This window comes from Malus domestica, chromosome 06, assembly GCF_042453785.1.
Source record: "Malus domestica chromosome 06, GDT2T_hap1".
Lineage (NCBI taxonomy): Eukaryota > Viridiplantae > Streptophyta > Magnoliopsida > Rosales > Rosaceae > Malus > Malus domestica.
This window is the reverse complement of record NC_091666.1, coordinates 22,758,674-22,830,762: the sequence shown is the minus strand read 5'-3', so window position 1 is coordinate 22,830,762 and position 72,089 is coordinate 22,758,674. Positions and strand designations below refer to the sequence as shown.

The window sequence follows — 72,089 nt, the reverse complement described above, 5'->3', positions numbered from 1 at the left end:
TAAGTGAGACCATGTGCACAACATGTGAGGGTAGTTAAGTTATTTCACTCTTAAAAATGATTAAAAAACTGAAAATAATAAAAAAAGCAAAATTTTCCCTCTATTTTTTCCCGCTAATTCCTATCCTCGATTTTATTTTTCCCTCTCATTCCTATGCATGAGAAATGACATATGGTGTTATTGTCTACCATTTTTATTTTCTCTAACAAATTAATAATTTGACAAATGCTAATGGTGCTATTGTCTCCAAAGCAGTGCATTAATATAAGAAACCCTAGTCTTTTTTATGGACATGTTTCTTATATTAATGCACTGCTTTGGAGACAATAACACTATGAGCATTTGTCAAATTATTAATTTGTTAGAGAAAATAAAAATGGTAGTACATGCTTCAAAAAAAAGATTAACTTAGCTACTTATGAAGACAATAACACCATATGTTATTTCTCATGCATAGGAATGAGAGGGAAAATTAAAATTGAGGATAGGAATTAGCGGAAAAAAATAGAGGGAAAATTATTATTATTATTTATTTTCAGTTTTTAATCATTTTTAAATTGAAATGACTTAACTATCCTCACATGTTATGTACATGGTCTCATTTAACGGAAATATGGATGTAATATATGAAAAACTAACGGTAGGGGGCAAATTGGCTAAAAAAATTAGTTTGAGTCCTTAATTTTGCAATAGAAAAGTTCAGGGGAGAAATCGAAAGTAAGGTGAAAGTTCAGGGGTAAACCGACCCTTTGTACAATTAACAAAAGATCAATACAATACAAGCTTTCGTACTCTCTAAGTTTCCTTTTCCCCTCATCTTCCCTTTGCTCAATCTCTCTTCTTAGTAATATAGGATCATATGTTAATATGGTATCATGGAGCCAGTCTTGCTGGCGCTGTGATTCTTGACATGAATTTCTGCTGCTTCGATTCGTATCAGGTGTGATTATATTTGTGTATTCAGTTCAATTTCTTTAAGAATTTTGGAATTTGGGTTTTTTTTTTTTTTTTTTGGGGGGGGGGGGATCTGTATGCTTTTCTACTTTGCTAGATTCTTGTGATTGTGTAGAATGAAGGCCGATGCCATGAAGATTTTCTATGATTATTGAATTGTTTGTTCTTTGTTCAACGTGTTCTTTGAGAAGGCCGATGCCAATTCGAACACTTACTTGATGAATTAAGGTCAATTACCATTATATTTGTCAAGATCTAAGATTTGTAGTTATATCTCATGATATTTGGAGTGATTCTTGAAGAATTTTGCATCTGGGTTATTTTGTGATTCGATTTTCTCATTTGGGTCTTTTCTTGCAATGTTGAGTTGAGTAACCATGTTTGATTCTGTGAAATTGGATAGTCTCTTGGGAATGTTGACTATAAAACTGAATGATGATAATTTCATCAAATGGAATTTTTAGTTTTGTTTGATGCTTCATGGTCATGATCTTTTCGACCATGTTACTAAAGATTTTATCTGTCCACCCAAATATGTTCTTACTCCTGACATGGGGGTTACTAAAGAGATTAGTAATGCCTGTAAGGTGTGGGTTAAAACTGATATGGCCCTACTTAGTCTTTTATTAACTAGACTAAGTGATGATGCAATTGAACATGTCGTTGGTTGTAAAACAGCTCATGATGCTTGGATTGCTTTGCAAGATAGATATATGTCAGTTTCCAGTGCCAATGTTAATCATTTGAAAGCTGAGTTACATACAATACAAAGGGGTGGAGATACTATTGATAAGTAATTGTTGGGACTAAAAGTTCTTAAGGATAAACTCGCAGCTGTTGGTGAAGCAATTTCAGATCATAATGTAATGACTGCAACATTAATTGGTATTCCAGCTGACTTTGAAATGATTAAAACAATTATTCTTGCTAGAGAGACACCTATTAGCTTGAAAGAATTTTATATACAATTGTTAGGTGCAGAAAAGACTATTAAAAATAGAATGCATTCTCTTGTGCAAAGTATGGCTGCTATGTACACTAATGTAGGCAATCCAATCATTTCTTCCTCAGGTTATATGCCTAGTCCTTTTTTTTTCTTTTTTTTTTCTCCATCCAGTTCAATGCCTGGGTCCTCTTACTTCTTCGGTTGGTGCTATGTCATTTCCTCAAAATTTTGGTTATGGGTTTGTTGCTCCTGGATCTGCACCTAATGGTTTTTCTCAGTCCAATGGTGTGTCTCAGCCAAATGCTTTTTCTTGGTTACTCATCTCATGGGAACAATTTTGGTCCATCAAATACTACCAATTTCAATGGTCAAGGTAATAGATCTTTTGGGAATAATAATGGCTATAAGGGCAAAGGTAATGGTGGTTATAAACCTCGGTTTAATGGTAACAGAAATGGTCAATTTTGGGCTGTAATACTTTTCATAGATAAGAAATCATTCATGAATGTCAGATTTGCTCTAGGAAAGGTCATAATGCTGTTACTTATCTATTCAGATGGTGGTCAAGTTGTTCAAGAATGTCAAATTTGTGGAAAGAGGGGACACATTGCTATTGATTGCAGATATATGGGTGATTATGCCTATCAAAGAGCTCACCCTTCTTCTTTCACTGTTCACTATGCCTTTCAGTACCTTTCTTCTCAATTTCAGCATCCTAATTGCTTTGCCAATGTCATGTTACCTGGTGGTTTTGGTCTTCAAGGAGTGTCTCCATTTCCTGCAGAATTGTATTCTGGTTTTCAACCTGCACTTTCTGTGTTCAATTAAGCTATTTCCTCAATTGGTTCTCAAGACATTTCTGCTGATCAAGGGAATCTTGTGCCTTCTTCTATGCAAGCATTAACTACTCAAACCTTCTATGATGATGAGTCTTGGATTATTGACATTGGGGCTTCTCACCATATGAGCACGGACGTCACTCTATTAAAATCAACAGTTCTATACACTGGTGATAAGAATATTATAGTTGGAAATTGTGAAGAATTGAATGTTCAACATGTTGCCACTGGAACTATCAAGACTTATTCTTACACTCTTCATCTTAAAAATATATTACATGTTCCTATATTAACTGTAAATCTTCTTTCTGTGAAAAAACTATGCAAGGTTAATAACAGTCGGTTTATTTGTGATGACATACAATTTTGTTGTGCAGGACAAGGCAACATGGGTGGTTCTGTACAACGGAAAGAGTAACAACAATGAAATGTTTAGGATTCTTATGCATGTGTTTCCTTCTCTGCTTACTTCACGTGTACCTTCTTCTACTGCATTATTAGGCAAAGTTGCTAAGCCTTCTCTCTGGCATCATAGATTTGCGCACCCTTCAAATGAAATTTTGGAAGCAATGTTGAAAGTCTCTAGTATGTCAAGTTCTAGTGATGTAATTACTCACACTTGTTCTCATTGTATTACTGGAAAAATGAGTAGGCTAGCCTTTTCTGAAAAGTTAGATAGAGTTGATATACCATTTCATAAGGTTAATACTGATGTTTAGGGTCCTTCTCCAGTTGTAGCAGTTGATAGATTTAGATACTATGTGTCGTTTGTAGATGAGGCCACAAGATTTGTATGGATTTACCCTTTAATAAATAAATAAGAAGTTTTTGGTGTATTTGTGAGATTTTGTGCTTATGTTGAGAATCAATTTAATACCAAGATAAAAGTCATCAATCTAATGGTGGTAGAGAATTTTTAAGTCACAAGTTTAAAGATTATCTTGCTACAAAAGGTATTCTACCCTTTATCTCCTGTCCTTGCACGCCCCAACATAATGGTTTAGTGGAAAAGGAAGCATAGACATGTTGTAGAGACAGCTCTTCCTTTGTTAAATGCTGCTACACTTCCTCTCAAGTTTTGGTATTATGCAGTGGCACATTTTGTTTTCTTAATAGAATGCCAAGTAAGAACTTAAAGATGAAATCTCCATTTGAAACTTAATCGTACATCTTTGAGAGTATTTGGTTTTGCCATTTATCCATATCTTAGAACTTATAATACTCATAAACTTCCAAGGTCTATTCAGTGTGTTTTCTTGGGATATTGTCTTGGTTATAAAGGTGCTCTTTGTTATAACATGGTCAGTGCAAAGGTTGTCATTTCCAGAAGTGTTACACATGATGAAACATGTTTTCCTTTTGCCTTTGGTGTATCAAATTTACAACACTCCACTTCATTCCAACCTTCTGCCATGCCACTTAGGCATATTATAGTGAATTTACAATTATTTCAAGAACATCAGGGTGCTACTAGTTTTGGGACTTTGCCTCAGTCTTCCTCTTCAAGTTTGCAGAATTCTTCATAGGATAATGGGACTTCAAGATAGTTTAGTTCAGTTCCAATTGCACAGGATCCTTATACAGTTTTAGTTTCTTCCAGTTATCCTTAGTGGCAACAAGCTATGCAAGAAGAGTACGATGCATTGCAAACTCAATGGACCTGGACTCTTGTACCTTTACCTCCTAATAAGAATATTACTGGATCAAAATTTTATAAAATGGAATCCTAATGGAACTGTTGCTCGTTATAAAGCTCATTTTGTGGCTCAAAGATTTAGGCAAGAGAATTGACTAGATTCTATAGAGACATTTAGTCCTGTAGTTCGCCATACCAATGTAAGAATCATTTTAGCAATGGCAGCAATATACATGTGGCCCCTTAGACAATTTGACGTCCAAAATGCATTTTTGCATGGTGAATTAGCTTGTGAAGTCCTTGTATGGACTTAAACAAGCCTCATATGCTTGGAATGATAAATTTACAAATTACTTGGCTACTGTTGACCCTAAAAACTACTAAACCAACGTGGCACGTAGGTCAAGTAATTAGTAAGCTAACTACGTCCTTCGGTTGTATGAGAGGCGTGCCAACTCGTCGGCCGAGCTAGGCTGAGGAGTAAAATTTGTTGATGTTACGTTGGATGCGCTGCTGACTTCTGAATCTCGCGACTGCGGCCGAGGAAGGAACATTCTCAGCCTTCTGGTTCTAGAGCTTGAAGACAAGGCGGCTAGTTTTGCGAAGTTCAATATCAAATTCGGCTCTCATGGTGCCGAATGTAGTAACCTGGTAACACCTCACTTCGCCAAGAAGGCTAATGAGATGACCTTTGCCAATAAGGATTTGAAAATCCTTCTCGACCGAGACTTGGATAGATAGCCAGTTGGCCTCGTCGCATTGCTGTTTATCCAAACTGAAGGTGTTTCGCGGTCGGCTGACTCTACGGCAACAGTGCTGTTTATCTAAATTGAAGGTGTTCGCCGGTTGCCTTCATAGTACTATTTATCCAAACTGAAGATGTGTCGACGAAAAAAGAAAATAAAAAAAATCTCAAGATGTTTGGGAGGTTTCGCGTAGAGCGAGGTTTCGCGTAGAGCGAGGGTTAGCGCATGGCAGTTTGTGTGTTGAGTTGGAAGTGGCCTTTCACATTGCACATCGCCTCTGTATTTATAGAACTGAAGTACTTGCTCTCCACGGTCAGATAATGTTGCAGAAACCGACCGAAACTCAAACTCGTAAAATGATTGATCCATGACATAGGCGCTAAAGCCTATCTTCATATGGCTGACTTTTCAAAATAATAAAAGCCCATTCTGACTTATCTTATCATGACTAAAAACCTAGGCTAGCTAGGCTTTCTTATGTCATCATAACACCACCATAAAAAACCTAGCTTTTCTAGGTCTTGTCGCATCATCATCACCCAAAGTCACCATTTCCTTACCATTGTCGCATGCAACCTGACCCTATGAATATTAAATTCATTTTTAATTATCACCATATTTAAATGGATAATAATCTGATCAGAATCCAATCCCCTCAGTAGTTTCCAAGTGACCTCATTTATCTAATGCCGTGCATATCTGTTAATCAAAACTGATCCAAACCACACTTCCACATCAACTTGAATTGTGCCGCCTATTTAGCTTGGAGATATATTATTTTCATAAGAAAATGTCAAGATAAATCATTATTAAAAGATAATGTTATCTTTTAATATTAATAAAATTATCTTCACTTTTCTATATAGAGGTATGCTTACTCAACGGCCTCGATTGCTATGGCTGATAGTGTAATTTTGGGTCCAAACAGCTACTCTTGGGTTTAAGACCTTTTTTTAGATTCTAGTTTGTTTGTTAAGAATTTTGAGATAGGGGTTGTTATCTTATTTTTGTATGTTGATGATATAACCACCACTGGATCGGATTCTTCTTATATTCAATATGTCATTGTTGATTTGGCTAAAGTTTTTTTTTATCTAAATAACATGGGGCAATTGACTTATTTCTTGGGATTACAAATCCATGGTCAATCTAATGGTACAATTTTCATAAGGCTGGAATGGATGGGTGTAAGCCTTGTTTTACTTCTTGTCAACCACATCAATCTACTCTTATCAGATCTAACACTGTATTGAAGTCTTGTTGGTGTTTTACAGTATCTTACCTTTACCAGGCCTGATATAGCCTTTGCTGTCAATAATGTTTGTTAATTCATGAATGCTCCAACTGATATTCATTTCAATCTAGTTAAAAGGATACTTCGATTTCTTCAAGACTCTATGCAACGTGGTTTACATTTTCACTCAAGTACTAGTATTAAGATCAAAGGCTTCAGTGACTCAAATTGGGCTGTTGATGTTAACATCAATAAGTTATGTTGGAGCAATATTAGAAAATATGAAAATAACGCAAGAATTACAATAATAATAATCATAAAGAAATTCACAATATCAATTATGTATGAGATTAATATAAACAACAAAAGAGAAAGATAGAAAAACGGACAAACTTGGAGACTGAGGCTTACATAAATGCAATGTCCTAAAGATAGAATTTCGCCCCTACTCTTATGCTTATAGTTCGGTAGGCGTCCGTCTCCCAAGATTCAACAATCTATAATCTAAAGTTAAAGCACTTCAATCTTCGGACTCTGACGAACTTCATATATTCCGTACTTTCAAGACACGACTCGGATTTTTACTAAGACGTTGGAGAAAACTCTTCTCTTTTCTTTGATTTATTAAACACATGGGATGTTTGAGTTTATATAGAACTTAAGCCACCCCTTTTGAAACATTGTGACTGTTGCCTAAAGTTCCAATGAATATACGCAACTCATGAATTTAAATTCCAACTATAACACTCGACTCTTATTTTTCATTCATACAGAAATTAAATATTATAATTAAATATTATAATATATAATTTCCAACAATCCCCCACATGAATGAAAAATTAGGAAGAATTTGAGAGTACAAGCGGACAAGAGATGCATCGGGAGAGGTGTCTTTTGGACTTGAACCTATCTTAGTGAATACTTATTAGATTTACTTGGTGATGCAGTGGATATGGAATCTTGAACTATTCACCGCGGTAGTAAACCGAGACAATAAGCAACACACATCATTAATCCTAATATATTCTGGTTCATACGGTTGTATTCATTTTGGTCTTAAACAAATCTCGGATTCATGAGAGCTTTAGTGAATTTAGCCATCTCATACTCATAGAAGCAATCCACTTATACTCTTACATAGGTGACAACTGATTAAGAATACTCTGCAATATTCCTCTTATTTATAAGATATCATTGTCATTAAGTATAAACATACATCCTAAATCTTCTGCAGACAACACACTTCTTCCATCATAGGAATGAGGTATATAGTGTGTTAACTTCTTTGAATTATGCCTAACCAGTTTGCCTATTGAACTTAGACCATGGGATCTTCAATCAACTAAGTTAGGTTTCCACCAAGCTGATTCATTAGTTGTATTGTCTTTAGCCTCATTCCCCTTAATAATCAACTTACTCTCTAGTCAAACCTTTAATATTTGATACCATTTAGGTTGACTATCTTTAATGGTGTGCACAATCCATCTTATGAGTAGTTGTTTCTCAATTTCAAGTCCTCTTCCATCATAAGAATGAGGTATATAGTGTGTTAACTTCTTTGAATCATGCCCAACCAGTTTGCCTATTGAACTTAGACCATGGGATCTTGAATCAACTAAGTAAGGTTTCGCTAAGCTGATTCATTAGTTGTGTTGGCTTTAGCCTCATTTCCTTCAATGATCAACTTACTCTATAGTCAAACCTTTAATATTTGGTACCATTTAGGTTGAATATCTTTAATGGTGTGCACAATCCATCTTATGAAATTATATTTCATACGAGAGTAGCTGTTTCTCAATTTCAAGTCCTCAAAAGTATACATATGTTGGGACTTTTGTAAGTAATTTGCTAACACTAGGAAGTAGACTTCCCCTACATTTAAGGTATTTAAAGAAAGATATCTAAAGCTTTCTGTACCTCAAAATTGTATATTATCACGTTTAGGTAGCAAATTCTTTTATTCTTTCTTGTTAAGTAAATACCATTATATCTTAATGATATTTAAGCAACCCCATAATTCTCTCATAATTGTGATTGCTTTAAGGTTGTTAAGGCACTTCCTTGGATGTTAGCCTCCTCTATTTATTAATTCAGTTGTCATTTTATTAAGATGAAAGTAACTCATCCATAATGAGTTCAAGCTCTATGATTTGAATATGGTATTGTGTATTGTTATCACAAACGCGTTCTTACCATGAACAACCATGATATAACGAACTCATTGGTTGTCCTTGCTTACCAAATGAGCAACATTGCATCTTCTGCAAATGTACAAAAGACTTGTAAAAGACCCCTACACTCTCTGTGTCTTATTATTTTCAAACGAATTGACAGTTGGCTTCATCCATGGCTAACATGGTCATTGTGCGCAAGATTCTTTATAATGCTTGTTGTGGATGCAAATTTCCGCCTTCTTCTTCTTGGACAAAATTACACCTACAAAACAATCAACACCTTTGGTCAAGGCTAAGACCCTCACACGCCCACGATGAATGGGGGGGCTTTGGCCCAAGAACCTCCGATGCCAAAGTTAGAATTTAGAGAGAAAAAGTGTTTAGAGGATTTTTGGGAGTTTTGCAAGAGTATCAACCTAGCTTTTTAGAAGAAATAGGGTCATATATATAGGAAATGAGGTGTTATTTGGTGATTCAATTAACAATTAATATATTAATTGGCTAATTATCATAATAAAAGAAATGTTTTGAGAGGTTTTTGGAGGTTATGGAATGAGGATGGGTGAGACAAATTTGAACTTGTTACCTATTTTGGGTACTCCTGATTTAGTTGATGGATGATTCTCCACTGCTCGCATGTAGGAGACCTGGTATGCCTCGAGGGTAAATTTATCATCTTCACCCAAAAATCCACGTGTCGCTTTGTGATTATTTTTGGCTCCACAAATGCCCCCACACTTGCTGGGCTGTTCGTAGGAAAGTGCAGCAGGTGTAGAGATCTTCTTGCTCTAGGAAACTTAGGAATGCTTCCTGTTTTGATGTAGATTCCTTCTTCAATATGAAATTAGATCCTTCTAGGAAAAGGAAATAAATTTCTCTCAAAGCCTATTTAAGTCTACCTTAAGTGGGTTATTAAATCAACTTTGGAGAGTGATTTATTCTACCCTACAAGAAAAAGAGAGCTAAGAGGATATTTGTTCCCCCTCATCTAGCAATCTTCTACATCTTGCCCATGCAAAGGACCGTCTTTCGTAGCTTTCTTCGTCTTCTCCATGCCGCACCAATGTAATAAAAACTTAATTTCTTCTTGTCTTCTTCTTAGGTGGTGCTGCCACGGGGCAGTCGTCGGGATGGTACGGCATGTCGGCTGGCAGGGGCCATGAGTCGGCTTGGCATGGGCCAAGGAGGTGATATGGCAGGGGCCATTGCTTGAGCGGCTTGGCTTGATTGTAGCCAAGGATTGGTTCGGCATAGAGCGAGGAAGTGGCGTGGGATAGGCAATTGTTTGGGCTGCCACGTTTGGGCTACCTGCTGAAAATGAGGAAACTGCTTGAGTTTGATTTTTCAACATTTGTTGTTTAGTTGATCTTCAAGCATTCGATCTTTTGAACTATGTGGCTTTCTTGCACTGGAGAGCTTACCCAGATGGGTGTCAGGGATTTAGTTTACCCTCTTGCATTGAAGAGCAATTAGTTTACCCTCTCGCACTGGAGAGCAATTAGTTTATCCTCTCGCACTGGAGAGCAAACCCATATGGGTGTTGGGGAATTGGTGTACCCTCTCGCACTGGAGAGCAATTAGTTTATCCTTTCGCACTTGAGAGCAAACCCATATGGGTGTCGGGGAATTGGTTTACCCTATCGCACTGGAGAGCAATTAGTTTATCCTCTTGCATTAGAGAGCAGACCCTTTTGGGTGTCGGGGAATTGGTTTACCCTCTCCCACTGGAGAGCAATTAGTTTATCCTCTCGCACTGGAGAGTAGACTCTTTTGGGTGTCGGAGAATTGGATTACCCTATCGCACTGGAGAGGAATTGGTTTACCCTCTCGCACTAGAGAGTAGACTTTTTTAGGCTTAGTTGGCACGAGAAATTGTGCAATCGCTTAGTCAAGAACCTTTCTACTTCTTCCTAAATTTTCCTTTGTTCGGGTGGCAAAGCTTTTGACTGTCCCCAATCGTGATGTGCTGGTCTAAGCTGTTATTCCATATGTTTGGCTCGTCTATGCCGCGGCTGTGGTGGGTGTGGTAAATTCCTAGCAGGCAAGCGTGTAACTCACAGGCTGCTAGTTGAACTTGAGCCGGATTAAGTGACTACTTCTTTCCGTCTGTTATGCTGCCTGCTCCGATGTAATGTGGAGGACACTCCTTGCGGGCCTAGCCATGGATGAATACTTCGCTTGAAAGGCTACTCATGTTGATTATCGGAGTGCGTACTCAACCGTGAGTGTATGCTCGTCCGTAGGCCTAGTCGATAGTGCATGCTCCTTCGCGCGCTAAGACAAGAGTATACGCTATCTCGGGGGCCAAATCGAGAGTGTACTCTGTTCAAACACTCGGTTCCTGGATGGTCGAGTGGCTGCTTGCCGAGATGCTGCTGGAGAGGTTCTTCATCTGCCCTTGTCCTACTTTGGGACACCTCGTTTGGGGGCACGTTGCATCTTGGTGCGCCGCAAGAGCTGGTTCACCAAGGTCGTTTGCTGTGCTAGGGCGCTTGTCAACTCTATGACTTGTCGAGACAAGTGTTGTTCACCATTTGGATTGGAAGAGCTTGGAAGGAATGTGCCTTCTTAAGCTGTGGAAATGTGGTAGACTCCGGGCGCGAGATTTGAGTTAAGAAATGTCAAATTCGCGGAGAAATGGGGTGAGAATGCCCCCGGTTCGATTGTAAGCCAAAAAATTTGAAACCAAGATGGTTGAACTAATCTTGGACCGATTTGGGCTATGAGAATGGGTTGCTCGGCTGGAGCAAGCTGGGCCATGAGAGTGGACTGCTCATCGAGAGCAGGCTAAGCCACGAGAATGGGCTGCTCGATGGGAGCAAGCTGGGCCACGGGAGTGGGTTACTCGTCAGGAGCAGGCTGGGCCATGAAAGTAGGCTGCTCAACTAGAGCAGGCTGGGCCACGAGAGCAGGCTGGGTCATAGGAGTGGACTACTCGTCGGGAGCAGGCTAGGCCACAAGAGTGGGCAGCTCGGTAGGAGCAGGCTGGGCCACGAGAGTGGGCTGCTCGTCGGGAGCAGGTTGGGAGCAGGCTAGGCCACGAGAGTGGGCTACTCGGTGGGAGCAGATTGGGCCACGAGAGCAGGCTAGGCCACGAGAATAGGCTGGGTCGCGGGAGCAGGTTGCTTAATGCGTGGTGCATGCGAATGCGAAGCTTGGGCTCGGGCCCGTGCAAGCTTGGATGGGCCACGGTGGAACCTTGTAGTGGTGGTGCCACTCTACTTACGAACGCATTTTGCCTCATGGATCTCCGCGATCCCATTTCTTGAGTATTGAAATTTTCACTTATGGAATTTTCTAAATTTCTAGCCATCGTATTTCTCTTTCACGTTTTATCAAAGAATCTTTGCAAATAAAAATTTCTAATAATAAGAACGTACGAAAAATACAAATGGACTAGTAAATAGAGAAAATAGAGAAAAAAAACCTTTTTGTGCGAGAGTCTTCTAGGAGTGTGAATCTCAACTCTCAATGAAAGCACCAATTTGTGGATGCAAATTTCCGCTTTCTTCTTCTTGAACAAAATTGCACCTACAAAACAATCAACACATTTGGTCAAGGCCAAGAACCTCATGCGCCCACGATGAATGGGGGGGGCTTTGGCTGAAGAACCTCCGATGCCAAAGTTAGAATTTAGAGAGAAAAAGTGTTTAGAGGATTTTTGGGAGTTTTGCAAGAGTATCAACCTAACTTTTTAGAAGAAATAGGGTCATATATATAGGGAATGGGGTGTTATTTGGTGATTCAATTAGCAATTAATATATTAATTAGGTATAAATATATTAATTGGCTAATTATCATAATAAAAGAAATGTTTTGGGAGGTTTTTGGAGGTTATGGAATGAGAATGGATGAGACAAATTTGAACTTATTACCTATTTTGGATACTCCTGATTTGGTTGATGGATGATTCTCCACTGCTTGCGTATAGGAAACTCAATATGCCTCGAGGGTAAATTTATCATCTTCACCCAAAAATTCACGTGTCGCTTTGTGATTATTTTTGGCTCCACACTTATCATAGTAGTAATTAACTACCTTCTTTACTAATACCAATTAACAGCCTGAAACTGTTTTTTTTAGTAGTAACACAAATCTCTGATAGACAATATTATCATCTTCTTGTAATAATGATGACAACATTAATTATATCCATTTTGTGCAAATAGAACACTAAATCAAAACACCGCTTCAAACAATATTGCAGTTGCTTTAATTTGTTCATGTCTCTTCATTTTAATAACTACTATTGGTAATCGTTTGGCATGGAATTCTTGTCCAAAACACCTAAAACAATTCCCAGGTTATTGATCTTGGAAAGCAACTTGCAAATCCATCAAGAACCCTGAGCGGTTTCTAAGTTCCTTCATCAACGCAAATATGTCTCGCATATTTATAGGAACTTCTCATTTATAGATAATACAGATAGTGAACTAATTTAGAAAACCACAACTTCTTATCCACATTTTAATAGCGATGTCTCTTTTTCCAGAAGAAGGAATTGGAAACACCAATAATTAGTTATTTAAATTGAACTGCATATATGTATTACTGATCGACATGTATTTCACAGAAACATGCATGTATCCTAGAATCAGACTTTTTCTAGATTAATGCATAAATTATTGTTATAATCCTAGATTATAATGCATGATCCTCGTGGCCTGTGTATATGCATGCCAAGTTAATTAACAATTCATGGACAATTCTACACGTACCTCTTATGGAGTGAAGTGTCAAATTTTCAAGGACACCAAAAAGGCTGTTGAGACACCTCCTTTGTTTGAATCAAATTATTCAATCCAAAAGGCATGAATCAAAATACAAAAATACCCATTCTCTTTTTACTTTTATCTTCATCAATATATATGAAGTCTCACAATTAGATATCTTCCGTCAATCATTTGTACTTAAGAAGGTGGCAATTTTTCATTTACGCTACCATGGAATACAACGAAAGGTCATATTTTCATAACGATCATCACGTACAATGATTTGAAGATCTCCAACTTGTTTGACGATTTTTTTTTTCCTTTTACTTCATTGTTTTACGTATACTGCATATACGTCTTACAGCCCATATTCTTTCGAAACATATTTTCTAACAATTGCATATAAAATTTTGTCTTTAAATTGTTGGAATAATATTAGAAAATATGAAAATAACGCAAGAATTACAATAATAATAATCATAGAGAAATTCACAACATCAATTATGTATGAGATTGATATAAACAACAAAACAGAAAGTTAGAAAGACCGACAAACTTGGAAATTGAGGCTTGCATAAATGCAATGTCCTAAAGACAGAATTTCGCCCATACTCTTGTGCTTATAGTTCGGTAGGTGTCCGTCTCCTAAGATTCAAATCTGAAGTTAAAGCACTTCAATCTTCTGACTCTGGTGAATTTCATATATTTTGTACTCTCAAGACACGACTCGGATTTTTACTAAGACATTGGAGAAAACTCTTCTCTTTTCTTCGATTTATTAGACATGTAGGATGTTTGAGTTTATATAGAACTCAAGCCACCCCTTTTGAAACATTGTGACTGTTGCCTAAAGTTCCAACGAATAGACGCAACTCATGAATTTAAATTCCAACTATAACACTTGACTCTTATTTTTCATTCATACAGAAATTAAATATTATAATATATAATTTCCAATAGGTCAATCACTGGTTATGTCATTTATCTTAGGGCTAATCCTATTTCATGGCAATCTAAAAAACAAATTTCGGTTTCACGGAGTTCCACAAAGGCATAATACAAAGCCTTAGCCCATGCTGCTTCTGATATTGCTTGGATTCGACTGATCTTGAGAGATTTATGTGTTGTGTTGTGATAATCAATCTACCATAGCTCTAAGTCTTAATTCAGTTCAGCATTATTGGATCAAACACTTAGAAACAAATTTTTATTTCATAAGGGAGCAAGTTCAAATGGGAGATTTGCAGGTTCAATATGTTTTTACGAAAGATCAAGTGGTAGATGTTTTAACTAAGGGATTGCATAATCCAAAGTTTCTTAAGCATTGCAGCAATCTTCAACTGGGAAATCCCAGTACAGATTGAGGGAGGATGTTGAATAAGGAATGCCATGTCAACATTGTATTAGCTTGTAAGATAAGCTAGGTGGTTTTAGCTTTGTATAAAAGGGATTTTCCCTCTCATTTGTACGGTAACAAAAGATCAATACACTACAAGCTTTTGTACTCTCTAAGTTTCCCTTTTCCCTCATCTTCTCTCTGCTCAATTCTCTTTTCTCAGTAATATAGGATCATATGTTAATACTAAGACCTTTCGTAGCCTTGTCTTGCCCATCTCTTTCTACTGTTGATGATGAAGATCTAAAGAAGCCGACACCTCCTCCTCGGCTTATGGTCCTCACCAGGTCTCAGTTAATCACCTTACCATTGTTGTATGTGTTGTGCTAGGATAGCATCAAACCCGTTTGAACCAACTCAAGCTAACCCACAGAAAATTTATCAAATGAAAATGCAAGAACAAAATATTAAAGACACCAAGATTTTAACGAGGTTCCTCAACAGTCAGTGTAACTGGAGTACGTCCTCGGAGCAGTAGGAGCTCATCCAATAATCCACTATCAACCAAATGGGAGTTTACAAAGTGTTGGCAATCTCACAACCCAAATAACCCAATACACCCAATAGCTCTCACACACCAAAGAAACAAATAGAGTAAGAAATATAATGAATAATTTCTTCTCTATACATATAGCTCAAAGTTATTACAACAACACTATTTTGGTGGATGATTACTAACCAATGAAGCAGCAGTTTCTTTTCTCTGAGGAGCTACGGCACCCTTTCTCTGTTGCTCTGCTGCTCTCTGCTCTCTTCTCTCTGCACTCAGAATGGGTTTTTCACTCTCTCTTCAAAACCGAACTTTATCCACACAAGAACCAACAACTATTCTTTTCACCAAAGAATAATGCTCCATCCGAAGCTAGCCTTTTTAGAATTCCACAAAACAATAAGAAACATAATTATAATGTCTCCCCACTTTTTATTTTTTTATTAGCCAAAAGATATCTAATAATTTGGCCCTTTTTTTTCTTTTGCTTTGTTTAATAGCTAAAAGGTGATGCTGAGTTGGCCACTTGGCCACAATTCAACAGTATGATCATCATATAGGCAAGAATGAACTTGCCTTCGACCTTCCAACCTTCATTAGAACTGGCCACTACAATCTCACGTTTTCTTCCTACGGCTTGCTTTGCTTCAAAAAGCTAAGATCATTAGGAGGCCAAGTCGTCCTAGTCAATCCTCTAAGAGGAGAAGTTTAAAACTCCCACCAAGTGAATTTGATGAACCTCCAAACTGCAAATATGAGTGGTATTGTATGGGCTACAATGCTAGTTCTTGCTCCCACAAGATCTCTTTCATGATTCTTCAGATGATGATAGTCTTGAAATTGAATTAAAAAACTAGATGCTTTCTCGTAACTTGAAAAAGGAAAGGTTTGAATGGACTCCTCAACCCTAATTTCCAGAGTTAAGCCGTCGTAATCTTTACTTGGTTAATGTGAGAGGTTGTATGGTCATTGTTGAAGTTGGTTCAGTTTTTGCTGAAGATACATAGTTGACATACGAGTGATGAAAAATTATGATAAGTTAGTGCGAGAAAAAGAAAACTGCATAGACATGAAGATGGCAGACTCCTTTTTGTTTCCTTGGTGTTCATCCTGGTTCTGTAGGTGATTGGGATCGTGGCATTTTGCTCTAATATTGTCGTTCTGGATTTTGCTCGTGGCAAAGTTAGATTCGTAGAACTTGGATCTGCTGCTGCTGCTTCTGCTTCAAAGGGTGATCATATTCATAGTTATATTATGGCCGTCAACGTAAATACACAAATGAACACATTAAATCCGCCATCGGAAGAGCATTGCAAACTTGCAAATCTTGAGTAGTTCAAAAGTGAAAGGAAATAAAACCCCAAAATACAAACCTATAATATTACAATAAACAAAGATAAATTTAAATATGTTGTATATATGGACGCCCACATGTCTTCCATCTATTATATGGTTTGAGTCGATGACCCCATAGATTCACAAATTGTCAAAAGAAGTGGCTTGATGGAGAAACACATCCCACTTGTTTTCAATTATATAAAGGAACAGAATAGCTCTTAAAGAGACACATGCAGAAGAAAACAAACACGGAAGTAAGAAAATAAAGAGAGGAGAGAAAAGAAAGAAAGAAGAGAAATGGAAAGTTGAATATCGAATATCAGAGTACGCATACCACAATGAACGAACAAACGGAACAAGACTACAAATAATATATTATTAAATAAATGAGAATGTCGAAACGGCTATAAAACTCCAAGAGACTACATTGTGAATAACTTGTTTCTCAAACTAAATTACAAGCAATATTTATAGAGAACTAAACCTAAGAAACCATAACTCGGATGGGTTAAGCCCAATTCATAAACTAACAAGGAAAATCCAAATACTAAAATAAACATAAATGCTAATATTTTCCAACAAGGAAGGCTAGAGTGAAGATAGAAATATAGAGAGAGTTATCTTTGTACTCCTATTATTTTTTATAATGAGAGAAAAATACTACTGTTGCCCCAAGAACGTAAACATACTTGCCGAATCTCGTAAATATTATATCTTATTTACTTTATATTCTATTGCACATATATCGTCAATTTTAGAACAAAACACAATTTTCTTTAAATCTATCTAGTGTGTGGGAATAATGATCAACTAGTATGTGATCAAATGAGGTATAGCTTTTGGAATGTGAATGGAAGATGAGAAATATACACGTAATCATTTCCCATTTAATTTGCCAAATGATCGTGGTACTATCAACATCAATGGTGCTTTAACGCGTAGTTTTCTGTTACTTTTTTTTGTTTGTTTTTGAGTTTTCTTGTTCAAGTCTTAAATTTCCCATACCATACATGTCAAAGCAAACACAAACACGATAAGACTCGGTAACTATTCTAATTTTTTTTTAACAAACGACATTATCTACACTAAGGAAGTGGAGAAATAGGGATAGGAGAGTGGATTAAGTCTAAATATGCTAAGTGAAAAAAAATAACACTAGATCGTAGTACGAAGTAGCGGTTACTATTCTAATTAACTGCGTAAAATTAGATCAGAATATACAACTTTTAAGAAATGATGAAAAACTGTCAACGCCAATTTTTGGTTCTAAATGAGTCGAAGTCTTAAATTTTAGCCTATTACACTCACATAGGTGGTCACGACACAACTATGCACTTTCTAACTGCTGAATTTATCTTAACATGATTAACTATGAAGGCGTATCCTACTCATCCCTAAAAAAAAGGCATGTCCTAAAATATGTACCAAGTTTTTAACTAACTAATATTTCTGCCAAATACTGGTGTATTGCATAATCCGTTGCTTATGGCTGTTATATCCAAATTTTGGATTGAATGTAACAGCTGCAAGTGCGGCAGTATGTCATACTATTAGAGCATAAGTTTTGGCATTACTCATGAAAACCACCGGACAATGCCACGCAATGTCTTTTCCAAGTTTTCGTTTCACTTGGGATGTAGGGGCAGAAATTAGGTTATTTTACATGCCATAATTTAAAAGAGAGGAAGCGATCAATTAAAAAAATTGATTAGAGAAATAAAAATTCGTGGTTAGTAGATTATTTGATGTTGCTATATCACGAAAGTTGATGACACGCTCCGATCCCGATGTCCGGAGGATAGCGGGATGACCACGTGTTGGCCGACACCCGAGGATGACGCAAACCATTTAATGAATACATATGCTGAGGACATGTGAAACATACGTATAAATTTCGCTTGAACTACTCATAATGTAAAATTCAAATACAAACCTTACCAAAGTATTATAATAATATTCAGTCGTTAATAAAATGATAGTGATAATGCATGACATGTTCAGAGCATACATCTAATTCAGAATAGAAGTGGAAGGTGTAACAGAAAGTGCTATTACAAGTGATGACAAAAGCAGAGAGGATGGCACGATATCATTAGTAGGGGAATGCCTCGTAGCTCGGATCATATGTCTCGTTCCTATGTCTTGAGGAGGCGCAAAACAAAATATGAGTAGACCAAGTTGATATATAAATAGTACTAATATAATTATTCAACTACGTACTAACCCCCAAAGTTTATGAAAACTCATATTGCATAATAAGTAGTAGGTTTTCCGAAAACCCTAGCATGCCATAAAACATTTCATAAAACATATATCGTATATAATGTGTTTAGTAGTGGTATATATATTAGGCATATATATATATATATATATAATATTTGTTTCGCTCAAAGGCATATAGAACACTTCTCCATTCATCCAACGGTTCTACATCACGCACCCGTGGGCATTATCATTTGTCCGTATGCATTACATCTCCCGGCCAAAGCCAATATAAGTATCTTTCGACCTGTAGGCCCCTACATCACCCAACCGAAGCCAATATATAGATATCATTCAACCCGTAGGCCTCTACATCACCCAACCGAAACCAATATAGATATCATTCGCCTGTAGGCAGATCATATGAGTAACCACTAAGTAAGTACATAAAAACATTAACATAATATTTCTACTATATATATATATATATCTTAATCGCAGTTCGGTAGCTACAAAGTCATATTGTAAAACCTATTCGTAGTATATAGTCATCAATCATATATACTACGAAGAACGTAAAGTCGATAAAGTATGGTATTCCAAAATATTCTCAGTAAAGCATGATATCTCATAAAGTGTAAATCTAATTTACTAATAAACATTTCATGAAACGTAACCATTAAATCATGCTTTTCATGTATGCATTTCTAATAATACATTTATGCATTTTGGAAGGGGTCCACTCATAGATAATCCGTCGTCGAAGAGCTGCGCGAAATATAAGGGACATAAACGCCTCTAATAATTGTACCTAAGCACATAAAGGGTCCAATTAATAAAAATCTACTATAATGATTGAATCTCGGAAAACGGACGTCATAAATGGATTCAGGACGTCGAAAAACATAAGGGGGGACCTTGGGTACCCCTACGTGCCCTCACGCGTCGCCACAAAGTGGCGGCCCCGGCGACCACGTGCTGAGATGGGTCGTTGGAAAGTTAGCTAGAAAAGTCGTCAGCGACGGCGGAACATAGTGCCTCTGGCGGAGGCGCATGTGCTCCACGCACCGGCATATGCCTGCCCTCACACACAGGCCCACGCGTGGCTTGGAGTTTGGGATCCGACCGGGTTTGGGTCGGATCTGAGTCCTGGGTTGGGCTTGGTTACTAGGCTGGGTTCAGTGGGTTTGGGCCTAGGTTTATTGGGCCGAAAGCCTAAGTCAGCACGGCCCAAATGGCTGGGTTCAAAGGGATTTTGGGCTTGGGTTCTAACGGGTTTTTGGCTTGAAAGCTCGACCCAAAGCTTTGGGCTAGAGGACCCAGTTTAGGGTCTCGAGTCAGGTATAACCCGATTTTGCTAAGGAGAAGATCGGAGTTTCCCGAGCTTTGATCGACTCCGTTACCCAACTAGACTTGATGATCTACCCCTAGAATTGAAGCTACGAGAGAGATGAAGAGGTTCGTACCTAGAACACGCCTTGAGGTGGCCAGAGTTGGCCTAATTTTGGCTTGAAGGCCACGGGGTCTGCCAGAGCACTTTCTGGGTTCTCTGTGCTTCACAGAGGATGAGGAAGAGAGAGCATTGAGTGAGGTGATGGTGGAGGGTGGTGTTGTCGACCATCGTTGTCTCGATCTTGGGTGTGTGTAGGTTCGGGGAGAGGGAGAGGGAGAGAGAGAGAGAATGAGAGAATGAGAGAATGAGATGAGATAAAGAGTGACTCGGGGGATAAGAGAGAAGAGAGAATGAGATAGAAGGTGGGGGTGGTGCCACGTGGTAAGCAAAGAGAGAGAGAGATGAAGTGTCATAAATGTCACATCCCGGCCTGGGTCCACCACATCCCGGGCCCGTTCCACCAACGTAGCATGATATTGTCCGCTTTGGGCTTACCATTCCCTCACGGTTTTGTTTCTGGGAACTCACGAGCAACTTCCCAGTGGGTCACCCATCATGGGAGTGCTTTAGCCCCATTCTCGCTTAACTTCGAAGTTCCTACGAAACCCGAAGCCAGTGAACTCCCAAAATGCCTCGTGCTAGGTAGGGATGGGAATATACATTTAAGGATCACTCCCCGGGGGATGTGGAATGTCACAATCCACCCCCCTTAAGGGCCCGACGTCCTCGTCGGCACACTTCCGGCCAGGGATTGGCTCTGATACCATTTGTCACATCCCGGTCTGAGTCCACCACATCCCGGGCCCATTCCACCACCGTAGCATGATATTATCCGCTTTGGGCTTACCATTCCCTCACGGTTTTGTTTTTGGAAACTCACGAGCAACTTCCCAGTAGGTCGCCCATCCTAAGAGTGCTCTGGCCTCCTTCTCGCTTAACTTCGGAGATCCTACGGAACCCGAAGCCAGTGAGCTCCCAAAAAGCCTCATGCTAGGTAGGAATGAGAATATACATTTAAGGATCACTTCCCTGGGCGATGTGGGATGTCACAATAAAATAATAACGAAAAATCTAAAAAGGGAGTGGTGATGGATATGGGGCAAAATGGTAATCTCATAATTCTTGTTAATATGAAATTAAAATTAATTTAGGGCAGGGTTTCACAGTTGATGTTTTGGAATTTTCAGGCTGTTCAATTAACACAACTTTTCATTAGCATATCTTTTTTGGGCCCAAGTTGAATTTGCTGCTACAAGACTCATTGTGCTCACATAGTTTATAGATTATTTGTTGCTACATGACTCAGGCCCAGTTTGGTATTGTTTTATTCACCAAAAATCGCTTAACTTTAAAGTTAAGCAATAAAAAAATGTTTGGTAAACATAAAATATACTGCTTATTTTAAAAGTAATGACCTCTAGACAACAGGTTTTAAAAGCACCATGTAGGTTGCTTTTAAAAGCTGCTTTAATAAAAAGCGGAGTTGAGCCTTTAGAATATTTTTAATTCCTATAATAAGCTCATTAATTTTAAACAATGACATTATTTCTCCTTCTACACATTGTTTTTACACTTTTTTTTTTGTACTCACAACACTTTTAAAAATACAGTATAACAAATGTTCAACTACTTTATTTTGCATTTGATTGTTCTTAAATCACAACATAATCAATTTATTAAAAAAACTCAACAATCCTAAACTGGCCCTCATTGCTTTGGTATGAGCTGTAACATCCCACATCGCCCAGGGGAGTGATCCTTAAATGTATATTCTCATCCCTACCTAGCACGAGGCCTTTTGGGAGCTCACTGGCTTCGAGTTCCGTCGGAACTCAGAAGTTAAGCGAGAAGGAGGCCAGAGTACTCCCAGGATGGGTGACCCACTGGGAAGTTGCTCGTGAGTTCTCAAAAACAAAACCGTGAGGCTTTGGTAAGCCCAAAGCGGACAATATCGTGCTACGGTGGTGGAGCGGGCCTGGGATGTGGTCCGCCCCGGGCCGGGATGTGACATGAGCTCAGACATAATTTGGAGGAATTATGTCGTTTGCTATTTTTAATATGAGATTTTATAATTTTAGTACAATTTTGATCTTTTGTTATTTGCTTTTTTTTTTTTTCCTTATTTTGATTCCTAGGGTTTCTAGGTTAAGTTACACCATAAAAAGGTCAAATTGGCCTTAGGTTTGTAATCTTCAAAACATTTACTTTCGTGAAATAGTAGCAACAAATAATCTACTAATCCTCGAATTTCCAATTTTTCAATTGATTTTCTTGATTGAATGTACATTCCTCTTTTTTTTTTTTTTTTTTTTTTTAATTTTTTTTATGGCATGTAAAATAAAGAATTGTTATTAGTACTCCAAAAATCTCATTCTAAACTTCAAACTTTCTATATTTGGAAAGAAAAATACACTTGTAAGGAGTGTAGAATAAGATTTTTGGAATACCAATAACATTTCCCGTAAAATAACCCAATTTCTTTCCTACATCAACTTGTGGCCTTCATGTTATTGTCTCCTGCAAACGTGTGCGGTTTGCATTTGTTTGCCCAAGAAATGGATGAATTTCGATATCGAAATTATTTATTTGTTTCGGATATTGTCGTGCTTGAATTGAAAGCAAACTTGTGGACCAAAAACATCAATTTCATCTTCTAATTAATGAGATAAGATCATATGACATCGTGACCAATCCATCCTCAATAAATCATGTAAACATATTTTTTGTCAAAAAAACAAAAAAAAATATGAATAAGATGAGATGGAAAATGTTTTTGAGAAATGTTGAAGGAACTCGCTAAAAATGAGTCTCTTCATGGATTTATTGTCATTAAGTGTTTTTGGCATAGATAATGCTAAAGAGACTAAAATTTTAAACCAAATTATGTGGATGTTGATAATTGAATTATTACTTAAATGTTGATTAATGCACTGGCGGAGCAATGATTTTACGTGAGGAGGGGCCTCACAATTGTTAAAAAAATAGATAGTACGTACAAGACAATATAATACATACTTGGAGTTGTGAGCTAATTAAATTTTTTTTTTATAGGTGCTAAATGCTTTTTTCATGTTGAAATTAATCTTCCAATATCAAGTTAATATAGAGTAGTAAATCAAAATTTAAGAGGATTAAGAGAAATTAACCTTCCAATATCAAGTCAATAAAAATGCTAGAGACCAACTTTTTAGACCATATTTTGGAGACCAATGTGGTGGTTAATGATTTAAAGAAATAATCCAATTATTAACCGCTATATAATCATGTGATCCCAAAATATGGTTCAAGTAGATGATCTCTCTAAGACCACCCCAAGTCAAGATAGAATAAATTGGGAATTTTCAAACCAAAAATGAGAAGAATGAATTGGAAACTTGGAGAACAAAATATGTCAAATTCTAAAAACTAAGTAAAAGTTACAAAGAACAGAGAGATTTACAAACCTTAAAATTGTTGTGGGCTGGGAGCTTCAAGGACAAAATATTTGAAATTTCAAGAAGGGGAGGAAGAAAAGCTCAAAGTTTATTATTCTTCGGTTGGCAAAGTAAAAGAATATTATTTTGATAAAACTAAATTAGACTTTAGATTTTATAGTTTAAGAGTTATTGATTTGTTTATAAATAAGATGCTTAGTTTTAGGATGAGTGTTGTTGGGATTGAAAAGAAAAAGAGACATCTTGTTTTATTTATTGGTGAATAGAATTAGGAATTTTGTGTATACTAAAAAAGTATAATATTAAGTTTACCAAAAAAAAAAAGGAAATATAATACATATGATACTAAATATTTTGAAAAAGTAAGGGTAGGCCTAGGCCAATGCTGGCCTTGTAGTGCCTCCGTCGCTGGATTAACGTACTTATTTCTTAACGACGACACATCATTTGGTTTGCAAATTCGGTCTCCTTAGCATTCTCATTTTGGCACAATGTTTTATAACATTGGTACATAAATTTACATTAAATTGTGAGGTAATAGAGAGTCAATGGAGAGTCCCACTTTTGAGAGTCCCCTTAATATTTTTCAATGTTTTTTTACAAGAAACAATAGTTTGAAATTTTCAATGACCAATTAAAATAAATATAAAAGTGTCAATTGAGTATAATGCTGTAGTAACTAAGAAAATAATCTCTAACCAATTTGCTAAAACAGACAATTGTTGTAAACTTCTAAACGGCTACCACATGTACAAAAACTACAAATGTTTATTATAAGAGGAGAAACAAATACAGACGGTATTAGCACTTAAATCCTCAAATGTAAAAATGAATGTTCTTAACTGATTAAATTACGCTCCCCTTACACGATAATCATAATTATTGATAGATGGAATTGACTTTTTTTCTTCTCTTAATTGATTTATGTGGCCATAAAGCACCAAATTGGTTGATAAAATGAACTTTTCCCCCTTAATATGATTAATTGATTACTATTCACAATCAAGCATCAAAGGAATACTAATAAATTTTAAATCTGTGGTTCATGAGAGTCGTGCCCGAGACCTTTTTTTACACTTGGAAAGAAATGTCAATAGACAATAATACTAATGTTACACTAATTTTTTTATTTATGCATAAAGAAATAAAATTTACTTTCACTACTTCACTTCAACATGGAATTATTTCAATTTTAAATTACAGTGTTGCTCTGTTATTATCATTACAGTATAGTATTAGTCATTTTTATTTGTAAGTAGAATATCAAATTCAACTCCTATGAATGATGAATTTGTTGGCCGGTCAATAGCATCACAAACCATACATTTTGATTTTTTTTTTCCAAATCAACTGATCAGAACCATTAATCACACTGACTACCAACAAACAAGGCATGCCCGTCTAGTAACAACGCGATGACGAGTACGATACAACTATAAACCTATTTTCTTTTGAGAAATGGTAAGGAGGCTTTTTCAAAAATGAGATTCTCTGTACTCTCTTTCACCTCATGTTTTGAACACAATACTTTATTATGTTAACACGAAAATTAACATTAAACAGTAAAACGACCTAAAGTCTATAAAGAGTTTTCTAAATTCGCAACTTGCTACGAAAATAAACACCCACCAAAAACATCAAAACCCAAAAAAAGTAAATAAAGAAAATAGTAAAAGCAGCGTAGCAGTAGTAGTACTTTGCTGGTTATAGTGACGACGGCCGTACATATATAACCCTCAACGACCAAATCATTTTATCGTACATATATAATCGCGTTCTCGTACCCAACGGCACGCCTCCTCTCCGCAGTCCGCACACATGCGGCCGCATACTCGCCGATAAATCGCTGGGAATCTCGTCGATCGAATTGGACGCGGATTGGTCCGGGAGTCTTCCTAGGGTTCCGGCGAGCCGTTGAGATTCTCTCTCTGCGTGTGTTGTGCGTGGGGCTTAATGGCGTCGGAGGATGTGAAGAGGACGAGTGATTCCGCGGTGTCGACGATTGTGAACCTGGCCGAGGAGGCGAAGCTCGCAAGCGAAGGAGTGAAGGCGCCGACCGGCCATGTCTTGCTTAGCATCGCCAAGTCCCTCGTCGCCGGAGGAGTTGCCGGTGGAGTGTGAGTTCGTAGCGAATACTGATTTTTTTCTATTTAATAAGTAGAAATTATAAAGTTTTTATTTTTTGTGGGTGTATACGATTGCTTTGCTTTACTCCTTTTACTTTGGTTTGTTTTTGCGCTGAATTTGCTGTAGGTTTTTTTTTTTTCCAAAAACTTGTGGCATGAAATTGGACTTAATGCTTGGTTGCCCGGAAATGGAAAACCTTTTTTAAATTTCATGGATTGTGGTCTTCCATGGAAGAGCAGTATTTAACAATGATGTAGTTGAATCTCAATGTTTGTTGGAAGTATATTGTAAGGAGTCGTATATGTCTTTATGTATTTCAGAACGAAAATACTTGTAGGAAATGGATGGAACACTTGAGGAGGAAATGGGATCTTGCTGTGTGAAGATTGTATGTTTTATGATCTCTATGCTGTTTGCTTAACAGGAAGCACCCACTCCTTGTTGTCGGAGTTGCTATTTCTTTCTTGAATGGGTTTTAGATAATTGAGTGTTAAGAGAAAATAGTTTTGTGTTATGCATGAATGTAGTTGTCAATAGGCATTGTTGTTGTTGTATTACATGCAACAAGAGTGATGTGGGTGAACTTCAAACCTTACGCTTCTCTATCTGGTATTGACTACCCGGTGCAGGTCACGAACTGCAGTTGCTCCATTGGAAAGATTAAAAATTTTGCTGCAGGTACTTCTCTTATTTGCACATACGGGAAATTTGGTGATGTACCATTTGATCCTTATTCAATACTCTGTTTATGAAACCTTTATCACTGTAATTGAATGCACGTTAATCAATACTCTCTTTTTTTGGGGGTATTGGGGTGGGTGGGGTTGACGAGGACCTAAGCATTTTATGTTAAGTCAAACTAAATTGGATTTGCATCTTCCATAAATGCAGGTTCAAAACCCTCATAGTATTAAATACAATGGGACGATTCAGGGCTTGAAGTACATATGGAGGACTGAGGGTTTCAGAGGCTTGTTTAAAGGCAATGGAACTAATTGTGCTCGCATAGTCCCAAATTCAGCAGTCAAGTTCTTTAGCTACGAGGAAGCATCAAAGTATGCTTCTCCATGTCCCAATTTCTCCCCCCACCCCCACAATTTTTTAATATGTGTACTGATTTGTATTGGCAGCTATATTTCCTGTCAGCTGCTTTCTGATAACATTTTCACGTTTATGTACTTTGTCCAAACAGGGGTATTTTATGGTTCTACCGACAGCAAACTGGAAATGGTATGACCACCTCGTGCCTATTTCTTATGCAAAGTCAATTACCATGAAATTATTGGCGGCTTCATTTGGAATGAATCAATTCAAAGTAATTTTCACAGTTTCTAGGCAACTATGCCAGTCTTATCCTCATTGTGTAGCTTTTCAATGATAACTTGAAGGTTCTTTACTTTCAGTCTTGATAGGGGGTAGGAAGTTCATTTTATGGTTTGTGTGCTTTTAGACTATTTGGGTTATGGTATCTAATGTTAAATAGTAGTACTTTGGGAGGCAGTGTCTTATTTGTATTGATTGATGCTTGGATTATTAAACGATTCAAACCATCCCCTTTTGTGTTTTGTAGTTTTCCACCTAGAGATGCATGTAAATTAAATTTTTTGATTTCCTGGGCTGAATTCATTCAGTCTGTGTTTGTTGTCTGAGATCTGATTGCCAATGAGTTTCTTTGGTTAACTTTGAATCAGTTGTGTGCTCTCTGTGGCCAAGTTCTTCCCTCATGTAAAATGTATGTCTTATAGATCCAATTTTGGGAAAAAATTATGAAAATTGTGGCTTTAATGGATTTCTAGAGTGATATTTGTTGTTCATCTCTTGCAGAAGATGCTCAACTCACACCTGTATTACGGCTTGGAGCTGGTGCATGTGCTGGAATTATTGCCATGTCAGCAACTTACCCAATGGACATGGTACGAGGTCGTTTGACTGTCCAGGTATAATTTAGAGATTTCTTCCTGCGATCGAAGCAATTAGTATTACATGTTCACTTTGATGGCTTAAATTTGTTTGAACTTTATTTCTTCAGACAGACATGTCTCCTCGGCAATATAGGGGAATATATCATGCTCTCACAACCGTCTTTAGGGAAGAAGGACCCCGGGCTCTGTACCGAGGCTGGCTGCCTTCTGTCATAGGAGTTGTAAGTGAAGTGTTTGTTTATTTCTGTATTCTCTATGGTGCTAAAATAAATAGAATCCTCTATCAAATCGTTGGTTCATTCATTAACATTTCCATTGTCGTAATCTGCACTTTGATGAGTGTAGATGATGAGTTATAGTTCTGATGGGATATTTTTTTAGGGTAATATTGTGCGAGGAAAGGTTTTAGGGGTGTGATGTCCACACACCCCATTTTACTTCTCAACACCTTTTTAATTTTCGGCCGTCGGATCGGATGAATTGAAGAAGGTCAACGGACAGAAATTAACAAGGGGTGTGTGAGAAGTAAAATGGGGTGTGTAGATAGCACACCCCAAGGTTTTATTCGCATTTCTGTATGAGATGTCTAAAATGTTTTCTAATCTGTTTACAGGTACCTTACGTTGGTCTAAATTTTGCTGTTTATGAATCTCTGAAAGACTGGTTGATCAAAAGTAGACCTTTTGGACTAGTCCAGGACTCTGAGTTGAGTGTACCTACGAGGCTTGCATGTGGGGCTGCTGCTGGGACTGTGGGCCAGACAGTTGCTTACCCTCTCGATGTCATCCGGAGAAGAATGCAGATGGTAGGCTGGAAGGATGCTGCTTCGGTTGTCGTTGGTGATGGAAAGAGAAGGGCATCCCTGGAATATACTGGTATGGTTGATGCATTCAGGAAAACAGTACGTCATGAGGGGTTTGGAGCACTGTACAAGGGTTTGGTCCCAAACTCTGTTAAGGTCAGTGTTTAAAGGCATATCCTGGAACCGAAATTAAAATCTTAGCGTATCTTTGCATACTCATCTTCTATCCAACCTTTACAATGCTTTTTTGTTCTTTTAGGTGGTACCTTCCATAGCAATTGCTTTTGTCACATATGAGGTAGTGAAGGATGTTCTTGGAGTTGAGATGAGGATATCTGACTAAAAGCATAGAGAACCGTGAGCCACATGTTTAACTTCTGTTCTAAATCCAAAAATGAGCGGGAATGGACTGCGTAGGAGAAGGTAAAGTGTCAGGATTTTTTAATAATTTATAGGAGGAAGTTTAGAAGCAGACGTATAGCCCAGGTTGATAGTCCTTCCCGTCCATCTTATACACATATCTGTCTTCATCCGAACGACTATAGCTTTTAGCTTTCCTGTTCATATGCTTTGGCATTGTGACAATAAGTATTATCTTTCAAGGAAATTATGCATTACAATGGATTGATTTCTACAGAATACGAGTAATTTTGCTCAGTTCTATTTATTGTCTATTTGCCTTCCGTATACTGCGGGCATTTTTGAGCGAATCAGTTGGCAAACTAAAAGTGACGCTGTACAACACGTGGATTCGCCAAAACAGCAGTTTTGCAAGGAATTTGCACTTTGAGATTTATTTTCTTCAAGTGTTTGGTACCGTTACCTCTTGAAGTTCGAATATTTTGTGCCAATCTTTGAATATTACATTTACAGATAACGTGATTGTATGTGTTGATGGATTCGAAAAATCTTATTTTTCGTCTAAACCAGTGACATTCGACGCAAACGAGGTTAACAAAGAACCATCTGCATTTTATACATGCCTGCATTCAATGGACGAGAACAAAAGCAAAATTTACAAGCAAACTCGTGCATATACGTTTCAAGCTCTACCTAAAATGCTTTATAAACACTAGCCTTCAAAAGAAACACAAAAAATGGAATCAATAAAAACAATTCATGATGCAAAGGGACTAAAAACTGTCATATTGCAATCAAAGGAAAATATATATATATATATATATATATATATATATATATATTTATCAAGGACGAGATGTCGAAGCCCTCGTCTGGCCTCTTGCAGGAGTTGTCTTCGAGAGAATTTCCTTGAGATGATCGTACCGGCTTTGGTGATACTCGATCCATATGCACAACTGTCTTATGGCTTCCCTCTTCTCCTCTCCTAATCCCAGCATTCCCTCTGTTTTCTCCTCCACCACCTTCTCCAAGTCCGCCGCTTTCTTCTCAAGTTGGCTCATGGCCTTGATCAGACTCCCCTTCTCCACTTCTTCCTTGCTTGCCTTTGCCCGCATCCTCTCGACCTGCTCTCCAAGCACCAATGCTTCTTCTTTCTTATCTCGCAGTTGTTCAATTAGGTCCCCCACCTCCCTCTTCAACGTCTCTCTTTCACTCCTTGTTTCTGCAACCCAATTCTTTGCAACGTGAAGCTCCTGCGATGTTTCCAGAATGCACGTCTCATACTCTGCACAGTCGTCCATAAATTTTTTTATCATGGATTCCATTCCGCTGAAATAACTGTTCACATTTTCTGCAACAAGTGTGATGTTTCTTTGATAGGCTTCGTTGTTTGCAGAGATTATATCAGACAATCTAGCAATCCTGTCTTCAAGTGCTCTCTGTTCTTCCAGGAATTTCAGTTCTGCCTTTCTGAAGCTCTCCTCTTTCTCAGTCAATACCTGCTCTGTAACCCGGAGCTTCTGGTTTGACAGGCGGAGCTTAACTTCAACATTACGGGAGTTTTCAACCAAAGAACTAAGCTCGTACCCTTTTTCTTCAAGATCTCGTTTCAGATATTCAGCCTCTTGCTCCAAATCAGCTATTGTCTCATCTTTGGATTCAATTTTCTTACTGAAATCTTCCGCCATTTGCTCGATTTTCCTTTCTGCAGCGTCTTGGTTGACCTTACTGTCCTGGATATGACTCTCCAGCTGCATATATTCATCTTTTAACTTGCCATATGTCTCCTCGTGTTCATTCAGCAGTCTCTGATGATCAGCAATCTTGCTCTCTAACTCAACCTTTTCATTTTCCAATTGCGTCAGGCTCTGTGAAAGTTCTTGTTTCTCCCTCTCAAACTGCAACTCCATCTGGTTCTTCTCAGCCTGCAATGAATCCAAATCCTGTTGTAGATTAGTAACCTGTGATACAAAGGCTGTTATTTGAGCAGAAGTGTCATTCACTGCACTGTCATGTTTCTCCTGGAGGGAAGAAAACTCGGCCTCTTTTTCTGTTAGTCTCCTCTCAAATTCAACAATTTGATCCCTTAGCTCAACAATTTCCACTCTCAATTGATCACTCTCGAGGCATTTTGTTCTTATCTCCTCTTCGAGTTCACTTTTGTGGTTGTGTATTGAGTCCACCTTTATCTCAATCTCTCTCTTTTCTGCCGTCAAACTCTCTTTCTCTTCCACAACCCTCTCATGATCCGTTATCTTGTTTGTTATTTCTTCTTTCAGATTCTGTATCTGTATCAAGAATTCAGAAACTTCTTGAGTTTTGTTCTCAAGCTGCACTTGCAATTCAGTTTTCCCGCTCTGCATTGACAACAATTCCTGCTGCAACACATTTACTTGTTCCGTTAATCCCTTGACCTGAGTCGATGCTTCATCACCTTTGGATACTATAAGTTCCTCCAACTCAACTTTCTGGGCACGCAAAGAATCTACCTCAGCTAGCAGATTATTGATCTGTGCGGACAAATCTGCTATTCTGGATGACGATTCATGATTGCTGTCCTCAAGTTTCTTCGTGAGATCGGAAAGTTCAGCTTCTCTGTCTTTCAAAGTCGATTCAAGTTCTGAAATTCGGGCTTGCAGTCCCGCATTTTCCTCTCCCAGTTGTTTTGCTACAGTTTCTTTGCTCTCGATCTCTACTTCCAAACCACTCTTCTCATGTCGCAAAGATTCCAGCTCCAGTGCTAGCCCTGTAACTTCTGAGTCAAATCCTTTTATTTTATCCAGTGTTTCAATCTCATGCAGATTGTGCATCTCAGACAGAGTTGAGTATTCCTTTTCCCTCTGACCCAGTTTCTCTTGTAGCTGACCATATTCATTACTGCTGTCCTCAAGTTTCTTCGTCAGAGCAGAAAGTTCAGCTTCTCTCTCATTTGATATTGATTCAAGTTCTGAAATTCGGGCTTGCAATCCCACATTCTCTTCTGCTAGTTGTTTCACTTGAGTTTCTTTCTTCTCAATCTCAACCTCTATATCTTCTTTCTGACCTCGCAAGGATTCCAGCTCCAGTTCCAGCCCTGCCACAGCAGCCTCTAAACCTGTAATTTGAGCCAACGTTTTACTCTTATGCAGCTCATGCATCTCAGCCAGAGTTGAGTGTTCCACTTCCATCTGACCCAGTTTCTCCTGTAGCTGACCATATTCATTACTGCTGTCCTCAAATTTCTTTGCCAGGGAAGAAAATTCGGCTTCTCTCTCATTTGATATTGATTCAAGTTGTGAAATTCGGGCTTGCAGTCCCGCATTCTCTTCTGCTAGTTGTTTCACTTGAGTTTCTTTGTTCTCAATCTCAACTTCGATATCTGTTTTCTGACCTCGCAAAGATTCCAGCTCCAGTTCCAGCCCTGCCACAGCAGCCTCTAATCCCGTAATTTGAGCAAATGTTTTACTCTTATGCAGCTCATGCATCTCAGACAGAGCTGAGTATTCCACTTCCCTCTGACCCAATTTCTCCTTCAGCTGAATAGATTCACTATTGATCTCCTCAAGTTTTTTGGTGAGAGCAGAAAGTTCAGCTTCTCTCTCATTTGATATTGATACAAGTTCTGAAGTTTGGGCTTGCAATCCCGCATTCTCTTCGGCTAGTTGTTTCACTTGAGTTTCTTTCTTCTCAATCTCAACTTCTATATCTTTTTTCTGATCTCGCAAAGATTCCAGCTCCAGTTCCAGCCCTGCCACAGCAGCCTCTAAACCTGTAATTTGAGCCAAAGTTTTACTCTTATGCAGCTCATGCATCTCAGACAGAGTTGAGTGTTCCACTTCCCTCTGACCCAGTTTTTCCTGTAGCCGACCATATTCATTACTGCTGTCCTCAAATTTCTTCGCCAGGGAAGAAAATTCGGCTTCTCTCTCATTTGATATTGATTCAAGTTGTGAAATTCGGGCTTGCAGTCCCACATTCTCTTCTGCTAGTTGTTTTACTTGAGTTTCTTTGTTCTCAATCTCAACATCTATATCTTCTTTCTGACCTCGCAAAGATCTCAGCTCCAGTTCCAGCCCTGCCACAGCAGCCTCTAATCCCAGGATTTGAGCCGATGTTTTACTCTCATGCAGCTCATGCTTCTCAGACAGAGCTGAGTATTCCTTTTCCTTCTGATCCAATTGCTCCTTCAGCTGAATAGATTCACTATTGATCTCCTCAAGTTTTGTGGTGAGAGCAGAACGTTCAGCTTCTCTCTCATTTGATATTGATACAAGTTCTGAAGTTTGGGCTTGCAATCCCGCATTATCTTCGGCTAGTTGTTTCACTTGAGTTTCTTTCTTCTCAATCTCAACTTCTATATCTTTTTTCTGACCTCTCAAAGATTCCAGCTCCAGTTCCAGCCCTGCCACAGCAGCCTCTAAACCTGTAATTTGAGCCAAAGTTTTACTCTTATGCAGCTCATGCATCTCAGACAGAGTTGAGTGTTCCACTTCCCTCTGACCCAGTTTTTCCTGCAGCCGACCATATTCATTACTGCTGTCCTCAAATTTCTTCGCCAGGGAAGAAAATTCGGCTTCTCTCTCATTTGATATTGATTCAAGTTGTGAAATTCGGGCTTGCAGTCCCACATTCTCTTCTGCTAGTTGTTTTACTTGAGTTTCTTTGTTCTCAATCTCAACATCTATATCTTCTTTCTGACCTCGCAAAGATCTCAGCTCCAGTTCCAGCCCTGCCACAGCAGCCTCTAATCCCAGGATTTGAGCCGATGTTTTACTCTCATGCAGCTCATGCTTCTCAGACAGAGCTGAGTATTCCTTTTCCTTCTGATCCAATTGCTCCTTCAGCTGAATAGATTCACTATTGATCTCCTCAAGTTTTGTGGTGAGAGCAGAACGTTCAGCTTCTCTCTCATTTGATATTGATACAAGTTCTGAAGTTTGGGCTTGCAATCCCGCATTATCTTCGGCTAGTTGTTTCACTTGAGTTTCTTTCTTCTCAATCTCAACTTCTATATCTTTTTTCTGACCTCTCAAAGATTCCAGCTCCAGTTCCAGCCCTGCCACAGCAGCCTCTAAACCTGTAATTTGAGCCAAAGTTTTACTCTTATGCAGCTCATGCATCTCAGACAGAGTTGAGTGTTCCACTTCCCTCTGACCCAGTTTTTCCTGCAGCCGACCATATTCATTACTGCTGTCCTCAAATTTCTTCGCCAGGGAAGAAAATTCGGCTTCTCTCTCATTTGATATTGATTCAAGTTGTGAAATTCGGGCTTGCAGTCCCACATTCTCTTCTGCTAGTTGTTTCACTTGAGTTTCTTTGTTCTCAATCTCAACATCTATATCTTCTTTCTGACCTCGCAAAGATCTCAGCTCCAGTTCCAGCCCTGCCACAGCAGCCTCTAATCCCAGGATTTGAGCCGATGTTTTACTCTCATGCAGCTCATGCTTCTCAGACAGAGCTGAGTATTCCCTTTCCTTCTGATCCAATTGCTCCTTCAGCTGAATAGATTCACTATTGATCTCCTCAAGTTTTTTGGTGAGAGCAGAAAGTTCAGCTTCTCTCTCATTTGATATTGATACAAGTTCTGAAGTTTGGGCTTGCAATCCCGCATTCTCTTCTGCTAGTTGTTTCACTTGAGTTTCTTTCTTCTCAATCTCAACTTCTATATCTTTTTTCTGACCTCTCAAAGATTCCAGCTCCAGTTCCAGCCCTGCCACAGCAGCCTCTAAACCTGTAATTTGAGCCAAAGTTTTACTTTTATGCAGCTCATGCATCTCAGACAGAGTTGAGTGTTCCACTTCCCTCTGACCCAGTTTTTCCTGCAGCCGACCATATTCATTACTGCTGTCCTCAAATTTCTTCTCCAGGGAAGAAAATTCGGCTTCTCTCTCATTTGATATTGATTCAAGTTGTGAAATTCGGGCTTGCAGTCCCACATTCTCTTCTGCTAGTTGTTTGACTTGAGTTTCTTTGTTCTCAATCTCAACATCTATATCTTCTTTCTGACCTCGCAAAGATCTTAGCTCCAGTTCCAGCCCTGCCACAGCAGCCTCTAATCCCAGGATTTGAGCCGATGTTTTACTCTCATGCAGCTCATGCTTCTCAGACAGAGCTGAGTATTCCTTTTCCTTCTGATCCAATTGCTCCTTCTGCTGAATAGATTCACCATTGATCTCCCCAAGTTTTTTGGTGAGAGCAGAAAGTTCAGCTTCTCTCTCATTTGATATTGATTCAAGTTCTGAAGTTTGGGCTTGCAATCCCGCATTCTCTTCGGCTAGTTGTTTCACTTGAGTTTCTTTCTTCTCAATCTCAACTTCTATATCTTTTTTCTGATCTCGCAAAGATTCCAGCTCCAGTTCCAGCCCTGCCACAGCAGCCTCTAAACCTGTAATTTGAGCCAATGTTTTACTCTTATGCAGCTCATGCATCTCAGACAGAGTTGAGTGTTCCACTTCCCTCTGACCCAGTTTCTCCTGTAGCTGACCATATTCATTACTGCTGTCCTCAAATTTCTTTGCCAGGGAAGAAAATTCGGCTTCTCTCTCATTTGATATTGATTCAAGTTGTGAAATTCGGGCTTGCAGTCCCGCGTTCTCTTCTGCTAGTTGTTTCACTTGAGTTTCTTTGTTCTCAATCTCAACTTCTATATCTGTTTTCTGACCTCGCAAAGATTCCAGCTCCAGTTCCAGCCCTGCCACAGCAGCCTCTAATCCCGTAATTTGAGCCAATGTTTTACTCTTATGCAGCTCATGCATCTCAGACAGAGCTGAGCATTCCACTTCCCTCTGACCCAATTTCTCCTTCAGCTGAATAGATTCACTTTTGTAATCTTCAAGGTTTTTCGTGAGAGCAGAAAGTTCTGCTGCTTTCTCATTTGATATTGACTCAACTTCTGAAATTTGGACTTGCAGTCCTGCACTCACCTCTCCCAGTTGTTTTACTTCAGCTTCTGTGCTCTCAATCTTCACTTCCATATCTCTTTTCTGAGCTCGCAAAGATTCCAGCTCCAGTTCCAGCCCTGTCACAGCAGCCTGTAATTCCATAATTTGAGCCAAAGTTTCCTTCTCATGCAGCTCATGCATCTCAGACAGAGCCAAATATTCCACTTCCCTCTGACCCAATTTCTCCCGTAGCTGACTAGATTCAGTTGTTTCTTCCTCCTTGGCTTTCAGATTGTGGCTTAAATCTGATACCTGCTCTTCTGCAGATTGCAGCTTCTGCTTTATATGGATGACTTCCCCTCGAACAGATTCTAGTTCTTGCTCAAGGGTTACTTTTTCATCTTTCAGCCGATCAATCACGGTTCTTAATTCCGCTGTAATAGTCTCTCCATCTTCAATCGTTCTCAGAGCAGTCTCTTTCTCCTTAATCAAGTTATCTTTCTCTCCTTCCACATCTTCCACTTTTTGAATCAATTCAGCTTCTATCTTTCCACCAGCTTCCAGTTTTTGTTTTAGCTCACCATTCTCAGCCAAAAGTAGTGATTTTTCAGCATCTAACCTTTCAGCTGCAGTCTTCAAGTCAATAAAAACACTCTCCTTTTCTTCTATCTTGGTCAAAGCCGCCGCACAATCTGAGCTTAAAGCTTCCTTCTCTTCACTTGTAGCGGTCAATCTCCTCTTCAGGTCAGCAACTTCTTGATGTGCCAATTCAAGTTCCTGCTTGATCCCATCAGTTATTTTCTGAAAGTCACTTTCCATCACTCCATTTTTACGGCTTTTTTCATTTGAAGAATGATCGGAATCTGAGTCTGAACTTGATGAAGAGCTGTTGTCCTTTTCTTGTTTGCTCCAAACTTTTTCCTTCAGCGCTCCAGTTAGTTGATCATATTGTGCATACAGTGATTGGTAATCCTTGTGGAAATCCTGAATTAGCTCAGCGAGAGGTTCCACTTTGGAGTTCTCTACTGGGATGTCATCTTTTTTAAGCTCTTCATTTTTTAGAAGCTTCAATATTTTATTCACCTTCTCCTCAATACCTGCAGTAAAAATAGAAAACTTCTTTAAATTTCCATTTCATCGATCCACCGAAATTTGTAATCATAGTGAAGTTTATCCCAGTTGCATTGTATAGTGCTGCAATGCCATCTCAAAGCCTAATGCAGAATTTTACAGGAAAATTTACCTATTTTAGTTCCTTTCAGCTCTTCATGCTTCTGTGAATTGATGTGACTTCCAAATAAGGACTTAATTTCCCTCATGCGGTGCTTTGGCATCGCTTCAATTTCTATGCTTCCCCAGTAGATGTGAGTTATGAAGAGGTTGTATCCATCTCCAGCTCAAAGCCTGAAACACAAAAATTCTCCCCTTTTAAATCATTGTAGAAGCATAAGGTGTAAGTAGATAATGTCAAGTGCTAAAAGCATTCAGAAGAGGGTTACATCGACAATTTACCTTTAACACTATTGGTCATTAACTTTGTTTATTCATGTCAATGTCATGAGGTTTGTACAGTATGTTTACCCAGGTATGGACTTCTTACTCATTTTTTATCCTCACTCCACTTTGATAAAACTATCATAAGAAAAGCAATAGATTATACATTCTAGTTTAGTTGTTCAGTTCACAGGAGAAAGACTTGGGTGAAACAGGATTCACAACAACCCGTTCTTTGGAAGTCTCTCTCCGTTGTCTCATCTTTAAGGTGCAATAAATAATAGACCAATGTAACTGTCCATGAATCAATACACGGAAACTAGCATGGTCCTTGCCATAGCTACTTTAGGAAGCATGTACAAAGCTAAACCAAGAGCTCTACCTACTACAGATTTCTAACCAACCAACCGAATCTGAATCCATTTTAGACTGATTTTCAATCCTCCGTAGTTTTTTTATACAAAGATATATTTACACTACGGGGGTGGAGCAATAAATTGGTTGCGAACACGCCATTCCCGAGATTCGAACCTAAAACCTTTCACTTACAAGTAAAGAGGAATATTACTAAACTGTAGTATTAAGTAGCCAATCCTCCATAGCATCACAAAAAACTAATTTTTTTTCTTTCTAAACAGTGTTTCCCAGAATCTACCCATCACCCTATCCACCGTTGCCACTAACTAGTCTGGTGGCTAAAAAACAAAAAAAAAAAATGTAGTTGCATCATTCTATTCTTTTCCTTTGTAAAATTTTCATTTTCAAACAAATGGTAGGTATAACCGTACAAGCCACATGCATCCGCCACCTTTTTTTTTTTTTTTGGTCAAACATGCATCCGAACACCTTCCTATCTTCTAAATTTGAGTAAATCTCGGAAGATTGTCTTTCAAGACCACACAATAGTTCACCTAATTAATACATTTAGGTATTACAGTAAATTTTTAACTACTCCTTAAATTTGTTTCAATTTGAAACCCCCAATTATTTTTGCTTACACCAACATGGAATTCTTTTTTTTTTATTATTCGAGCAACATTTTAAGTAATAATTCTAATATTCAAACCACGTAAGAAAAACTGTTCCAACTTGAGTGAAGAGGGCGAGTGCAATAATCTCTAAAGAATTAGAAACTAAAAAAACAAAAATAAAAAACATGGCTACTTTAGAAAAATTTTGAGTGAATCCAAATTAGTAAAAGTCCAAATTTTGATGCCACGTCAGCTTTTTAGAAAAGCGGAATCCCCTACAAAGCCGATTTGGGATCCAGTATAGACAGCCAACATGCATACCTTGAAAAAAAATGAGCTGTTCGCCGTGTGTACACAAAAATAAAATTCGAAAAATGAGCTGTTTCTTTTTGTTTATTTCCTTCCATTTAACTAAATGCCAGGTAATTGTCAACAAATGCTCGAATATTAAAAAGTAGCCAAAACCATATCATTACTTTCTGTATTCCGTATCTGCCCTTTTAAAAATTACTAAATTACGTAATTGCCACTTTAAACCTGTAACTCCGGCTGACAGTCAAATATAGGAAGAAAAGATATTTACCTTAATACTCTTTTGCTTCCTCTTCAAGTCGTCTTGACGAAGCTTCGTCGGGAATTGCTGACCTCAAAATCTTAGCAACCACCCCGCTGTAAGAAAATAATCAAATAAATAAATCACAACAGTTATGAACAAAGCGAGTGAAAATTTTAGGCAAACAGAAGAAAATTAATTAATTAATTTTTAAATCAAATTTCAATTCCAGAACTCGGCTGATCCGATTTCAGATTGTCGTTAACAAAAATCGAGAGATATAAATCGAGCAACTGAAGAATTTACAGAATGAAGAGAAAGCGAAATCGAGCATGCAAAGCTATGGCGGAGAAGAAGAAGTTTGATCCGACTCCGATCAAGAAGTTCAAGAAAACCAGTGACGAAAATTCTACTGAAAAAAAAAAACAGAGACTTCAATTCCGAGAAGAAAACAGAGTCGATGATCACCTGAAGCCGAAAGGTCAGAGCCGATTCTCGACCGGTGATCGAGCAGAGAGAAGCTTCCAGCCTTCCAGTCCTCCGATTGACGAGAGAGAGGGGGGGAGGAGAGAGAGAGAGAGGCTTATGAAAAATGAAAAATCGAAAAAATAAAATGAAAGGGAAAAAGAGATTTTGTTTTTATTAGAGGCGCTCAAAGTGACAGTACGCCATTTGTCGCTTCAAATATCCGAAGGTGCGGAATCTTGGAGCTTCTGGTGCGTAATTGCCCTTGTCTTTGAAGCTATATTACACTAGTGCCATTCTTCCTGGCGTTGATGCGAATGACTAGCTCGGAAAAGAATCACAGTTACCCGCAGCGTTCCGTCTAATAAAATTATGTCATGTCAGAAAATGATATAAATATGCATTATTAAAGAGTTGTGATATCACACGTTTTTTTTTATGCGCTATCCACACATTTTATTTTACTTCTCACACACTCTTGATAATTTATGTCTGTTGATCTTCTTCAATTCATTCGATCCGACGGCCGAAAATTCAAAAGGTGTGTGAGAAGTAAAATGGGGTGTGTGGATATCACATCATTTTTTTTTGGCTTCTCGCACATTTTTTTTAATTTTTTATCGTCGAATTTAATGAATTTAAGAAAATAAAATGATAAAAATTAATAAGAAGTGTGTAAGAAGTAAAATGAGATGTATGAATAGCACATCTCTTATTAAAATGAAACATCACATGATGATAAAGTCATTACGTATAGGTCATTTTTTAGTAAATTGTAGTAATGGTTCATCAACTTTAACCAAATTGAAGCAAGGGTCCCTCAACTAAAAATTCATTATCATTGGTCCATCAACTCATCAAAACATATAATAGTTATTTTCGTCAACTCCGTCAGAATTTTGTCAAAATGAGTTATATTGAAAATAAGGTTCTAAAAGACGTTAGGCGCTAATCGGGCTGCGAGCTAAGGCCTAGCACCTAGGTGGCTAGACGGGGCCTTGGCGGGCACCTAGGTGAACTAGGCAGATTTAAGTAAATCTATTATATTTCATGTAAATAAGTGTCTGTTTATAATTAAAAAATATATAATTTCATCGTAAACTACAAAATAATGATATATATTATGAAGTATTGAAACATAATGAAAACGTGAAAAACAAGCCTATAATATGTGTTTATTTAAGTATTCAACAAGTCCCTTACAATTAAAAAAATATAATTCAAAATAAAAATTATCTATTTTCTGTCTAAGTGAGTTACAACAAAGACTGATGCCTAGGCGGGCGCCCCAATAGGTTTAGACGTCCTTTCTTAATTTTCAAATGCCTAGGCATTAATTGGGACGGTGACCAACCACCTAGCGCCTAGACGAGGATTTTTAGAATAGTTATGATCATTGCTTCAATTGGGTTAACGCTTATGGACCATTTCTCCAGTTGGAATAAAGTTAATGGGTCATTAATACAATTTTTCTTATTTGATTTTCTATATTTGCCCCTTGATTCAACCTCACGTATATGACACGTTACTCATTTTGACGGAAGTTCTAACAAAGTTGACGAAAAAGATCATAGCTGCATATTTTAATGAGTTAAGGAATCAATAGTAATGAATTTTTAGTTAAATAACCACTACTCTAATTAAATTAAAATTGATGAACTATTACTATAATTTACTCGTTATTTTTTATTATCATGTATCCGTTACATGTAAGCTCGGCATTGAGACAGTTGCCAGCCAAGTTCTTATCCGAGTGCGGTCAAATTTTGGGGCGTCGAAGGTGATTGTGCCGTGAGCTTTGGTCGGAAATTATTGCATACTTGATGGCCCATGAGATCTCGCCACGTCAGTCATATTCCCGCGCAGGTTCGCTCGTTGTTGTTTTCGCTGTCCCACTCGCTTCCATGTGGGCTTTGGGAATTTCGTTGGCGGCAATAATTGCCGGATATGGAGGATGAAGTGGGCTTCCTCTGCTTTTGGGCAACGATCGAAACGGACTGTTAGGGATAAGCAACAATTTGTGAGGCGTGGTAGTGGTACTAAATGTGGTCTGTGTACAGTAGGGTTTGATGGTCCTGCATCACTTCTATTATGATTGGTAGGATTAATAGTAGTTCTATTGAACAAGACGGATCTCCATTTTGGGGAAAAAATAACAGACGTGATCGTAGTTATATTAGCTATAACATGAAATGGAGGATGAAGTGGGCTTGTTGTGCTTTTGGACCATGATCCAAACAGACAGTTTGAGATAGCAACAATTGATGGCAGGTTTGAATTTGCTATTTCCAACCTTATCCTCATCGGATTAAATGGGACGGATCTCGATTTTGTCAAGAGGTTATAATCATATTGGCTAGAGTACATGTATTTATTTTATGCATCGAGATCAAATCTCGCTTTTAAAAGTTTAGACTAGTTTAAAAATAGAAGATCATTTTTATATAAAAAACGATTAGATGGGTTGTTGGATAACTATTTCGTTTTTACTTTTCTAAAAAATACTTCAGTTAAAAAAATAAAAAATAAAAAAAGCTGGATACCAAAAAGTGAAAACTCAAGGCCAAATTGTGTGTGACGGAAAGGGCACAGGGCCACAGGGGAAAAGAGAAGGGAGAAGAAAAGATCCACCCCCAGTGGGTCCCACTACACCCACTTCAACAAATTAGAATTCTCCAAAAATGGAGAGAAATTTACGAAAATGTCCTTGCATTGAACAACCCATTAAAGCTGCATGTTAAGTTCAATTCTCATTCCACTTGAGCCCACGAGTTCGTAGTGACGAGTGCCACGATAATATACTAATTAGTACGTCACACGTGTCACGACAAATAAAGTCAACAAAAGTCGATACACACCCTTCTAGGAACATTTTGGTCATTTCACATTAGCGAGGACATTTGAGAGCCTGGGAATATGCCTTGACGTTGAATATGCTCACATCAACTACTACTGATTCCTAAGTGGGCGCAAAACATAAAAATGTGAATGGACAAAAAATAAAGTTTTAAAAAACTATTTTACTTTTTGAACATATTAACCCTCAGTACTAAGAACACATCTAATACTACTTATGATTTCTGAAAAACCTAAGCATGCCATAAAAGTTAAAAAGTGTATATATATATATATATATATATATATATATATATATATATATATATATATATATATATATATATACACCTGTAAACACTAAGAGTTGATAGATACATATACAACGAGCTGATACATACCAATGGCATAGCATACAATATCATCCATTAGCTCACTACTACAATATTAGCTTTAGGTGTCGGACGATCCTGGCGGTTAATAAGCCATTTTGACGGATAAAATATATCCAACACATAATTTATTTACTGTCGGATTAAAGTTACTTTCTGTCGGATATATCCGACATAAATTCCTGGCGGATTTAACCGCCATAAAATTATTATAACCCTCAGTATTTTTGAATTCTTTTCTTTTTTTAATATTTTTAACATATTCTAGCGGTTTTTAAGTTAATGGTGGCGGTTATAACTGACAGAAATTGACTATTTTATTATTTTAAAATGTTATATTGATTATAAATAAATAAACAAATAGTTTAAATATTTTTTTTTCACTCACGGTCCCATTACCTAATCTCTGAATGTTTTTTTTTTTTTGCGACTTTTTACACATGCTATCTCGGAGTATATACAAACATATTTGACGGTTGGATCGTTGAAACTAGTTTTATAGAATACATATCCTATCAAATTGATAGATTTAACAAACACTTAAGAGTTAATGTTATACTTCCATTAAGTATAAAAAATTATCCACTAGTGTAAATATTTTAAATTGAAGATCGAATTTGTTCAATGCATTCTTAAAGGGTCGAGGAGTATAGCTATAAAAAATCATCAAAATCGGAGCTAAAATAATCATTAAATTGTGATTTTTCGTTTATAACCGTTAAAAACTTTTGTTTTGTTACCTAATATCTGAATGTTTGTTTTTTGTGATTTTTTAGGTATGCGATCGTGGAGTATATTCAAACATATTTGACGGTTGGATTGTTGAAACTAGTTTCGTAGAATGCATATCCTATCAAATTGATAGATTTAACAAACACTTAAGAGTTAATGTTATACTTCCATTAAGTATAAATAGTGTAAATATTTTAAATTGAAGATCAAATTTGTTCAATACATTCTTATAGGGTTGAGGAGTGTAGCTGTAAAAAATCATCAAAATTGGCGCAAAAATAACCGTTAAATTATGATTTTTCGTTTATAACCGTCGAAAACTTTTGTTCTGTTACCTAATCTCTAAATGTTTGTTTTTTGTGATTTTTTAGGTATGTGATCTTGGAGTATATACAAACATATTTGACGGTTGGATCGTTGAAACTAGTTTCGTAGAATGCATATCCTATCAAATTGATAGATTTAACAAACACTAAGAGTTAATGTTATACTGTAAATATTTTAAATTGAAGATCGAATTTGTTCAATGCATTCTTATAGGGTCGAGGAGTGTAGCGAAAAAAATTGAGTGGTGTTCTATTATTTATATAATTGATTTATTTTAGTAACATAAGATTTCATTTTGTTGTTGTTGTATGGCAACAGTAGGGTGATTTCCAAACAGATTCCATAATAAATAAGGTTTTTTTATTTTATAAAGAACATGGCAAAATATAAAAAAAAACATTTACAAGATACACACAATTAGTAAATAACAGCAAAATGTTCAATTTTTTTGGGAATATTTTAATTGGATTATCCAAATTAACAATGAACATGACAAAAAAAAAGTTTACAAGATGTAGTTAATAGTTATCTATTAAACCAAATAATTATTTATTTTCGACAAAAAAAAACAATTATTTATTTAATTTTTAAAAACTTATTCTACTTAAATACATTTTATTTATTTATTTATTAAACCAAACAATTATTATTTTATTTTTTTAAATAGTAACAAAATTTTGGGGGGAATTTAAAAATTTGGGAGGGAATTTTGGGGGGAATATTGTCGGCATTTTTTGTTCTGTCGGTTTTAACCGACAGGAATGATAATTTTCCGTCGGTTTATATTTTAAAAAATGTTTCTGTCGATTTTAACCAACAGTAATGAAATTTTTTTTATACCCACATCCGGCCCCTTTTGGTTCATTTCTTTTTATACCCACACCCGCCGAATTTCTTAAATCCCTTTCACTGTGCTCCCAAAATCCCCCACCACAAATTACAAACCCTAGATCTCCCGATCCCTAGTCTGGTCGCAGACTAACACACGCTCGCCACTCCAATCCCTCTCGGAGATGTCACACTTCGGTCGATCCGGACCTCCGGACATCAGAGACACCTACTTATTCCTCGTCCTCAACATCACTTTTTGTAATTCCCCTTTTACCCTTCTCCTCCTTCTCCATCCCCTTGCTGAAAGCCCTAACTCTCTTTCTCTCTCTTTGTTTGGTTTGTGTTTACCAGGAACCACCGCGGATGACCTATTCCCGCTCTTCGACAAGTACGGCAAGGTCGTCGATGTCTTCATTCCCCGAGACTGGAGGATTGGCGATTCTCTTGGATTTGCTATTGTCCAATATAAGTATCAGGACGAGGCGCATAAGGCAGTGGAGAAGCTCGATGGTTCCTCTATCTCTCTCTCATAGGCCTCTTATGAGCTTAATTAGAAGATAGGGTTTTGTAATTAATTAATTGAATTTGATTTCAGGGAGAGTTGTTGATGGAAGAGAGATTATGGTTCAGTTTGCTTGATATTATGGGTATTGTGTATTTGGTATTTTCTCTCTTGATTTGAAGCTCTACCTCCATCACTTGCATTCTTTGCTTGATTTGAATTTTCAAATCTGTCGTTCCTCTTACCAATTCGAGTATTGTCCAAATTAAAGCTTCATTTTTTGATATCTTTATCTTTACTTTCATATCTGTAACACGTTCCTCTGACTTTATGGACTTGACATCCTTGGAATTTTTACCGTGGGCATCTGGAGCAACAGTAGAAAAGCCATCTTTCAGTGGTAAATCATATTCATCTCTGGCATGCACTATTTTAATTCTGGTATCATCTTTAGTTGCTGAAACATCTGGTTCACTAGCACCAAGTCTTCTTTTACTCTGAACATGATCAATGTGTTTTGTTTTTCTTTCATGTGCTTCCTTTGCACTTCGAACATATTTCCTTGCATGCGTGCATCTTTAACCTTTTGGACATGTTGTGGCTCCAATGAACGATTACCAGAATTTTGCTCGGAAGCTGTTTTGAACATGTCCTTGTACGGCCCCAATGCAGAGCGGATGTAAGTTGTTTGTTTGATATTATGGGTATTGTGTATTTGGTATTTTCTCTCTTGCTGTTGCTTCTTCTTCTTCTTCTTCCCCTTCTTGCTTCATTTCTTCTGATATTTTCTCTCTCTCTCGCTCTCTTCAAAATCCCACAACAGGTTTCCAAGATCGAGCTCCGGCGAGGTTCTGAATGGTGAATGCAGGGAATATGGAAAATGCTGAAATAATTTTTTTTTATTATTAACATATTTTCTGTCGGTTTTAGCCGACAAGAATGATTTTATTTTATTTTATAATAAATTCTCTATCGGTTTTATCCGACAGGAATTCATTTATTTATTTATTATAAATAAAAATCCTGTCGATTATAACCGACATGATTTCTGTCGGTTTTAGAGTATTTTCTATCGGAAAGTTCATTTCCTGACGCAGGCAATTCTGTCGCTTATTATATCCGTCATTGCATCCATTTTCTGTCGGATTTTGCTTAAAATCCGACAGTAATATATGTTTTTTGTCGGTTTTTGAACCGCCAGTTATAGATAATTTTGTAGTAGTGGTTGTAGCTAGTGGAAGCTGGATAATATAATCATGTCATTGCCAATAATCTCGAGGCAATGTCAAGTTGAGAATATAATTGTGTAATCATGTAATTATTGAGTAATATCTTAGTAATGACAAGCTGAGAGTACAAATGTAATACCCTCACCCCAATACACATGTAAGCTGATATACAATCACACACTAGCCGTAGCTAGTGTAAGCTGGAAATATAATTACACACTATCCATAGCTAGTGTAAGTTGGAAATATAATCAAGTCATTGCCGAGTAATCTCGAGGAAATGACAAGCTAGAAGGACATGGCCACTATGTGAACAAGCTAAAAATACTCATACACATGTAAGTTGTGTCCTACGTCCATGGATGTGGTACAATATTTTAATTATGTACGGGTGTATGCATGGCACAAGATAAGTAATAAGAAAGGAATAACAATCATGCAATCGTCATCGTCATAAATCATAAATCATAAACTATATATCATAAATCATAAGTCTGGCAATAAAATCTCCAAATATGTCTAACTAACTCATAATTATAAATCATAACTCTGAAGATATCGATGCAATCCTTAAAATATAACTAAAATCATATTTATCTAGGTATGCTTAGAAATTTAGATAAATGAAATTTTCTCAAATAAGTGTCCACTCACTGATCGTCAATGAAGTCCTCATCTATCTAGGCTTGTCCTATAGGGCCTCTAGAACTACTCGTACCTAAGTTATAAATGAACCCATTAGTAAAACTCTATTAACACAATTATTTTGAAAAACAATGTGCGAATTTGGAATAAGCGCATTGAAATACCCTAAGATGATTCCTTGGACCAATTCTTGAAAATAGTCAACAGTCAATGTTGACCTGTCAATAGTCAACATTAGTAAAGTCAACGGTCCGATCTGACTGACCCGACCAGACCCGACCGAACCAAGCCCAACCCGATCTGCCGATCACTCCGGAAGCTAGGTTTTTGGCCAGTTTTTTGCAAAATTTTCTATTCGCCATAACTTCCTCATTTCTCAACAAAAACTGATGATCCACATATTAAAATGAAGATCAAGAAGAGAGGAACAAGATTACACAAATTTCAAGGTCGAAAGATGACCAAAATTGCCCGGAAAAACTTGGTCTTTCTACAAAGCTCATCTCCTTTCTTGAACCAAGGAGTTTTTCCTCAAATCTCGCTAAACAACGAGTTGGATGGTGTTTGGGAAGTTGTGGGGTGTCGATGATAGTGGTTGGTGGTTGAAATTGTCGAGAAATTAACGATGGTGGTGGTGTTCGTGTTCTCGGGGGAGTGTGAGCCGAGATAGAGAGAGCAAGATTGTTATGGAAAAGGTTCGGTGGAAAAGATAACACTATGTTTGGATGAAGAAATTTAAGTTTACTAAGGAATTTTAAAATGACGGAAATTGAAATGATGAAATTTTATTTTCTAGAATTTGTGAATTTTCTTGTTTGGGTAACCTAAAAGAACAATGGAATTGAATACGGAATTTGTTATTTTTAAACTCTCAATTATAGAAATTGAGAAATGACACCTATTTACATGGAATTTAAACTCGGGAATTGGAGGTCCCAAATTCCAAGTTTTTTTCCACGCGGAAATTCTAACTTTCTATGTTTATGAATCCAAACAAGGGAACTGGTGCATGTCAATTTACAAATTCTTACTTTAATCCAAATTCTGAGTTTATTTTCCTTATCCAAACATAGTGTAAGGGAGAAGAAAAATTCCCCTCCCTCCGCGGGTCGCACTATACCCAATTCAACAAATTAGAATTCTCTGGAAATGGAGATAAAATTATGAATATGCCATTACATTTAATGACCTGTAAAAGCCTCATTTTAAGTTCAATTTTCGTTGAACTTGCGCCCACACGTTCATAGCAACAAGTAATACGATAATATACTAATTAATATGTTACATTTGTCACGAAAAATAAAGTCAACAAAAGTTGATACGCACCCTTCTTGGGTATTTTGGTAATTTTTCATTAGCGAGGTCAAAATAATATAAAAATTAGGAATAGGTCGTTACATTTAAGCCGGAGCTAGCACAACTTTCTGAAATCCCAACTTAAGGAGAAAAATTCGAGCCCAGAATGTGTTGAAATAATAGTTTATTCTGATACCATAATAAACTTTATAGGCCCAACATGGTCCACCACCAACATCACCGATATTGTCTCAACTTAACCACATAGTGCTAGGTGTTGGGTTGTACCACAAAATGTCTCAATGGTATTAGAGGTGAAAAGTCTCATATATTAATTATATTATTTTGTCATCTATCCGATGTAGGATCTTATCTTCCAACATCAACCTCCTAATTTGTTCTTAACCTCAATTGGAACATAAACGAAGGTGCCTTGTTGTTTTAAGGTTCAAATGTAAAAGGCATGAACCACGTATACATTCAAAAAGTCATTGCAAATTTGACACCAAGCCAAAAACAAATTTGGAGAATATTTGATATGATGATCGATAGTGAAGTGAGAAATTACATTTTGATGTTACATAGGATTGACTCACTATTTGGACGTGGTGTTTATCTAGTTTGATCTTGAGGCCTTCCATTTAGAGACGTTCACAACAAGTAAAATTAAACATTTCTTCTAATGTTGAAATAAATCTTATGTTCGAATTCTCCCTCCCACAATAACAAAACAAAGAAAAAAGAATCGATCGAATAATCAATTTCTTTTTTAATTAACTCAGAAAACAATGCAAATTATGTATACTTGTATACATCCCATGAATTCATTGTATATCATGGATGGTGAAATTCACTTTGAGCAACACATCCACTTACCTTGTACAAAAAGAAAGAACAAAAGTCGAATAGGGTTTATAATGGCAAACAAAAATTATCACAACAATGGTTATAAGAGAGGCCTAAGTTGTAGTCTTGCTGCCTCTAGTAGTTGTTGCAGCTGACCTCTTTGACACTGCTTCCTTCAGATCATAGTAGCGGCTTCGGTGATGATCAACCAACACGCAGAGTTGCCGTATGGCCTCCCTCTTCTCCTCCCCAAGGCTCAACAAATCTTCATCCTTGTACTTTACTTCCCTCTCAAGATTTCCCACCTGACTCTCAAGTTGGCTAAACTCTTTCATTAAGTTGAGCTTCTCTCCAGTTTCCTTGCTCCCCGATGATTCCAACTCCCAAACTTTCTCTCTCAACACACGTTCTTGCTCTTCCTTCTCATTCAGTTGTGTGGTCAAGTAATCTACGTTGTGCTTTAACCGTTTGATCTTGCCAGCATTCTCTTTAACCCAAGTTTTTGCAGACTCAAGCTCCTCCGATATTTTGGCAATCTGGTTTTGAAAATTCTTGTGTCCCTCCTCAAATTTAAGCACCACTAAGTCCAATCCTTGCAATGCACTTTTCGCTGTTTCCGATATTTGCTTCATCTTTCTGTCTGGATCTTGATACGTTGCTAGCTTTTCTTTAAGATCTTCATTTTCTTTCTCGTACATCTCCTTGAACTTCTTGTAGCTCTCCTTGTTTTCGTTATGTATTTGTTCCGCTACCCTGATCCTCTGGTACAAGAGGCGCACTTTGTCTTCAAGATTGATTCGGTACTTCTCTGCTAATTCTTCCATCTTCCTTTCGGCAAATTGTACATTTAACTTAGATTGAGGAAACCAAATTTTAGCTTGTTTATGCTCCTTGTTGAACTTCTTGAAAGTTTCTTCATGTTTCTTGATAATTTTCTGCTGATCGGAAATCTTGACTGTCAAATTATGGTTTTGATTTTCCTTCTCACTCAGTATTTCCAAATACTTCTGGTTATCTCTGTCAATTTGGCCAATCTTGTCTGTCAAGTTATCGTTTAGATTTTCCATCTCAGTCAGTTTTTCCAAATAGCGCTTGTTCTGTATCTCAATCTGCAAGTCCAACTGGCTTTTCTGAGCCTGCAAGGAATCCATTTCCTGTTTCAAATTGCTGACCTGCGTCGTGAATTCAGTAAGTCGAGCAGAAGCTTCGTTCTTTCCATGCTCGCATTCTCCACGAAGAGCGTAAATCTCATCCCCTCTCTCAGTCAAAGTTCTCTCCAACCTGAAAATTCTAGAAAGAAGACTTTCATTTTCCTGTCTCAACTTGCTGTTCTCATGGTTTCTGTTTTTAATCTGCTTTTCCACATTCCTTTTTTTGTTGCGTAGAGAGTTCACTTCCGATTCCAAGTCATTCAATTTCACAAGAAAACTTCCTTTTTCTTCCATCATTTTCCTCTCAACCGTGTCCTTTTTTGTTAATTCCTCTCTCAGAATTTCCATCTGTTGCAGATGATTGGAGATTTCTTTATTCTTCTCATCCAGTTGTGCTTGTGATTCAATTTTCTGCTGGTGCAGGATCTTCAATTCCTTCTGCATTGCATTGACCTGCTCACTTAAGCCTTTGACTTGCGTCGCTGATTCATTTTTCTTACTCACCATCTGTTTCTCCATTTCACCTTTTTGCGCACACAACGAATCAACTTCCTGTTGCATATTTTCGGCATGTGTCATCAAGTCTGAAATTTTCGACGCTGAGCTCTCCTCATTTTCCTTGAGTTTGTTCTTGAAATCAGATAATTCATCCTCTCTTTCTTTTAAAACTAACTCAAGTTCCAAAATTCGCGCATGTAGTCCGATATTTTTATCTCCTAGCTGTTTAGCTTCAGCAGATTTACCTTCTTTCCATGCTTCCAAATCTCTTTTCTGGCTGCATAAGGATTCCAACTCCATTTTAAAGCCTGTTAACTGTCCCTCTAACTCTTTTACCCGAGCTGAGGAATGATTCCCATGAGCCTCATGCGCTTCGACAAGAGCTGAGAGTTCTCTTACTTTTTCATCCTTCAGATCATTGTCTACAATTTCTGATTGTTTTATTTTTCTCAATGCTGCCAAATATTCTGAATTTATCGCCTCCTTTTCTCCATTTTCAGAGACCGATTTTCGCTTCAGATCACCAGATCCTTCGGAATATTCGTTCTTAAGTTCATGCTTGATGCTGTCAGCTCTTTCCAATCTGGCATTGTTACCTTCAACGTCTTCTGAGGAATAATATTCGGAATCTGAGCTTGGGGGAGACATGGAAAAACCTTTTTGTTCTTTCTTGCCATGAACGATTCTCCCAGACTCTCCTACTAGATGATCATATAAAGCATATAGTGACTGGTACTGTTGGTAGAAGTTCTCAATGAGTGCAACAAGTTCCGACTCTTGCTTCAAATCTTTTCGGTTTACATCCTTCTTCCCTTGGTCTTCGATTTTTATAAGCTTGAAGATCCTTGTCACATTGTTTTCAATTTCTGCAGATAACACAAACTTCTCTGAGAAAAATAACTTCAACATCAAATGAAGTGGGAACAAAAAGGAATAACATATTGATCGACTCTCGAATTCGGGGAGAAAACTCTTAAATTTGACAAATTTAACACACAACCAATGCATCCGAATTTTCATATTATCACATAATATTTAGGGTAACAATTTTTAATGGTTTCCTTGCGCAACAAGCAGACTGCCATAATTTTATAACCCTAGATAAGGCATGCAAGATCGCATCAACACGAAAAAACAAAAACAAGATAAAAAAAACGATCAATTCCAGAAAATCGTACTCAGTTATGGTCTTTTCTTCATGGCATTGCAGAAACAAAAATTTGCAAATTCCGTAAAAATAAAAAGTCTGTTTCGGGATCCACGGATCGAATGAGCGACCGGCATTTTAGTCGAAGATCAAAGGTTGAGAGGAAAGAAGTTTACACCTGTTTTAGTCCTCTTCAGCCGCTCAGTTGTTTCAGGATCAACATGATTATTAAAGGACTTAGCTAGCTCTCTCCAGCGATGTTTTATCATCTCTATTTTGGATACTTCAGCAAATACTCAAAACTCACCACACACAAACACATTTCTCCATCCGTCTTGCTCGCAACATATCTAAGACCTGAAAATCAAACAAGAACAAGATTCAAACAAAATAAAAAATCTCATCAAATAAAAGTGAAGAAAAATTAACATAATCCGTATCGAAAAGCTAGGAAGTAAAATGCTCTTACGAAATTGTATGTTGTGATTAGAGAGTAAGATTGACAGAGAAACACTTACGGATTATTAGTTCTTTACCATTAGAGTAAATTGTACAAATGGTCCCTCAACTTTAATCAAATTGGAGCAATGGTCCCTCAACTAAAAATCCATTACCATTGGTCCCTCAACTTATCAAAATGTGTAGCTATAGTCATTTTCATCAATTTTGTCAAAATTTTGTCAAAATAAGCTATGTTGGAATGACCATTTATATAATTAGGGTCCCTTAACTCATCAAAGTGTATAATTATGGTTTTTTTCGTCAACTATGTCAAAAAATTTGTCAAAACGAGTTATATTGGAAGGACCATTGCTACAATTGGGTTAAAGTTAAAGGACCATTTCTCCACTTGAATTAAAGTTCAGGGACCAATGATAATGGATTTTTAGTTAAGGGACCATAGCTGCACGTTTTGATAAGTTGAGGGATCAAAGGTAATGAATTTTTAGTTGAGGGACCATTGCTCCAATTTGATTAAAGTTGAGGGACCATTTGTACAATTTACTCTTACCATTATAAGCATTCTATGGGTTGGTGATTCTTCAAGTTCCACTAAATATTTCTTTCATCGAGTTCAAAGTTATAGCATTTATTTCATCAAGTAGCGCAGGCAATCGTAATGGCAGGGTCAACTAAAGATTTAGTAAGTAAAAGAAAAATTAAGACACTAAAGATGGAAATCACAAGTACATTTTAACGATGTAGAATTTTCCGTGTTGAACTCATTGAAAAATCTCACTTCTACTTAATTTTCTTCAACTTTGATCTCATTGATCAACAAAGTTGATTGTTTAGGGCATAATAGTCCTTTATAGCTTAAACCTAAAATCGAAACGATTTACCAAATCTTATACTAGAAACTTTAAAGTCTAAGCTCTTAATGATGATTCTACTCGATTTTCTTCAACTTTGATAACATTTATTGACACGGTTAATTATTTTAGGGCATATAATTGTCTTTTAGCGCTCAAACCAAAAATGGAAGGAATTTACCAATTTCAATTCTCGAAATCTATTGTGTAAGCTCTAAATAACTTTCTACACCCTAAAAAGACAATCAAAGTTGAACAAATTTGAATAAAAGTGAAATTTTCTCAACTCATCTTTGTTTTGCACAGGAAAACACTATATTTATATACACAAACAATAAAATAACATATGAGAATAACCTTTACGTTTCCCAACAAAAAACAAATAGAGTAGTCTTCCAAAAAAAAAAAAAGCAAATAGAGTAAATTTGCCAAAATATTAAGTTCTTTTTCCAAATTAGACAATGAGGAGCCTTATTTATTGATATTATATTTCATTTGTCTATTTTTTTTAAACATACAATATGATAATTATATTAAATTCATCTAAGTTACGTAAATGGCGAAAAACAATAAGTAAATGATAGAATCACATCAAAGAGTAACAAGAAATGGAAATATTTTTGTTTTCTGAAATCCTATTATATAAACAATTATTGAATCATGCTCCTTAGCTCATATCAGACTGTAAGATAAAACCAAACAAAAAAAAAAATTTCTCGAATTGGAACTAGAAAATCTTTAAAGTAGAACACACAGTAAAAATAAATCAAATAAAATTATCTTGAATAATTTATCCACAAAAATTACCTGAAACTGGAATGTCATTTTCACCTAGCGGATCAATTTTATCTGAGCTCAGATGATCTAAAAAGAAATATTTCGATTGCAATTGGAGCAGAATTTAAGATCTTTTTCCCTCAAAAACCAAAAAATAATGAAAAAAAAAAAGCAGGATTTTGGGAGTTAAAAATTGAAAAATGGGAAAGGAAATAACTGTAATTTCCTTGGGTTTTTTTTACTGGTTATTCTTGTGTCCAACACCTACCTTTGTGGAGAACCAAAAATTGGCGCTTCTTTCGATGAAAATACCTTCTGATTTTCCAAATATTACAACGGAAACCATTGGAAATCAACGTCTGAGATTCGCGCTAACTCGGGACCAAAAAGGCTGACACTTGGCATAATTTGGTACTCGCTCTGTAATTACCACGTGCGGTATTTCCTGCCTTCTTACAGAACATCGCGGGGATTGATTGACGGCTAGATAAAGTGATTAACTTCGAAACCCAGGTCCACGTTGCTAGGTTTTAGGATTTTTTTTTTTTTTGGTTTTTTAATTTGTTTTTAATTAAATCAAAATTATGATTGTGGAACTTTAACGAAAAATTTCTAGTACTGTTCATTTTAATGAAAAATTTTATTTTTACACTAAAAATTCAATCTTGATATTATTCACTTTATCCTTTATTTTGTTCTTATAATTAAAACTCAAAGTTTTCAAACTTTTTTCATTAATTTTTCTTAATTTATATGATGCGGATGTCTATCTCACATACCAATAGTATACAATAATGGTACAAATAAATAATATGAATAACATCATTATTTTAACTTCATAACATTTCTTAATTATAAATTGTCGAATGTCATAAGCCCGTTTTTCCTGATGGTTTTATCGTGTGAATCATTGTCAATAGTTTGAGTATTGACCTTTGGGCACCTGAGGTATCTATCAGTGTGGGAGTTTAGGTATCCTATATGCCTAACTTTTTTATGATCATTAATAATATAAACCAGATTTATGATTAGCGGCCAATTAAATAGACATGGAACATGTGATTGCGAGTGTAACACATGGGAGATTAATCGTGACGGAATGACTCAATGATTGATGACAAATTTTAGGTTTGTATTCCACAAAGCACGTACTGAGTCCGATTATTAATGAATCACACAATGATGGCCATGAAGAGATTGCCTTTGTAAGTCTTCCTCGCCCTTGAAAGGGTGGACTGCCGTGACGAAGTCACTAGCTGATCGACCTTTTAAAAAATAGAAAAGAAAAAGTAACACATAGGAGATTTGGGTGATTAGCCTCACTTAATTCAGTTTTAATGTCCAATTTTCAATGTCTATATGCGTACTGTAATAATTATGTGGCCATAAAAATTACATTCTATTTAAATGTCAAACTCAATGGGAAAGGAGGAAACTCTGAAATCTCTTTTTTTTTTTTTTTTTTTTTTTGAATCTAGTGTCTCCGGGGCTTTGACCCGACTACTCACTAGGCCACCCGCCTGACCCCACAACATTTGGTAGGCAAGAAACTCTAGCAATTGCTAGGTGGGTACCTTGAGAGGTGTCGAACCCCAGACCTCTTGGTAACAAACCAAGGGTCTGACCATTAGACTAAACACTCTTAGGTAACTCTGAAATCTCTTTGGTTGTTTCAAAATCACTTTCAAACAAGTCGTAATGATTTATAAATCACTTTCAAACAAGTCGTAATGATTTATAAATTAAAATTTTGATAAAACAAAATGATATCGAATTCTTTATTTATCATATTTAAACTTAAGACCTCTCACTTACAACAAAGATAAATGGTAGACTGTAGTGGTACCAAATGACAAATTTTTTTACATCAATAAGAGAATTATCTAGGGGTGGATTTTTTTTGCCAAATTACCGTGCCAACCGTGCCATACCGATTTTGTGCCAATTGGTAATGGTACGGTGTTGTACCACACCGAAATTTCATGGTACGATATTCGTAATGGATACCATTACCACGGTATTACCGTATCATATCGAAAATATAATATAATATATAATATATAATTATATAATATATTATTTATAATATTCCAATAATTTGAAAATAAAACCGTACTTATATTAGCTTTGTTGTTGGTGACTTTGATCTCTTGAGTTGATGGAAATTAAACACAAAAGAGTTCTCAATTCTTTCACAAATAGCCATGGGTATCTTTGCCCCACTTCTACAGTTGCTAGTGAAAATGCATTTAGCCTAGGGAGGAGGGTTGTGGACCCTTTTAGGGCATCACTGACTTCTAAAATAGTAGAGGCACTAGTGTGTACTAGTGATTAGCGGATGAAGTAAACTTCTACAAGGAACCAATAGAAGATATGCTTCAAATTTACAAGGAAATTGAAGAAATGAAAACAAGTAAGACATGCTTTAATTTTTTTGTAGTAAATTTGTTATTAAATGGTTTTCACCTTTAATTCTTCTTGCTACTAATATATTTTCTTTGATTTTACTGTAGACTTGACACAATTGTTTGTAATGTAGACTTGACACAAGCACAATCTTCTACAAGTTCAATACCTTCTCCAAAAGCTTCGACATCTCAAGCTTGAAGAATTGGTCAGTGAATTTTACTTTTTGAAGTTTAGTTCCAATCTTCATTTGGTTTGAAACTTTAACTTTTACTTAGATTGTTAACTTCTATTTGTTATGGTTCGTAACTTTTATTTGGGTTGTAAGCTTAATTTCATCATGAATCTTAATCATTTGAATTATTGTATGTGAATTGTGAATGATAAATAATAGATGAATTTAGACTACAATGTATGAGATAAAGATACAAATATAAAGTGTGCCCTTGAATTGGGTTAAAAAAAAACAAAAACAGATTTTGTCACAAAACAAAGTGGCAATTACCATTGGCATACCATGCGAACAGAACTATTTGGCAATACTAAACTTCGATATACTGAAAGTTTGGTACGGTAATGGTAATAGATTTTGCCAAACTAAGTTTGGTACGGTAATTGATACGAGGGTTTTGGTACGGTAAAAAGAGTTTCGTTAGACATTCTCTCTATCACCATCAAGCATGGTTTCTCAAAATCAAGATGATCATCAGCCAAGCAACCATTTTGCTCAGCACGACGCTTTTTCTCTGTATTTACACAGTACACGAAACTACAAAATGCAAAAACTTACTAGTCCTCATCGGAAGACACCTTTTGCCTTTTCCACTTGTAGGCCGCTTCCAATATCTTGAGATTTGTCGTCTGAGCTTCCTCTGGGAACATGTAATCAATGTACTCCTCATACCTGCCAAGTCCCAACACAGATCAGTTGACATGTGGAAAAACGAAATGAACTCGCCAAATGGAATTGAACACTTTCAGTAACTAAAAGATTCTCTACAGTGAGATGAATAGATATTTAGAAATGAGAAACGAATATAAAAACTTAGGAACATAAAAAAACAAGCGAGTTGATCGCATACCCAGCAGGGCCGTCTTCAGTCATTATTGGCCTCCTCTTCTTCAGTTTCTTTGGAAGCTTAGATTGGACTAAGCTAACATCACCCAAGTCTCCAAAGCTAGCCTCCATATTCAACCATTCTTCCAGCAACATACCTCTTTCTTCCTTCAACTCGGGTGCCGAAGTTCTAAAATAGTTAACAGCTTTCTCAAAAACCCCTGGTGAAGCCAAAAAAAAAAAAAAAAACACAAGGGTTAGATATTCTCAACTGTAAAGGAATATAAATTAGACAACTCTCAATTACTATTCTATCTAGTAACAACTGCTTACTTCGAGCACGCAGAAGACATTGTTTCTTTTGTTCAAGGAGATAATCCGGGGCTTGATCTTCGGACATATCTGAATCCACAACATCTTGCACCATAGCAGATGCCTCAAATTTCGCATAACTGATCCACACCTTGAGGTGTTTTGTCCGGTCTAGGAGTCTCTCGTAAAGTTCTCTAGTTCTCTCAAATTCACCTTCCGATATTTCAAAGTCAATGTATGCCTGTTATCAAATTATCGATCAAATTAGTAACAAATATAATGTTGTCATCTGAACCTGTAGTGCATAACTTAATAACATCAGCCGTAGCCAACAAATATATTTGTCATAGATTTTCTAGAAAGAATCACTGTTGGTATACCGAGTAGCTAGGAACATGTTCTCCATATCAAAACTAGCTTTAGTGATAAATCAATCAGAAGAAAGGATATACAATGAAAAACACTTTGATACAACAGAGAATAATAGGTGTGCTGCACGGTATTGCTTCTGCTATTTCTTCGAATTCAAGTTTTCAGAGTCAAGAATTATAACTATGCATGGCACTGGTGCAACTAAAATCTATGGTATATTATACCATATGTAATGAAACATCATAGAAGAGTACAAAAGTGCAGAAAAGGTTGATATATTCCATAAGAAACTATCAAAATTCAAACAATCAAAGTTGTCTTAGAAAGAAGGATGTTCCTGTGTCTTACCTTCCACAACAACTCAGGCATGTCAAGTGATGGCTGGGCAATGGCAAGTTCAAAAAGCGACCTGGTTCGTTCTGTCTCGCATAAAGATTGCTCTAACTCTGCATACTTGGTCCACGCATAACAATTTTCTGGGGACCACTCCAGATACTTTTCGTACAACTTCCGACATCTATCCATATTCCCAAGGTTCAGCTCAATCTCAATATACTTCTTAAATATCTGTTTTAGGGAAGCATATTATGAATACTAGCTATACATTTTGACTTGTTAAATGAACTTTTAAAATGAGTATGTGTATTAGCTAAAGATACATTACCTTATCTTTGGGTGCCTTTCCTATTGCATTGCCAAGGATCTGTCGTGCACCCTTGAGATTCAGCTGCCGTATCTCAAACTGGGCAGCGAGAAGCCATATTTTTGCAAACGAAAACTTCTGGTGAGGAATCAGATTAAGGCACTCCCTGGAAGAATTTCTAGTTATTGAGAAATCTGTTCGAAGTATTTAGGATGTGTCCATATGCCAACTATGTCAAAGGTAACAAATGTAAACTTATACTGTGAATCCTTGTTTTAATTTGCATGAATATTTTCACCAAATAACCGCAATATGCATTGCAAAATCTCCAAAGTGTAAACCATCAAATTAGTTGGTGCAACAAAGAGATGTCTAAAAAACTAATACAACAAATCATGATGTACTACAAAAAAGCCGAAAGCTCATCAGTCCACTATCATGATAAACTAAAATGGTACATATAATATAATAACACCAAAAATATAACTTCATACCCAAATTGTTCAAATAAAACATTAGTTTTCTTTTCACCCAAAAGAAAAAATTAGTTTCGTTGGGTAATAGTTTTCAAGCTTATCCACATACACATTCAGTTAAACCTTTTTTCAGTCCCAGTGTACTGTAGCAATTCATGTACCGAGAAAGATGAACAAGATTTATTTCCAATTTTATACATAAGTATTTATGCATCAATATTGATCTGAATAGTAGTTAAAGAAAAATATGTCAAGAACAAAACAATCTTCAGGTACGTCAACAAAACATAGCTTAATAAAATGACGAATACCTGTACACATCTCGAGTACGTTCCATGTCTTCAGCATCAAGCTCCTCGTAGAGTGCATAGTTAATCCTAACATTGCAAAAGAAACAAACAATCAGCAACATATTATTCAAACAAATCAAGCCACATTAAAGTCAAAGCATTAGCACAGTCGCTAACTAACCAAGGCTTAGTATATGTACCACGTACCATAAATAAATGTATCGTTGCCAATATCGCTTCTCCGGAGCCGGAGGAACATTAGCAATTGCTCGCTCGTAAACTTCTCTAATTCTATCCTTATTCCCTGCACTCTCTTCTAGCCTTATATAATCAAACCATGCATCATAATTACGAGGGTTCTTCCTAACCTCATCTTCATACTGGAACCTCCTCTTTCCCACAATTGCATCTTCAATCCCTTGCCTATCTCCATACTGCTTCTCGAAACCCACAAACTTCTTATATAAGTCATCGGCCCTTCCTTTGGGTATATGATCAAGTGCAAACTTATAAATACACCTTGCTCGATCAGTTTCTTTGCACCGCTCTTCGAATTCAGCGAAAGCCACAAATAACTGCTCAGCCTCCTCATCATCGGCTAGAATCTCCACTGCTCTCTCATATACATTTCTTGCCCTCGCGACCTCACCATTCTTCATCTCAAACTTGGCAAACCGAATCCAAGCACCAACTTTTGGATGACATTGTACGAACCGCTCAAAAATCGCTCTAGCACGCTCCACTTCATTATAGCGAAGCTCAAACTTGATAAAGGAGAGCCAGCCTTGCTGGTCCGGCATCCAATTCATCCACCTCTCATATATCTGTCGAGCACCAGCCACATTCCCTATAATCTCTTCCATGTGAATGTACTTGTACCAGAGCTGGTCAACTCTGGGTAAGAGCGTAACAGCACGGTCCCACACATTTCTCGCATGGTTAATGAACTTGTTCTTCATCTCCACCTCCGCATACTTGAGCCACAGGGTGTGGTTTCGATAATCGACCTCAAGGGCACGCTCCCAAACCGAGCGAGCACGCTTGAAGTCCTTCTGGGACTCCTCCCACTGTGCATACTTGATCCAGACACTGACATTCCACCTCACACGCCGGATTAGGTCCTCGAATTCTTTGCGCTTACGGAGACGGTAATCAGCAAGCTCAGTGGGATCAGTTATCTTCTGTTTGGGAGGTCGAATTTCAGCCTCCTGACGCTCACGTGCCTCCCGAAGAATTTGCTCTGCAGTGATTTGGACGGGGGCTGGGGTTTTGTTCTTAACCCTAGTGGGTCGTGGGAGTTTGACCTCAGTGTCCTTTCGGGTTAGGAACCCTAGGGAAGGGTCTGCGTCCTTGTAGGAGCCCATGGCTAGGGTTTTTTCGCCTGGAAAACAGTACAACCCAGTCAAATTCTAGCAATTCTCGATGCTTTTCAAATTTTGAACTCCAGAAAGTGATTCCAAATCTCAAAAACGAAACGTGAACTTTGCTAATTCCAATTGCAGAAGTAATTTCAAAGTTTTAACATGAAATTTAATCGAATTAACTGAAACTTGATAATTTAGAACAAACTGGAATCAGAGAATTTAATCACAGATTTTAAGTTTTTACCTGGAATTCGGAAGAGAAATCTAGCAGTTGCGGAATGCGAGGTCGCTGGAGAAATGAGAGGGAACGGCTATTAGGGTTTTGAAATTAGAGGAATTGGGAATTTAGGGTTTGGGAAATAGAGGGAAAGGGGTGCTCGTGGAGGAGACGATGGGGATTGGAATAGATGCGCGCATAAAATTTCGTGGGTAAACGTGTTGGGGTTATTACTTGGGCCGGGTCCTTCCGAATCCAAATATAATTCGGGTTTCTAGAATTACGTATTTTTATAGAGGACTTAAGAGCAAATTAGAGATGCATGTGAAACTTTTACAACTCCGACGACATATTCGTTGAAATATTTCAAGATGGCAAACAATTTTGCTCCAGTGAAAAATTGTAGAACTTTCCTCTACGAGTCTTTCCGGTTTTTGGAGAAGATAGATAACTGTGATTTACCACTGTGGAGCCAAAAATAATCAAGTAAATTATGGAGACGACGTGTGGATTTTTGGGTAAAAAGACAAAATTACCTTTAAAGCACACCGAAATTCTCACGCGCATGCAACGGACAATAACGGCTCAATCGAGGTCAAAAGTGATCAAAATGGTATTCTTTTAAAACCCTCTCATCACTTCTCATCAAATCCTCACCCACAAGATAACTCTGAATTATTTTTTTCAAATTAGGATTAATTAGCAAATTAATTGCAAGATATTATATCTTACAATCAATCCCACAAATCAACCATATATGGCCGGTCCTAATTCTCCTAATAGGGCCGGCCACACCCCTATATATAGCCTCTCATTTCTCCAAAAACTTAAGTTCAATTTTCTTCTAAAATTCTCTAAATTTCTCTAAACATTTTTATCTCAAATTCTAACTTTGGCATCGGAGGCCCCCCCATTCATCGTGGGTACGTAAGGCTTTTGACCTTGATCTTAGGTGTTAATTATTTTACAGGTGCATTTTCATCCAAGAAGAAGAAGGTAGAACTTTACATCCACAAATTGGTGCTTTCATTGAGAGTCTTGATTCACACTCTCGTAGAAGACTCTTGCATTCAAGGTTTCTAATTTTTTGTTCATTCGTAGATTTTTCATACGTTCTTATTTCTAGAATTTTTTATAAAAAAATTATTTGAATAAATGTAAAAGAAAAGTACAATGACAAGAGATTCAGAAATCACGACGAACAGAAATTCCAATATTCAAGAATTTGGACCACGACGATCTACGAGGCTCAACATGGTAATGAGTGAAGCGGCACCACCCCCACGGGGTACCACCGTAGTAGCCACCGTAGCAACCACCACTGCAGCCACCACCTTGGCAACCCTCGGCGTGGCCCACACCTACGGGGAATGAATCACTTTGCAGCCGCAAGCCCAAGCCCATGCCACCTTGCAACAGCGAGCCTAGCCCCGCGCCACAAGGGAACCCAGCTCTGCCCAAGTTGAACAAGCCTAGAATCAGGCAACCACGGCATGAGAAGCAGCCCAAGCATCGCGGGCCCAAGGCCATCACGAGCCCAATCCACTACAAGGCCATCACGAGCCCAATCCACTCCAAGGCCGAGCCAATGACCAGAGGGCTTAAGCCGTGCCACTCCAAACTTCATAAGCCCAAGCCCAGAATGAGTCAACCCAAGCCACGACCCGACGTAAGCTCAACACGCATCCGAGCCGAGCCCAAGCCCAACTCCCACACGTGCCGTATGTGGAGCAGCATACTCTCATGGCCTAGCCCACTTCGGTGGTGTCCCAAACAGCCCAAATAGGGTCGACGATTGAACCGAAGACATTTTCACCCTATTTCTCTGTAGATTTGACATTTCCCAACTCAAATCCCGCCTAGAGTCTACCACACTTCCATTACTCAAGGAGACGCATTTCGTCCAAACTCTTCCAACCTAAATGGAGAACAACACTTGTCTCGACAAGTTATAGAATTGAAAAGCGCCATCACACAACATATGACCTTGGTGAATCAGCTCATGCAGCGCACCAAGATACAACGTGCCCCTGACGAGGTGTCCCGGACATAGGCAGACGAAGAACCTCTCAAGTAGCATCCTGGCAAGCAACCACTCGACCAGCCACGAATTGAGCGTTCTGGCAATGTACACTTTTGACTAGGCCCTTGAAATAGCGTATACTCTCGTCTTAGTGCGTGAATGAGCGTGCATTCTTGGTTAGGCCTACGGGCGAGCATACACTCACGGTTGGGACCACACTTCGATAATTAACATGAACAACCTTCAAAATGAAGTGCTCATTCGATGCTAGGCCCGCAAGAAGCATCATTCACCTCACATCAAAGTAGGTAGAATGAATGATGGAGAGAATCAGTCACTCAATCCAGCTCAAGTTCGACCAGCAGCCTGCGAGGAACTCACTCGTCTGCTAGGGATGTATCACATGCACCGCTGATAGGAGCATATTTATGCGACTGAGTTAGCTTGTTCTCATGCATTTATGTTGTTATTCCTTAGTAGTTTTAGTGTTTAAAGTCATTTTTGTGCAATTTCAGGTTCTAAGGACAAAGTATGCAAAAATGTGCATTTTGGAGCCTTTTGGAGCCTTTTGGAGCAATTTTGGGCTTGGAATAAATATCAAATGCTTGGAACTAAAGGAATGGACGAAATTGAAGACCTAAAGATGAGGATTCCTACTTGAAGTAGGAAAGTTAAGCCAAGGTTTCCTATTTTTGTTTGATCTTTCCTAAATCCTAAATGTCCCTAAATTCCAGCAACATTGAAGGTTTCCTATGCATTTTAGGACACAAATTAAGGGTTCCTTGTACCATAACAAACCTTTGCCGTGCACTCCATCCATGTTTAATTCTTGCATCAATCATTACTTCACTTTCACTTTTGAATCATTTCAACACCACTCCATTTTACCCATGCTTTGCACACCACTCCATTTTACCCATGCTTTGCATCATTACTTCACTTTCACCTTTGAATAATTTCAACACCACTCCATTTTACCCATACTTTGCATCATTACTTCACTTTCACCTTTAAATCATTTCAACACCACTCAACACCACTCCATTTTACCCAGGCTTTGCATCATTACTTCACTTTCACCTTTGAATCATTTCAACACCACTCAATTTTACCCATGCTTTGCCTTGCACTTCCTCTATAAAAGGAAGTGTGTGTAACATAAATTGAGTTCATACTTGGTTAGATCATTCACTCCCATTTCAACACAACCTTCATCCAAACACATCCATTCATCTTCACATCCATTCCTCCATACAAACAAACCTTCAAACACTCACCAACACCTTGTGCCGTAGCAAAGGAAGGGAAGGAAAGTGCTTGGACGTGCTTGCTGTCCAACTTGGATCATTTGAGCGTTTAGGTGTTTTCTTTCTTTTGTTTCTAATGTTTAAATTCATTTCCTTTTGTTTTGTTGTAAATATGAGTGGCTAAACCCCTCTTGGCTAGGGGTGATTTCAAAGCCATGATTATGTGTGCAATATAATTTGATAAATTCCAGTTATGAACTCTTGAATCGTGAATGCAATTGGCTTAACTATTTGATTGATAACTTATTTGTATTTGTTAATTAAGGGTCGACACTTAATTGGCATGCATAAATCCGTTGCTAGAATATAAGGAAGTTTCACATAATCGTTACAAACTTATATTCACATGTAGTGAAGGTCGCTTATAAACGATCGCGTTAAGTTCAATTCCTAGCATGAGTGACATGATGTCATAGTTGCAAGTGCTTTGTCAATGCTTATGATTTTCATTAAACGTAATGATCTTTGATTGTATCTCTATTATGATGTCATGTAGGGAACTTCAGAAGAATGTTTTGGGTTGTCGAATGATGTCATCCAATCCAATAAAACAAGGAAAATCTGAGAGTTAACTAGTGATGTCACGGTTAATTTGGAGTATTGTCGTTCATAATTCAATGAAGTAGTAACTGGAAATCAAGTTATTTGCATACATGTCATGTGTGGAGAAAAAGCCTCTAGCTATCGCATCTATCATCTTATTTCTCACATTCATTTTACAATTTATCTAGTTTTTCATACTTGTTTGTTTGTTTCAACTTCATCCAAATCAAAACCCCCCTTTTAGTTTCTTGTTTCAAAGTGTTTCAAATCTGTTTTAGTTTGTGTTTTTAAGTGTTTTGATTCAAGTAAAAGTCAATTTTCGTCCAAAGTCATTCCTAGTGTCTAGTTTAAGTTTATTTGGTTGTTTTAAGCTGTTTTGAGTATTTTAAGGTTGCTTTGAGTCTTGTGAGTCTTGTTAAGTGTTTTTAAGTTTAGTTTTATGTTTTTGAGTCAGTTTAGAGGTTATTAGCAAGCCCTCCTGATCCCCGGTCCAGAACGATCCCTACTTATACTTGTACTACAATTGTCAAAAGAGGGTTAAATTTGTGTGTTAAGAGAATTTTCGCACCAACCGCAACCATGGCATAGATGAGTCGAACATATACAAGAGCAACCTAGACCAGCAGGTTAAGAACAAGGGCAGCCGAGAGCTTCGCTACCCCCAACAAAGGCAAATTCAGGAAGAAGTAGATATGCTCTTGACCAAGCGATTGGGTGATTTCCAACGCAACGTGGTCACTAATGAGGCGCTACGACGGGATATGACCAACATGAGCAGGTTACCCTTCACAGACAAGATTGAGCAGGCAGAGCCTCCACGTAAGTTTAGCATGCCACATTTCACATTCTTCAAATGAGATAGAGACCCGGAGAGATACTTGAAGCACTACTTTAAGCGCAATGATCCTCTATCAAAACAACGACATTCTCATGTGCAAGATATTCACCATCATTTTACAAGGCGAGATGTAAGATTGGTTCTACACCCTGCTGTCATAATCCATTCGGAGTTTTAACAAACTTTCTTTGGTTTTCACCAAAAAAATATTCATCTTATCGCTTGATCAAGAAGAAGTCTGACCACTTGTTCAACGTCAAGAAGAACTCAAAGGAGTTGCTTCATGACTATTGAAGAGGTTCAAAGCAGAGACAAAGATAATCGGATCCAACCATTCGATAACTAGAGTAGCCTTCCAAAAATGACTTCTAGCAAACCACCCGCTGTTCGAAAAATTGATCATGAAAGAAGATCTAACTTTGGCAGACTTTTTTGCTCTGGCAAAGAAGCATGCACTTTGGGACGAGGCTCGCCGATCCAAATTCAAGAACTTGAAGAAGTACCTGACATCACCTCCCTACTATCCAAACTGAAAGCAGCAGATGACCTATTCGCATGTTCGATGGTATTTGAAGCATCAATAAGCTCTACCATCATACGAGAAGAGCTAGGGACCCGACTACCTTCCACAATTTAAAAGCTTTTCTCGATGTGGAAACCAGCTACCAGAAATTCAAAAGCTAACTTTGGCAACAATTGTTGCAACCCGGAAGCTCAAGTTATACCTTCAGACGCACGCAGTCATCCTTATGCTGCACTATTCTGCCCAATCCAAACATGCGACGATAAAGACGTAGGCATTGGCGGGCTCTAAGTTTTTCGACAAACGCATCAACTCAGCCCAAAAGGCACACTAAGGGCAGACGATCACTAGAATGACGCACTTGGAAGCAAGTTTTGTCCTTGTCACCCCAAAAGATTCTACATAGGAGCAACATCTACCAGCAGTTGAGCACCACCTCATACTGCGCGTCACACGACCCTAGTAGACCTTTACTCCATAATTCAGCTTTAGAGTAGCCCAATACCAGCAGTTAAGCATCTCCTGCTACGTGTAACATGGCCCTAACTCCACGGCTTCCTACCGCGCTTTCACGCCTAGCCTAGGCGAAGCAACATAGCGACCCAATGACAACTCCACAACTCTCTACAACGCCTTTACGCCTAGCCTATGTGACATAATAGAGTGACCCAAACGATGCCTTGAAGGCAACCGAGCATGCCCTAGCCACACCTGCTTCACCTGATGAAGACTTCTAGAATTTGCCAGACGACGACACATCCAACTACATGAAATCGGGAGCAAGCGTGGTCCTTGACACCCCAGACGATTCGATGCTCGAGCAGGCAAACAATCTAGGCTTCAAAACATCCAACAAAGAAGCATAGTATGAAGTCCTACTAGCAGGCCTCCGAATAGCAAAAGACTTGGCAGTGAAAAAACTTGCAATTCATTCTGATTCCCAGCTAATCACCAACCAGACTACTAGGGAATACACATCAAAACATCCGAATATGGTGCAATACTTAGAAAAGGTACAAAAGCAACTAGAGGAGTTTCAGACTTACACCCTCACTCAAGTTCTGTGAGCAAACAACGCCCATGCAAATGCACTAGCCGACCTAGGCTCTGTCATCGACCACCAACTTAAACGTTATATTCTGGTGGAGTATCGAGATAAGCCAAGTATAGAGGTGGAGACAGTAGCCGAGGTGTCACAGGTTAGTACAACTCAAAACTAGCAAGATTCCATTATAGACTACTTGGTTGATGATACACTACCTATGGAAAGATTGGAGTCTAGAAAGCTTCAAACAAAGGCGACACGTTACTACATATGGAACGACATTCTCGTCTGAAGATCCTACACTGGACCACATCTCCGCTGCCTAGCGCCTCTCAACGACCTCAAGGTTTTAAGTTCAATCCATGAAGATGTTTGTGGAAATCAATCCGGAGGCCAATTCTTAACACAAAAGATTGCTGATTCTTAACACAAAAGACTTTTAATGCATGCCACTACTAGCTTACTATGTATCAAGACACTAATGAGTTAATACAAAAATATGACTGCTGCCAATACTACAAACCAGTACCAGCACTGCCTACTAGCGAGCTATACTTGTAAATGAGTCATTGGCCGTTCATGCTGTGGGCAATCGACTTGGTAAGGCCAATGTCACCAGCTACTGGGGGGCAAAAGAATGATGATCGTGGCAATTGACTACTTCACCAAGTAGGTGGAAGCATAACCCATGACAACCACAACTCAGGCAGACATATAGCACTTCATATAGAGGAACATCATTGACTAATTTGGCATCCCTCAATCCACTGTCATAGACAACGGCCTGCAATTTGTAGGCAAATATTTAGCAAAGTTATTCCAAAAATATGGCATCAAGCAACACATGTCCACGCCTAGGTATCCCAAAGTAATGAGCAGGCCAAAGCATCTAACAAAATGATTCTCGACTGCCTCAAGAAATCTCTTTTCAACAAAAAGGGAAAATGGCCAAACGAACTCCTCGGATGTTTATGGGCGTATCGCACAACCAAACGACGAGCAACAGGCGAGATTCTTTTCTCTTTGGCATTTGCTTCAGAAACAATCATTCCTTCCAATGTCATCGTGCCAAGTATCAGCACTCTACTACCAAACATCGAGCAAAATAGTAAGGAGTTGGCCACCAGCTTAGATCTGACAGAGGAGAAACGTGAAAAGACCATCACCCGCATCATAGCCTACCAGCAACAGCTCATCTCCATCTATAACAAAAGGGCCAAGATCTGATAATTCTAGCCTGGAGATCTAGTCCTAAGAATGCTCCGAAAAGATGAAAAGCCTACAATCTAAGAAAGTACCTTGCGTGACCTCCTGCTACATCAAAGCCCGAAGACTCAAGCAGCTCGATGGGTACCACCTCGCAAGCCAAGGATTATCCAGTGTTATGTAGTCCTTACCTTACAACTTAGTTTTCGTTCGTTTCATTCGTTTTCTAATGAGGAATTCAGAAGTAAGCCACATTACGCAATACGTAGAGAACCGGGCCTCAGAGAAGGAGAAGGCACATTACGCAATACACCCTATGGACGGTTGCCCTAGAACCCTAAAGCTGCTACCGAATGCACTAATGTAGCCTACGGTTTCCAGAAAACTGCCTACAGCTTGCTCTTTGAGCAGTAAGCCATTCTAAACTTATACAACCGCACATTTTTGTGAAAGGTTGTACAAGTTAGCGTGCATATACAGAGCTTTATCCACTGCCGACATGCTACGCATTCGATAAGCTTCACCTCTGCCAAGCACGGAATGATCGTTTAAATCTACACTAATTCCTAAAGTGTTGTGATACTTGCTACGTAACCCATAGAATTGGTTACATAAAAAGCAAGGGGTTCTCTCGTACCTTGCTTACGAAATTCCATACAACCACATACTTTTGATACGAAAGGTTAGCAGATTTCATAACCTAAAAATCGTTAGTATGTTGTGATGTAGGCCACACAGCTCAAAAGGATTGAAGGAAGACAAGGTTAATAGCCAAATGGTTACGCAGACTCGTCTGCTTCTGTAAGTAAGGTGTTCGGCTGCCGACCCTATGACTAACAACTTTGTAAAAGTTCTACACCAACACTTACGACTATATAGGCTACGTGGGCCTGTTTGCTTATAGAAAAGTAGCATGTCTGCCGCTGGTCTAAAGGTCAAAAGTTGGGAGTGAACAAAAGAAGCGAAGATGAAAAAAAGCGAAGGAAGCAAGTTTATTAAATTTTCTAGCAAAATTGATAAACAACTAGCAAATGTTGAGGGAGTTCAAGCAAAGAAAAAAGCAACAATGAGAACAAAGAAAATCATAAAGGCTGCCTAGAAGACTACTCTTTAGAAGCTTGGACATCCCACGACTATTCAGTCGCCACACCTTCAGCAGCCGCAACGTTCTCAGCAACGGTATCATATAGCGCTTCACCCCCGGATGCCTCAACTTGGGCACCAACTTTTCCAACTACTTCACCAATGGAAGCCTCAAAAGTAAAGGCATGTAAGTCTTCTAGAGAAATAAAGAAGGTCTCAAAGTCTTTCTTAGCAAACTTTAAGTCATATGGTTTACCAAAGAGATGATATACATAACCAAACTTGTAGAAATTGGCCTGACTCTAAACAAGCAAAGCCTCGAGTCCAGCATTCTCACCCTTTAGCTGCTCGTTCTCTTTGAGCAGACCAACACGGATGCGCTGCAGCTCATCCACTTCATTCTTCAGACTTTCGTTGATCTTCAGTGCACCTTGGAGTTCCAACACTTGGGGTTCAAACCTATCAACGATCTTGTTGAAATGGATCACTTGGTTATATGCAGCAAGCAACTCTTCATCCTTTGCATAAGCAGCAGAACAAATCTCAGAAATGGCACACTCAAGATCTTGAATTTGAGGTATTTAACATCCAATCTCATTCTCTGTATTTTCATACTTCACTTGGATCGCGTCAAGCCTAGTCTTCAAATTAACGATCTCTTGGTGAGCGGTCTTAAGCTGCACAAAAGTAGGGGTAGAGATATTAGACCCTTTCAAAGCGATGAGCTTAGATTCCAACCTCTTAATCTTCTCAGCGCAGGAATAAGCTTCAGCTACCATAGTCTTTGCCACCTTTTTGGTAACCTTGGTATCCTTTTGGTCAAGAAGCATAGACTCGACTACCAAAATTGTCGTTTTCTGCATCATAGCAAGCAAAGTCGTTCTTTTATATTCGGTCATATGCTTCACAAAGCAACTTGGGCAAATAAACCCTATAATGCCACCAATAAGCTTGGCACACGCGTTCATGTCTTCAATCAAATCTGGTTTCAAGAGCGCACAAATCTCAGCAGCCTCCCCAGAAACAGACTTGGTGGATTTCTTACAATTGCCTATGCGAGTAATCTCATCTTTCTAAGTAGGCGAATTAGTCTTAGCAGTAAGGGGAGTGGACCTTGGTGCCAGTTTAGCAGCAGAGTCCACCTTATCACTCTTCATAGTAGTAAGCTTCTCTAAAGGTGAATCAGACTTAGCTCACAACGGACATCTTGGTACAAACTTTGACACTTTCGACATGACAAAACCTTTATGCTGAGCAATCCTATCAGAAATTGTACTAGCCATTTTCGACATAGCAGGCGCCATAGACTCAGATCTAGCAGCTTTATTTTTCTTCCTATTAGAAGAAGTCAAGTTAATCACAAGCTTCTCGACAGCAGGTGGACCCTCACGAGCAATGAAGGAAGTCTTCAGTTTTTTCTCAATGGACATCTCTTAAGTAGGTTGGGAATATCTCTTTTTTCCACCTTTATTCATAGTAGGTTCCACGATAACGATTGGACAAGCCAATGCATCTGCCTTGATCCTTTTTATCTCATCTCTTGGGAGTAGCCCATCTTTTTCTCGACAAAAAGGACTAAGTAGCCAACGTCATTCACGGTACTCAGTAAAAGAGCTTAACCCATGCTGGCGTTTTCCTCATTTTTTTTCTCTCAGACCAACAGGCAGAAGGCTTACATGCCTAGCATTCCAGCAGCCCATGAGGCCCGCGACCTCGTCATTTCTCTCAATCGCCGACCTGGCTTGCATCAGGTCCAAGAGCCCAAAGGACATAGCCATGTGGCTTAACTAGCACTCCGCTTTATCTTCTCAATTCGCGATCCTAGCTGCATAGCTGCCCTTAGCTCTAACCAAGCCGAGCAGCCTAAGTAGTGGTCCCTGCCACAACACTCATCGGCCTATGCCGAGCCAACTTTTGGCCCCTACTACTCGACGTGCCACACCACCCTGATGGTTACCCCGCGACGACACTATCTAAGAAGAAGACAAGGAAAATTAAATTTTTCTTACCCTAGTGCGGCGCAGAGAAGACAAAGAAAGCAATGAAAGACGGTCCTTTGCACGGGCAAGTGTAGAAGATTGCTAGGGGATAGGAAACAAACATCTTCTACCTTTCTCTTTCTTGTAGGGTAGAATAAATTGCTCTCTGAAGTTAATTTAATCATCTATTTAAGGTAGACTTAAGTAGACTTTAGAAGTGATTTATTTTTCTTTCCTAGAAGGATCTAATTTCTAACTAATGTGGGAATTTACATCAAAATAGGACACAATCTTATGTTTCTTAAAGCAAGGGAAGATCTCTACATCTGCTGCCCTTTCCTGCAAGTAGCCCAACAAGTGTGGGGACATTTGTGGAGAAAAAAATAATCAAGGAAATTATTGAGGCGACATGTGGACTTTTGGGTAAAAAGACAAAATTTCCTTTAAAGCACACTGGAATTCCCACACGCATGCAATGGACAATAACAGCTCAATCGAGGTCAAAGGTGATCAAAATGGTATTCTTTTAGAACTCTCTTATCACTCCTCATCAAATCCTCACCCTCAAGGTAACTCCTAATTATTCTTTTCAAATTCGAATTAATTACCAAATTAATTGCAAGATATTATTTCACATAATATCTTGCTATCAATCCCACAAATCAACCACATGTGACCAGTCCCAATTCTCCTAATAGGGCTAGTCACACCCCTATATATAGCCCATCATTTCTCCAAAAACCTAAGTCCAATTCTCTTCTAAAATTCTCTAAATTTTTCTAAACAATTTTCCCTCAAATTCTAACTTTGGCATAAGAGATTCTTCGGCTAAAGCC

The 72,089-nt window shown here is 37.9% G+C and overlaps 4 protein-coding genes and 1 long non-coding RNA gene across 6 annotated transcripts; 2 read left to right on the top strand and 3 right to left on the bottom strand.

The window, feature by feature from the left end:
* Nucleotides 1–799: 799 nt before the first annotated feature.
* LOC103454623 (uncharacterized) lies at nt 800–3,575 on the top strand. Of its 2 annotated transcripts, none has more exons than XR_011582042.1 (2): nt 800–940; nt 2,457–3,575. It is a non-coding gene; the product is annotated as an uncharacterized lncRNA (long non-coding RNA). The 2 variants fall into 2 exon arrangements; XR_011582043.1 differs by having other exon boundaries at nt 801–940; nt 3,117–3,575.
* Nucleotides 3,576–25,165: 21,590 nt separating this feature from the next.
* On the top strand, nt 25,166–28,984 carry LOC103424382 (mitochondrial adenine nucleotide transporter ADNT1-like). Its single transcript, XM_008362465.4, has 8 exons — nt 25,166–25,611; nt 26,251–26,299; nt 26,513–26,676; nt 26,814–26,851; nt 27,446–27,558; nt 27,651–27,764; nt 28,157–28,501; nt 28,605–28,984. Exons 1-8 carry the CDS (start codon nt 25,448–25,450, stop codon nt 28,686–28,688), a joined length of 1,071 nt encoding a protein of 356 aa, XP_008360687.1. The 5' UTR covers nt 25,166–25,447; the 3' UTR covers nt 28,689–28,984.
* A 312-nt stretch (nt 28,985–29,296) lies between these two features.
* On the bottom strand, nt 29,297–39,411 carry LOC103454672 (COP1-interactive protein 1). Its single transcript, XM_029103695.2, has 4 exons — nt 39,052–39,411; nt 38,614–38,699; nt 36,809–36,969; nt 29,297–36,662 (listed from the first exon to the last, which is right to left on the bottom strand). Exons 3-4 carry the CDS (start codon nt 36,897–36,899, stop codon nt 29,551–29,553), a joined length of 7,203 nt encoding a protein of 2,400 aa, XP_028959528.2. The 5' UTR covers nt 36,900–36,969; nt 38,614–38,699; nt 39,052–39,411; the 3' UTR covers nt 29,297–29,550.
* Nucleotides 39,412–48,591: 9,180 nt separating this feature from the next.
* Nucleotides 48,592–53,776, bottom strand: LOC103454626 (COP1-interactive protein 1). Its single transcript, XM_008394219.3, has 3 exons — nt 53,600–53,776; nt 51,658–51,836; nt 48,592–51,198 (listed from the first exon to the last, which is right to left on the bottom strand). The coding sequence occupies exons 2-3, from the start codon at nt 51,746–51,748 to the stop codon at nt 48,797–48,799; spliced, it is 2,493 nt and encodes an 830-aa protein (XP_008392441.3). The 5' UTR covers nt 51,749–51,836; nt 53,600–53,776; the 3' UTR covers nt 48,592–48,796.
* A 2,826-nt stretch (nt 53,777–56,602) lies between these two features.
* Nucleotides 56,603–60,938, bottom strand: LOC114825680 (uncharacterized). The gene is made up of 8 exons (XM_070823563.1): nt 60,734–60,938; nt 59,333–60,506; nt 59,147–59,212; nt 58,381–58,525; nt 58,065–58,283; nt 57,366–57,585; nt 57,058–57,253; nt 56,603–56,879 (listed from the first exon to the last, which is right to left on the bottom strand). The coding sequence occupies exons 2-8, from the start codon at nt 60,487–60,489 to the stop codon at nt 56,765–56,767; spliced, it is 2,118 nt and encodes a 705-aa protein (XP_070679664.1). The 5' UTR covers nt 60,490–60,506; nt 60,734–60,938; the 3' UTR covers nt 56,603–56,764.
* Between the last annotated feature and the right edge of the window lie 11,151 nt (nt 60,939–72,089).

Coding starts and splice junctions, on each gene's coding strand:
- LOC103424382 (XM_008362465.4), top strand. CDS start 25,448: ATGGCGTCGGAGGATGTGAAGAGGACGAGTGATTCCGCGGTGTCGACG. Junction 26,300..26,512: donor GATTAAAAATTTTGCTGCAG/GTACTTCTCTTA, acceptor CCATAAATGCAG/GTTCAAAACCCTCATAGTAT. Junction 26,677..26,813: donor AGCTACGAGGAAGCATCAAA/GTATGCTTCTCC, acceptor TTGTCCAAACAG/GGGTATTTTATGGTTCTACC.
- LOC103454672 (XM_029103695.2), bottom strand. CDS start 36,899: ATGCCAAAGCACCGCATGAGGGAAATTAAGTCCTTATTTGGAAGTCAC. Junction 36,663..36,808: donor GCTGAAAGGAACTAAAATAG/GTAAATTTTCCT, acceptor TTTTTACTGCAG/GTATTGAGGAGAAGGTGAAT.
- LOC103454626 (XM_008394219.3), bottom strand. CDS start 51,748: ATGATAAAACATCGCTGGAGAGAGCTAGCTAAGTCCTTTAATAATCAT. Junction 51,199..51,657: donor GCTGAAGAGGACTAAAACAG/GTGTAAACTTCT, acceptor TGTTATCTGCAG/AAATTGAAAACAATGTGACA.
- LOC114825680 (XM_070823563.1), bottom strand. CDS start 60,489: ATGGGCTCCTACAAGGACGCAGACCCTTCCCTAGGGTTCCTAACCCGA. Junction 58,526..59,146: donor CGTACTCGAGATGTGTACAG/GTATTCGTCATT, acceptor AAATTCTTCCAG/GGAGTGCCTTAATCTGATTC. Junction 57,586..58,064: donor TGCCTGAGTTGTTGTGGAAG/GTAAGACACAGG, acceptor ATTTGATAACAG/GCATACATTGACTTTGAAAT.